Source organism: Equus caballus, chromosome 19 (assembly GCF_041296265.1).
Source record: "Equus caballus isolate H_3958 breed thoroughbred chromosome 19, TB-T2T, whole genome shotgun sequence".
NCBI classification, from domain to species: Eukaryota; Metazoa; Chordata; class Mammalia; order Perissodactyla; family Equidae; genus Equus; species Equus caballus.
Genome location: NC_091702.1, coordinates 57,891,506 through 57,963,594, shown reverse-complemented (window position 1 = coordinate 57,963,594; position 72,089 = coordinate 57,891,506). Strand labels below are relative to the sequence as shown.

Sequence of the window (72,089 nt, the reverse complement as noted above, 5' to 3'; positions counted from 1 at the left end):
GTGGCCCAGGGTTTCACTGGTTGGGATCCTGGGCTCAGACATGGCACCACTCACCAGGCCATGCTGAGGCAGCATCCCACATGCCACAACTAGAAGGACTCACAACTAAAAATACACAACTATGTCCCAAGGGGCTTTGGGGAGAAAAAGGAAAAAGAAAATCTTTTAAAAAAAAAAAAGACACTTCATCTAAAATGTGAACAATTTGAGCCAGCTCTGATGGTCTAGCGGTTAAAGTCAGACGCTCTCCTCTTTGGCATCTGGGCTCGGTTCCCAGGTGCAGAACCATACCTTTCGTCTCTCAGTAGCCATGCAGTGGCAGCGGTGGCTCACATGGAAGACCTCGAAGAATTCGTAACTATACACGACTATGTAGTGGAGCTTTGCGGGGGGTGGGGGAAGAAGAAAAAATGAGGAAGATTGGCAACAGGTGTTAGCTTAGGTCAATCTTTTCCCTGCAATAAAATAAGATAAAATGTGAACAATTTATATTAATAAATTTATAGAATAAATGAAAAAATGAAAAGTTATAACATATTCTTTTTTTTTTTTGATGAGGAAGCTTGGCCCTGAGCTAACATCTGTTGTGTAAATATAAAATCTAGGAATGGAGAATGTTTTTTTAAGTATGATATAAAATCCAGAAGTCACTAATAAAAAAAAGATTGATTAATTGGGCTACATAAAAACAAAAAGCTTTGGCCTGGCAAACAAAACTAAAAGCCCAAATAACCCAATCCATGCAAAAGAATTCTAAATGATATCTTTCGATACGCCTTCCTCAAAAACGTGGAGCATAATTCCCCTCTCCTTAAGGTGGCTTCCTTCCAAAGAGTAAGTTTGGAAAGGGCACAGGGGAAAACTAACCTTATGGTGGAGAGAACTTACATGATGTGATGAGAATGGCAATTCACCTCTGTGGTCTTTCCCCCCAAAATGCATAACCCCAGTCAAGTCAAGAGAAAAGTATCAGACAAATCAGAATAGAAAGTACATCTTACAAAATACTGACTAGTACTCCTCCAAACTGTCAAGATCATCAAAAATAAGGGAAGTCTGAGAAACTGTCATAGACAAGAGAAGTCTAGGCAGACATGATGACTAAATGTAAAGTTGGTATCCTGGATGGAATCCAGAAACAGAAAAGGGACTTTAGTAAAAACTAAGGATATTTGACAAAAGTATGGACTTTAGTTAATAATAATGTATCAATATTGGTTCATTAATGGTAATAAGTGTATCATACTAATGTAATATGTTAATAATAAGGAAGATTGGCATAAAGTATACAGAAACTCTGTCTTCACAATTTTTATGTAAATCCAGAACAGTAATAGAAATAAAGCTTATTTTACAGAAAAAAATCCTATACAGATAAACCATTTCAGTTATCAGATTGGCAATGCTTAAAATTAGATTTTACATTCTGTTGGTGAGAGTGTGAAGAAACAGGCCTTCTTGTACGCTGTGGGATGAGTAGAAGATGCTGGACTAATCTCCATGGAGGGCAATTTGGAAATAAATTTTCAATTATTAATATCCATACTTTTACTTAGAAGTTCCATTTCTAAGAATTCATCATAAAAATAGACTCATGTAGTACAAAATAACAATACACAAAATTACTATTATTATTACTTTTAAAAATTTTACTTTTCCTTTTTCTTCCGAAACCCCCGATACATAGTTGTGTATTTTTAGTTGTGGGTCCTTCTAGTTGTAGCATGTGGAATGCTGCCCCGACATGGCCTGATGAGCGGTGCCATGTCTGTGCCCAGGATCCAAACCGGCACAACCCTGGGCTGCCGCAGCAGAGTACACAAACTTAACCACTCGGCCACGGGGCCAGCCCCCTGCACAAAATTATTTATTGCAGCATTTTTGTAAGAATGAAAGATTAGAAACGATGCTTACCTGAATAAGCATTTAATATTTTGGAGAGACACATAAAATATCTTAAACCCTTGTATCCTGTAGGAAAAAAGGACAGAGAGAGACAGTACTGTTTTTGCAACTTATGAATTTTTAACTGCAGTAATGTAACACACACACACACACACACACACACATACACACTTCGAATCCTTAAATGAAACAGTTCATTACAGAAAATGTTCTCATCTTTAAATTTTGTGACCTTTTTTCACTGTTTATTTTTAGTTATTTTATGTAATATGTTGTCTCCAAACATAACCCTAGTGATGTGATTATTTATCCCCAGTTCTCTTTCACCTATACTCTCATTCATTTATTTCCTTTCTAACCCAAGATGTCTAGTACTTTTATCAAAGATTTGAAAACAGGCCTCTCCCTCCTTCTGAAACATGATTGTCATCATGCCTTTAACGTTCTATTCTTTTCACCTATAAGAGTCTCAATCCGTCAAATGAATTTATTCAGTAATTCACAAAGCACCTACTATGTGCTAGATTTAAGATAGGGTGATAAAAACATAGCCTCTGCCCTTGAGAAGCCTACTTTCTGGGGAAATGTTGAATCATTAAAAAGCAGTTATGACTTTGGAGCTAGGCCAACTTGATTTGAATTCTGAATCCTACACGTGTTAGTTCTGCTTCCTTAGGCAAATTAATTAGCCTTCCTGAGGCTCAGTTTTCTGAACGGCTCTTTTTCCTTCTTTGCGTCCAGATGTGACTTAATAAAAAGCCTTTCCCTAACCAAGTAATGGTTCAAGGGCCCCTCTACTGCTGACTCTTTTTCGCCCCTGGTTTCTTTCCTCATGAAAGTTGGATCTCTGTCATAAGTTGTATGAGATCAGCCCTCCCCGCCACACTCTGAGCTGTATAAGGGCCACGTCTCTTTTTCACCAAGGTCCACCCAGCTCCTAACACAGCCCCGGCACACAGAGGCCGCTAATAGATATGAGCCATTCCTATTCTTTCTACCCTGTCTCCAGGATTAAGTTTGAACTGCCCCATTCACTCTGTCTCTTCCTTGCTTGAGTCAGGCACCTCTCCCTCATCTGTCTGGTCTGCAGTTTTGTCTTTCATTGTCTGTGCCTCCAACCACAATGTCAGCATGGGGCAGTGTTCCCAACCAGTTTGTACCATCGGAGATGAACAGACTCTGGTTCCTTGAAGATCATTAACACACATTAAATGCACAAATATAAGACCGACCGCTTGAAGTGACTTTATCTTAGTGGCTTTTCAGGCCTTTGAAAAGGGTCTCTGTGGATGGAGGTGTGTCGCTCAAACAACCATCTTCACTGTGGAGTCCTAGTCACTCTGATTCTGTTCTGTAGGTCACAAAGACGCATTAAAATGATCTTCTCTTTTGTTCGTTCATCTTAGGTCACATGGTCCGAAAGCACATCCCTCCTTCTCTAGTAGCAGCTAGAGGCAAACCTGAAATTGTAAATACAAATCAAGAGCAGCGTCTAGCTATGCACATTGATTCTGAGGTCAAGAAAGATAGGTCTTTTGTGCACTACAATAAGAAAAAAGTAGAATGAATAGAACTTTTAATGAAGAAAGAAATATAGACTAAAATAGTAGACATTAAATAATATATAGCCAGAGTTGGTTTTCTTTGGGTTATTGAACTAGACTTCTTTTTAGTTATTTCAAAGACTGATGATGTCATGTACTTTAATCCTGTGCTCATCTCCAGGCCAGAGTCTTTAGGCAAGAAAGTTTTATACTAGAAGACAATTCATTCATGACACTTTTAGAAGACAGACCTCCTAGCACCTTGCCTGAGGTCAATTTTGCTCTGAGAATCGAACTAAGCACTCTCCTGAGAAAGCTTCCAAGTGACATTTGATCTTTCTGTTCTAGTCTCCCTGCCAGTTGGGGCTCCCTCCAAAATGGACTGACCATTGAACAATTGTGCCGTGAGCCATCAATAGCCTAAGTTTGGGGTAGCCTCACTTTAATTCTTCAAAATATATTACAGATCACAAACGCTCATATTCTCAAGCTTGTAGAGTTCTAAATGTAAGCAATAAAAGTGTAAAGGGTGAGATTAAGTGCTTACTTGGGACCATAATATCTCCTTCTCTGCCCTTCTCCCCTCCCTCCAACAGAGTTGAAGACAAATATGAGAAATTACAGGCTACTAGGTTTAAAAAGATAGGTTTGAAATAGAAGTGTTTGGAGAGGGTACAAAAACTAGAAGCCATTTGTTCTGTGGGAAGATTGGACAGAAACATTAATGGAAAAGAAGAACAAAGTAGTTTGGAGACCATGGCTGACATAGAGTAACAATGACATGTGCTGGCTGTTCTCCCCCTTTGGGTGACCCTGGAGCTGGTGGGAATTTCACTGGCTTGCTAAGGAGCAGAGCTACTGCTTTTCATAGTAGCATACATTTATTGTGGGCTTTTATATGGCTCATCTGACAGAAGAGAGCAAAGAATCTAGGCACTCCTTGTTCAGGACTCCCTCCATTTGGCAGATGCTTATCAGTTGTGGTCTTGCAGACACAAACTCAAGACAAAATTGTGAAAGAAAAGTAAAAGCTATAAAGGAAGAAAGTTAACAATATTTAATAAGAACCCTGGAAGAGGAGAGAAAATGTTATAAAAAAATGATGACTGAGAACTTCCCAGAATTAGAGAAAGCAGTTCTTATGAGGAAATTTCTAGCTTTAAAAATATTGACCAGAACATAGAAAGATTGAATACAAATGAATCAACAATTTGACTCAAGGAAAATTACAACTTGAGCTTGGAAAACAACCACAAAAAGAATAAATTCAAAGAACCATGGAGAAAGGAAACAAAGACAATAACAGAAATGAAGAAAGCTAGAAAACAAAAAACAAGGCAGAGGATGATTGAAACCAGAAGTCAACTGTAGTGGACTTAGTAGACATGAGTTGCCCAGATTCCCCTTCAGTGAAGGAGGGCATTGTCAGGAGACAGCCCCCAGCTGTCAACCCTTGGGAGAGATCTTTAGTTGCAGAAGAATGCCCTCGCCCAATGCCATGGCCTTCCCTGGGCAGCCCACAACCAGTGAGGTTTGACTAGGGTATAGGGCACAACCATTTGATCCAAGGTGGGCCAACCCTGACATTTTAGTTCCAGAATTTCCCCCAGAGGTTGGCCAAGGGTTGGATTCTAGCTCACACTGCAGTCTGATTTCTCCCTCTCCCTAGTCCTGCTTTCTTCCCTTCCCCTTTATTGGTGTCGATCCCAAAGGTGCTCCTCAACATCCTGTACTCTGCACTGTCTCAGATTCTGCTTCATAAAGAATCCTATCTGGACATTGTTCTTTGGAAAGATTAATAAGATGAATAAATGTCTAACAAGACTGTACAAGAAAATTCACATAAACAAAATATAGAATCTGAAAGAGAAATTAACTACTGACACAGCAGATAAAAAATACGATGACAACATTGAACACTTGGAAGACAAAGTTCTGGAAAAATATAAGATGAAACAAATAGCATTAAAATAAGTAGAAAACTTGAATAAACCAATAATGATTAAAGAAATTGAAAAGATAATCATATACTTCCTTTCCTCATTACAAATCCTTACCTAGATGTTTTTACATCTGAATATCACAAACGTTTGAGTACTTAATAATTCCTTATTATACAACTTGTTCTAGAAAATAGAAAGGAGATAACATTTTGAAACTTTGAAACCAGTATAATCTATATTATAAAACCAGAGAAGTTGGAAATATGAAAAATATGATAAAGCTAATCGCTCATGTAATGCAACAATTCTAAATAAAATATGAGCTATTTGAATCCAAGAGTATTTGAATGCATTATAATAACATTAATTGGTCATAGCACATAACTAAAAGATAAATTTAAAGACAGTTTTTTTTTTTTTTGGTTAAGGAAGATTCGCCCTGATCTAACATCTGCTGCCAATCTTCCTCTATTTTATATGTGGGTCACTGCCACAGCATGGCTGCCAAGTGATATAGGTCTGTGCCCAGAAACCAAACCCAAGCCACTGAAGCAGAGCACACTGAACTTAACCACTAGGCCATGGGATTGGCCCCTAGAAACAATCTTTAAAATTAAGAAAATAAATTAATTTCAGAAGCATTTTTAATCCATAAGGCCATAATGGTACTTGAAAAGGAGAGAGGGAGAGGAAAGTTCTCCTTTACAGTAGAATGCCAGCTATGAAATGAATAAAGACTGATCAGATTTTGCAACCCTCAATGTAATAATTGATTCAGACATGGATCATTGGATGCTAAAGTTCATTGGTTGAAGAGTTTTTGAGAAGAGGCAAAATAGTCACATGGTGTTGAAGTATCACCCTACAGAGTAGGTACAAATTCCAAAGAGAAAACTGTGCCCAGATTGTTGAGAAATCTGGTGGTCATCACTTTAACAAAGTGATAACATTTTGCATATAAAGGTGAGACAATACCAATTGTGTACTTTCTCATGCAATGCAGAGTGAAGTTCTCAATCTCATGCATGAAGTAGTCTTTCCAAAAATGTTTTATCTGAATCTAATCAAACCTCTACTCTTAATTTTGAGTTTACGGGAAAGATAGAGAATTAGTCAAAGAACACCATGAGAGAGCAAAAAATCCAGAATGTGGTATACTTTACAAGAAAGCTGAACTTTTCAAAAAGTCAATATCATAAAAAATCCAACAGATCTTTTTTGATTAAAAGGAACTAGACAGGGGCTGACCCCATGGCCGGAGTAGTTGAGTTTGCGCACTCTGCTACAGCTGCCCAGGGTTTCGCCAGTTCTAATCCTGGGCATGGACATGGCACAGCTCATTAAGCCATGCTGAGGCGGCTTCCCACATGCCACAACTAGAAGGACCCACAACTAAGAATATACAACTATGTACCTGGGGGCTTTGGGGAGAAAAAGGAAAATAAATAAATAAATAAAATCTTTAAAAGGAAGTAGACAGGTACTACAATCAAATACAATGCCCTAGACTCTGTTGAATCCTGGATTTTTAAAAGAAAAGTACAAAATGTATTTTGGGGACAATTAAGCAGATTTGAATATGAACTAGATATTAGATGCTAATATGGAATGACTGTTTATTTCCTAGGTTTGATAATGATACCATGATTATGAAGAATGTCCTTATTCTTAGAAGGTGCATGCTTAAGTATTTAGGGGCAAAGAATGTGCCTGCTCACTCTATCTTTCAGAGTAACCAATAAAAAACAAATGGAAAAAGAGGTTTAATAAATGTGGCAAAAATATTAGCAAACGGTGAGTCATTCCTATTCTTTAATTTTTTTGGTGCAACATTTTTCAAATATAAAATATAATAATAAAATGCATCATAAAAGATAAGCTAGCAGTATAAAAAGAAGTACAATTGTTTTTCTACATTTGAAATTAATCCGCATTTTTTACCACACTAACAAATGAAGGGGGAAAAGTAATTTCTCTGAGTAATGTTTTGTAGTTTTCAGCGTAGAAGTCTGTACCTTCTTAGTTAAATTTGTTCTTAAGTATTTTCTGCTATTTTTGATGCTATTATAAATGGAATCATTTTAATTTCCTTTTTTAGATCATGTTATATGATCTATAACATGATGATCTAGTGTATAGAAATACAACGGATTTTGTTGTGTTGATGTTTGTATTCTGTAAATTTGTTGTCTTTGTTCACTAGTTCTAAATATTTTGAGGGATAAGTTAGAGTTTTCCACATGTGACATCATGTGATCTGTGCACAAAAATAGTTTTAGTTTTGCTTTTCCAATTTAGATGAACTTTATTTCTTTTCCTTGCTTAATTGCTCTGGCTACAACTTTGAGTTCCATGATGAATAAAAGTGGTGAAAATGGCATCCTTGTCTTGTTCCTGACTTTAGGGGAAAAACTTTCAATTTCTCACCCTTGAGTATGATGTTAGCTGTGGGCTTTTCATATATGACCATTATCGTGTCGAGGAAGTTTCCTGCTATTCCTTGCTTATTGAATGTTTTTATCATGAAAGGGAGTTAGATCTGTTAAATGCTTTGTCTGCATTGATTGAGATGGGGTTTTAGTTCACTCTATTAATAGGTATATTACATTGATTTTCATATGTTGAACCACCCTTGTACTGTCTAGACTAGAGGTTTGATTAGATTCAGATAAAACATTTTTGGAAAGACTACTTCATGCATGAGATTGAGAACTTCACTCTGCATTGCATGAGAAAGTACACAATTGGTATTGTCTCACGTTTATATGCTTGCCAAGTGGTGCCATGTCTGCATCTAGGATCTGAACCTGCGAACCCCGGGCCCCCAAAACGGAACATGGTCACTTAACCACTGCACCACTGGGCCGGCCTAATTTTTTTGTTTTGAAAGATTGGCACCTGAGCTAACAACTGTTGCCAATCTTCCTTTTTTTTTCTGCTTTTTTTCTTCCCAAACCCCTGCAGTATATAGTTGTATATTTTTTTAGCTGTGGGTCCTTCTAGTTGTGGCATGTGGGATGCCGCCTCAACATGGTCTGATGAGTGATGCCATGCCCATGCCCAGGATCCGAACCATTGAAACCCTGGGCTACCAAAGCAGAGCGTGTGAACTTAACCACTTGGCCAAGGAGCCGGCCCCTAAGTTCTCTATCTTCTTACTGATCTTGTCTTCTATGCATTATTGAACGTTGGGTGTTATAGTATTTAACTATTGTAGAACTATTTGTTCCCTCAATTCTGTTTGCTTCATGTTTGAAGGCTCTTTTGCTGTCTTCTCGATGAACTGACTCTTCTGTTAGTACGTAATTCTTCATTGTCTCTTGGAAGAGTTTTGGATATATACTTTTTACTTTCTACACGTCTTAATTTTTTTAATGTAATGTGCATGTGTTTATTATAAAATGGGGGGTGGGAAACAAGGCAAAAGGAGGAATCTCTATTGTCATTCAGATGGCAGGACCTTCCACAAGACAACTGGCTTAGACTTCTCAAAAGTTATTGTCATGGAGAAAATGGGGAATTGATCTTGGAAAAGTTTTAATAACCAAACATAATGTGTAAATATCAACTGGATTTTGTTTAGAAAAATTTTGGACAATTGTGAAAATTTGAAAAATGTCTGGTTATTAGGTATCATGGATATTTCTTAAGTGCAAAATGGTATCATACTCATGTAAAGATTATCATTTTCTTAGGAAACACATGCAGCCATTTTTGGTGAAACACAAACTAAGTTGTAAGTTCTCTACAACTTACTTTTAAATAATTTAGTGAAAAATATATTTGTTACAATATATATCAAACAGAAAACATTAACACACTGAATTTAAGTGGAAAGCATACAGGTTTCATTGTACTGTTTTCAGCTCTTCTTTGTGCTTTAATATTTTCATAATAAAAAGTTTGGAGAAAGGAGATATATATGACTTCTCTTCAGAAAATAAAAAGCAAGAAGGGACTGGGGTAATATTTAAAGTGTTGAAAGAAAAAAACACACCTAGAATTCTGTGTCCAGGAAAATTATCCTTCAAAGTGAAGGAGAAATACTTTTTCAGAGAAATAAAAACTGAGGGAATTGGTCACCAACAGATCTGCCTTACAAGAAATGTTAGAAGGAATTCCTCAGAAAGAAGAAATATGATGTGGGTCAGAAACTCAGCTCTATACAAAGGAAGCGATTTAGAGAAGGGATAAATGAAGATTAAATACAACCTTTTATTTTTCTTAATTGACCTGACAGATGACAGAAATAAATAAATGAGTACAGCTTATAGATAACTGAAATGAAAGACAGCAATGTTATAAACAATAAGGAGGAGGAATTGGGAATACTATTTTACAAGATTCTTGCCATACTCATGAACTGATATGGTGCTGTTTGAAAGAAAACTCGGATTACTTGCAGATATACATTGCAAACTCAAGGGGAAGCACTAAATAAAGTAATTAATGTATAATTGATACGATAAGAGAAAAATGGAATCACATAAAACCCAATTAAAACCAGTGGGAGAGAAAGAGGGAAAGACAAACAAAGGAAATAAAAAACAAGAGCAACAAAAATAGTAACAGGGCTGGCCTGGTGGCGCAGCAGTTAAGTTCGTGTGTTCCACTTCTGCGGCCCAGGGTTCGCCGGTTCGGATCCCGGGTGTGGACATGGCACTGCTTGTCAAGCCACGCTGTGGTAGGCATCCCACATATAAAGTAGGGAAAGATGGGCATGGATATTAGCTCAGGGGCAGTCTTCCTCAGCAAAAAGAGGAGGACTGATGGCAGATGTTAGCTCAGGGCTAATCTTCCTCAAAAAAACCTAAACAATAACAAATAAATAGATTTTTTTATTAAGATTTTTTTATTTTTTTCCTTCCCAAAGCCCCCCAGCACACAATTGCATATTCTTGGTTGTGAGTCCTTCTAGTTGTGGCATGTGGGATGCCACCCCAGCATGGCCTGATGAGCGGTGCAATGTCCCTGCCCAGGATCTGAACTGGCAAAACCCTGGGCCTCAGCAGTGGAACACTCGAACTTAACCAGTCAGCCATGGGGCCAGCCCCTAAATATAGATCTTAATCCATCTATCATAATAACCACTTCCAACATCAATGATCAATATACCAATTAATCAAGAATGAGAAGACAAGTCATAGACTGGGAAAAATATTCTCAAGACATCTGATAAAGGCCTGTTATCCAAGATCTAAGAACTCTTAAGACTGCACAATAAGAAAATGGACCTGATAAAAAAATGGGTGAAAGACCTGAACAGATACCTCACCAAAGATATACAGATGGCAAAGAAGGATATGAAAAGATGCTCCACATTTTATGTCATTAGGGAATTGCAAATTAAATCGATATTGCACACCTACTAGAATGGCCAAACTCCAAAGCACTGACACCAAATGCTGGCAAAGATGTGGAGCAACACGAATTCTCATTCATTGTTGGTGGGGATAGAAAATGGCAGCCACTTTGGAAGACAGTTTGTCAGTTTCTCATAAAACTAAACATACTCTTAGCACAAGATCCAAAAATCATGCTCCTTGGTATTTACCCAAAGGAGCTGAAACAGTATGTCCACACAAAAACTTGCACATGAATGTTCACAGCAATTTTATTCATAATTGCCAAAATTTGGAAGCAACCAAGGTGACCTTCAAAAGGTGAATGGAAAAACAAATCATGGTATATCCAGACACTGGAATATTATTCTGCGCTAAAAAGAAATAAAAAGCTATCAACCCATGAGAACGTATGGGGGAATCTTAACTGCATAGTGCTGTGAAAGAAGTCAATCTGAAAAGGCTACTGTTTGCTTCCAATTATGACATTCTGAAATGGGCAAAACTATGGAGACAGTAAAATGATCAGTGGTCAGGGATTGGGGGGGAGTGTTGAATGGCTGGAGCACAGGAGATAGGGCAGTAAAACTATTTCATATGACACTGTAATGACATATATTATACATCAAAATGCATAGAATGTACAACACAAAGAGTGAACCCTAATGTAAACCACGGGCTTTGGGTGATAATGATGAGTCAATGCGGGTTCAACAAATGTGCCTCTCTGGTGCAGGATGTTGATAGCAGGGCAAACGGTGAGGGGGGGCAGGAGAGGATAACTTGGAAACTGTACTTTCTACTCAATTTTTCTGAAAGCCTAAGACCGAAAAAACTTTAAAATCTATTAATTAAAACAAAACCAGTGCTGGCCCCGTGGCCGAGTGGTTAAGTTCGTGTGCTCTGCTTTGGCGGCCCAGGGTTTCGCTGGTTTGGATCCTGGGTGCAGACATGGCACCACTCATCAGGCCATACTGAAGTGGTGTCCACATAGCAGAACCAGAGGCATTCAAAACTAGAATATACAACTATGTACTGGGGGGCTTTGGGGAGAAGAAGGGTAAAAAACAAAACCAAACCAAATTGTATTCTACATAGCTAAATACTTGAAGCAGCAGTAGCATCACTTTTTGGCAAACCTCAAGTACAGAATCCCAATATTCCTATCTGTACTCAAAGCATCAGGCAACACTGGATAGCTAGGACACATTACAGCCATCACTGTGATGCAAGTCAATTTAACTGTGGGCTCTCCACCATTTATTCTGTATTAAGACATGGCCCATTCAAAAGGAATGATGTTGCATTCACACCAGATTGCTTCTTTTTCTTCATTGTATTGAATCTTCTCATCATCTTTTTATTCCTATAAAGCAAGTCAGAAAAGAATTTTGAAAAATTGTTGGAATAAGATAGACTATTTGTTCCATAACAACCCCTTGAAAACGACCAATAAAATAAGGAATCTACTTCTGGAGTTCCTGAGTAGTTTGCCCCATCACCTAAGGAGGGTGGGTAGAAAGATTTTACGTAGTAAACAAAGGAACAAGATGGTCCACTCATTCTCAGGGCTCGTATTCTGTATGCTAGTCAGTTCCACTTCCTTTATCTTTATACTTTCCCATGGCTTCCCAGAGCTTCTCACATCCCCTCCCACACATGCTCATGGTTTTCCCATTAAAAAATAAAAAGAAAAGGAGAAGGAAGCAGGATGCAAGCAAGCTCCCTTGATATTATTGTCTCAACTGCTCTCTCTTCCTTCTTGGCTTAGGTGGTAGAGCTTATCCATATGTCCTGCTCCCAGTGTATCACATGTTACACTCCAACTTACCATTGATGCTCTCAACCTACTGTCAAAAAAGCCATGAATGTCATCCTAAATTAGCATTCCTAATACTAGTGCGTTAATCATAATCTTACATGGCCATCTCACTGTCAACCATTTCCTTCTAAAACTCTCTGCCCTCAGCTTCCTTTCCTCACTTATCTCCCAAGCTCTAACTGTATACTTTTTATATCTCCATTGCCCACAAGCCATTTGAATTCCTATATACTCTTATGTACAACTTGCATGCTAATGACTCCCAAAGATGTTTACCTCTAACTCATACTCTCAGAACTCTAGACTAATGTCAAACATGGTCCACACATCGCACATTCTTCACCACTGATCTGGACTTCTTCCTTCCCTCCATCTGATAAGATAGCATCCTCTTCCCTTTACGACTACATCTCTTAAATTTATCCCATTCTTCCTAAATTCTTCACCAAGGTCCTAAGTTTTATCTTTCCAGATTACAGTAATATCTTACTTATCTTCCAATCTAGTCTCTGTTGAAAAATCAGTCCGCTTTCTTAAAAACAAACTCAGTTTTCTTCCACACCTCTCTCACATTACCTCCACCCGATTCCATCATCAAAAGCTGAATTTTGTACTCATGAATGGACCCTACGAGTTCTATGATTTATATAAAATCCACAGCAGTGTTTATGTTTATGCCCACTGTATATTTTCTTAGAAGAGGGTATGTAGTTATCATTATATCTCAAAGGAGTCTATGTCCCCAAAGTGAAGGAGCAATAATGACCCACAGGACAATATATGAGACCTTTAATACAGATATAAAACCTTCAGTGGTCTGCCTCTCCCCTGCCCAGACTTATTTGTCAATACATGCTCCAATCATATTGACCCAATCATATTGACTTATTTGCAGTTTCTAAGTGAGTCACATTCTTTCATTTCTATGTGTTTGTATGGGCTATTTCTACTACCAAAATGCTGAAATTGTATTTTCTAACTGGTAGGCTCTTCCGCAGTACATCTGAAGCTTCCCTAAGCTGCTCCAATGTAAGTACTATCCATACATTTTCATAGCATCTTACTCATTTTCATTCCAGTATGCTACACGGATTTTGTTTTACTAAGTTTTGTATCCCTAGCTAAGTGTCTGACGTGGTAAGAACTCTAATTTTTTTTTTTCTTTAAAACTGGTCTCTACAATTGAGGCAGTTAAGGTCTTAATTTGTCAGATACTTTGTTAAGGTTGCTAAGAAGCAGCCACATTTGCCTGAGTTCTAGTCCACTACTCAGTTCTTTTTGCTTCCTATTTTTGCCTGATCTATATGACAAATTAAGAAAACGGTATGTTTGTCCTCTGCCTTCTCCTACTAAATTATTCAGAAACCCATTTAGACATCTACTTTTCTGTGTGCCATGCTTACAAAGATACATAAGGGTTACCTCTGAGCACATTCAGGGCATAACATATTATCTTCCAGGTCTGGGGATGGGAACGTGCAGGCTGGTAGCAGGAAGAGAGAGATCATCCTCCTGGGAGTGTCAGGCACCCAGGTCTGACCTGCATGGAAGTGCAGGCGAACCCAACCTTTCGTGTCTGCCCAGAGAGGTCTGCCATGGACCACACACCACCTGACACCTGGGGAGGGAAAGAGAAGGAAATATAAACAGTTAAGACCAAGTAACAGTGCCCAATCCAACCTCTCAGCAAGTCACTCTTGATTTTGCTCTTATATTCTGTTGATGAATCAAGTGAAAGAGAAGCATGAAAAATCCAGGCTAAAAGACACTGTAGTCTAACTTCACAAATTATATAGTACAAGAGACAATAACTATTAACTTTTTGGAATGCTTGCTTTGTACCCAGGATTTTGCTAAGTGGTTTACATGTATTAATGTATCTATTCTTTTTTTGTAAGGAAGATTGTTCCTGAACTAACATCTGTACCAATCTTCTTCTATCTTGTATGTGGGATGCCACCACACCATGGCTTGATGAGCAGTGTGTAGGTTCGTGCCCGGGATCTGAACCCGTGAGCCCTGGGCTGCCAAAGCAGAGTGCACAAACTTAACCTCTATGCCACCAGGCTGGCCCCAATACATTTATTCTTAAGAACATTAACATTTACCTTCTATTTATTTTTCTTATTTACAGACAAGGTAACTGAAGCTTATGGTGTTAAATAGCATAATTTTCCCATAAATTTCCCAGGTATTCTGACTCACAGCCCATTCACCAAACCATGACATTATACAGCCTCAACTACCGAAAACAGGCAAAAGGGTCATTGTTTAAAAGTATAGGGAACAATCTAATTGGCAAGACAGGATATTGCAAGAAAAGAAGGTAAGTTTTACAACATCAAGCGTCTGAAATTAAAACAAGGGAGTGGTCACTCTGGGTTTAAATATCTGTAAATACAGAGTATTTGTAGGGATCTCTCTCTCTAGTCTGACTGTAAAATGAGAGTAGAGATTACGTGTGTTTAGCACAACATACCCCGAGCTGGGCACACTCCTGGACGACAGTGGGTTCTTAACAACTGCTGAATCAAGAGGAACTGAAAGGACGAGTAAGTATGGGATGCCACCAGCTCATGTGGCACATCAATGAAAATTAGAAAGTGGAGTGTCTTTGGGGAGGCAGTCCTCCTGACACAGCTTTGTGGCTGGACGGTGCTTTCGCAAATTAGCAAAAGGTGCCGGTTCCCCCTCAGTGAAGGGAGTGCAGACTGGGGAGAAGGCAGTAGGCCAACTTCAGCTCCCAGTCTTCCTTTGGCCTGGGTTCCTTGTGTAGTGAACAACGTGCCTCACCATCCAAGTCAGTTCTGAATAAAAGAGGATCCAGAACACTTCTGAGAATGGGGTGGAAAGGAAAAAAATTCAAGCCAAAAAAAAGGGAGAGTGACTTTGTGCTGGTCTGAGATAGGGACTGCTGGAGACAAAACCAAAAATACTGAGAGAGAGGGGCAGGAGTTGGAGAAAGGTGGGGCTAAGTTATTCTCACAATTTTTTAAGAGGACAAGGGCCCCAAACATTTTATTTTTGCCTACTTTTGATGTGCCAAGTTGTATTTCATAAGTCTCATGATCATTCTATGCAGTAGGAGAGTTGTAACCTTCGTGTTACACATCAGGTTAACAGGGCTTAAGCTATGTAACTCGCCAAGGCCATGCATCTAAGTGGTAAGACAAGGATTTGAACCAAAACTGTTCAGTTCTAACCCCCACACTCTTATTCACTGTTATGAGGCCTTGAGGAAGGGAGAGCAGGGAAGACCTCAGGCTGTGGCTGACCCCATTATCAGATTATGCTTTCTTCCCACCTTAGAATTCGGCTTAGTGATGAGAAAAGGTCACCCCTCAATCACCTGGTCTGGAGATCCACCCAGGCAAAACTTAGCTATCTGCCAATCAAATAATAAGCCCTTTATGAACCTAACATCCAGTCACAGACTCTTTCATTAACTTTCCCTTTTACTACCTCTCAGTGTTTGGAGTAATACAAGTTAACTTTCTTTCTCTGGAACGGTACTCACTCTTGAAGTTGATCTTACCAGAGGCTTGTGGCAGAAAGGTCTCCACAGAAGTAGGAATGGGACATGAATTCATAGCCTTAGGTTGAACGGCTCTGGCAGCAATTCTTGCCCACGCTGCCAACATGGCTTCCTGCGCTGAAGTGATTACTTCAACTATATTAGTCCCTTCCTCTCTCTCAGGCTTCTTACAACGTTTCGGAACCCTTGCTCTCTTGGTCACCATCTTGCACTTCCCCGAACATGACTGAAGTTTGGCCTCCTGTGGTGTTTCAGGAACATTCTGCAAATGGGATTCATTATGAGTATTCTGCGAAGTGCTACTGCCATAGGACTTTGTGTCCATTTTGCCGTTCTTTATACATTGGCCCACGTGTGTCAGCATAGAAAGAGTTTAGGAACGTCAGTTCCCTCAGAGCAGTGTTCTCAACTGGGAGAAGTTTTTGTTTGTTAAAACCGTGTGTGGGTGGAGTAGGGGTTGCTATGACACCCAGTGGGTAGAGGCTAGGAATGTTTAGGCTGCTACGTGTCCTAAATGCACAGGACAGCCTCCCAAACAAAAAGAAATTATTTGGCCCAAAATGTCAATAGTCTTGGTTGAGAAATCTTGCCTTAGAGATACCACATATACAGAGGTGGCTGGAGGAACAATTCACACCGCCATCACGGTCCTCACTCACCTGTTTTTGTTCAGAGTACGCATGCTCCTGGAGCCTCAGATAAACCTCTATTTTCTAAGGAAATTAAGAGGACAAATAAAAATTAAAAGCCGACAAAGCTTCCCATACTTGCTCCGGGCAGCGAGATTCCCACCAGCGTACTCACGTCGCCATCAGTACTCAAATGAAATTGTTGGCACCAGTTCCGCAAAGTGTCCCGCCGCACTTTATTAATCGGAGGCAAAATGGCCGGCAAGGGAAGGATGGGTGCTTTACATCTGGGTTTGGGGCGAGTTTTGAATTGTTCATTCGTTTGAGAAAGATGAACTGAGAAAAGAGAACCATAGGAGTAATAATTTAATATTTCTAAGATTCTTCATAATTTTACGAAGTTCTCACTTATTTCTCGCAACCCAGTTTGCATATATACATATCAAATATTTTTCTTCATATTACAAGTAAGGTAATAGATTCAGGAATTAAAGGATTAGCCTAAGATCACACCACCATCAAAATGGCAGACCCAAGACTCAAACCTACATTTTAAAATTCTAAATTCCATGGTTTTTACACTATATACAGCAACCTGTTGGGGTATTTTTTGCAGCCATCAGCAACTACTTGGATAGACTATTATACTGCATTGCTCCTCCAAGTCTGGGTTTTAGACCAGAAAATATCAGCTCTCTCTACAGAAACAAAAAAGCCGGCCCCAACTGACAATGGTCCTCATTCTGCCAGCCTGCCTCCTTATTCTCTGCAGTACCCTGTCTCATCTCATTCTGCCTACCTCTAACCTGTCACTATCTACTTCATCCTAAAGTCCTTGTTATTGGCCCAGAAAATGAAATTGTTCTGAGAAAACTTATTTGATGCCTTTATATGAAGCACTGAGAACAGATACAAAAGGTCATGGTATTAAAAGCTGCTGGATATTTATTTATTTACTTATTTATTTATTTATTACAGATTTTATTTTTTTCCTTTTTCTCCCCAAAGCCTCCCCACCCGGGACATAGCTGCATATTCTTAGTTGTGGGTTCTTCTAGTTGTGGCATGCAGGACGCCGCCTCAGCGTGGCTCGGTGAGCGGTGCCGTGTCCGTGCCCAGGATTTGAACTGACGAAACACTGGGCGGCCTGCAGTGTAGCTCTTGAACTTAACCACTCGGCCATGGGGCCGACCCCTGAATATTTAATCAATAATTACTCACCAAGCAAATAGAAGATAGCTTTCAAAATTATTTAGACTTCTAAATACTGTATGATCCCATTTGTCTGTGGAATCTAAAAAACCTGAACTCATAGAAACAGAGTAGATTCATGGTTGCCAGGGGTTGGGATCAGAGGGTGGGGGAAATGGAGATATATTGATTGAAGGGTGCAAATTTTCAGTTATATGAGTAAGTTCTGGGGATCTAATGTACAGCATGGTGGCTATAGTTTAAATTTGCATATTTGAATTACACAAATTCCGAGCTACTTTGTATTCTTGAAAGTTGCTAAGAGAATAAATCTTCAACAGGGGGAAATAATGTAATTGTGTAAAGTGATGTATGTGTTAACCTATTTTGGTAGTCATTTCTCAATATATATGTGTATCAATGATCACATTGTGCACCTTAAAATGGCACAATGTTATGCATCAGTTATATCTCAGGAAAGCTGGGAAAAATTAGTCTTCTTATGAGGTATGTAAAGTATGTATTAACCAAAATGAAGAGAAGATTGAGCTTCATGGGTTGGGAATTTAAACTCAGATCGAGCTGCCCTGTAAGACCATGCTCTATTCAGAGCACTCCACATGCCTATTTTTTTTTTTTTTTGAGGAAGATTAGTCCTGAGCTAACTACTGCCAATCCTCCTCTTTTTGCTGGGGAAGACTGGCCCTGAGCTAACATCCATGCCCATCTTCCTCTACTTTATACGTGGGATGCCTACCACAGCATGGTTTTTGCCAAGTGGTGCCATGTCCGCACCCGGGATCGGAACCGGCAAACCCCAGCCCACCGAGAAGCACAACATGTGAATTTAACTGCTGCGCCACTGGGCCGGCCCCTATTTTTTGTGTCTTAACAGCAAGGCAGTACACGGTGCTTAGCAAATGAGAAGTATGGGAGTTTGAGCCATCTTGCATCACGGATGATCACAGTGAGGTTTAAGCTAGGTGTTGTATAGTCAAAGGATAGGGAAGAAAAAATCTTACTTTTCCGAGGTTCTCAGAGCTGGAGGGGCAGCACACTGAGCAATCCCCGTCCTCATACCTTTGTCATCTGTCCTAGGCGTCTTCAGGTTGACTTCTGAAGTCGAAGAGACACTTGATTCCATTTGATGTTCTTCATTATGTTCCTCACTAACTGGAACCAATGTGAGAATCACATTTTCTTCATCTGATTCCTCCTCAAAAGAATTCTGGAAAGGGAAGTGTCAGTCACTAATTCTCATTTGATGCCATACAACTAAACTGCTTACTTGCAAGGACCAACTGATGGATAAGAAACTGACAAGCCAATAGGTGGACGGAGAGAAGACTTACTGAGATTCCTTGAATGTGATATTGATCAGCAGGCCCTTTATTAGATTAAGAGAAACAATAAGGAAATGGGCAAAAGCAGATTTTCAAGTGGGTGATAAAGAGGAAATGGAAGGGTAGGTTTTGGGTTTGGAGGACCATTTCCCTCATGGCCTTTCCTTTCCATCAGCTAAAACACCAAATACTTTCATTTTTATCACCTAAATCTGTATGGAATGTGTTCCTGCCTTCCCATCTTCTATCACACGATTCCAATTCAAGCTGTCATCAACTCTCACTGGCAGATGCAATAATCTTCTGCTATCCCCAAATCCATTCTGACTCCATTCTTTCTGCAGATTGCTCTCCTGCTTGTGTAAAATACTTCAACGGCAGGTCATCGCTATTCTTGTTAAAGACAAAACTCCCTCGGGTAGCCTACAAATTCCTGAATAGTCTGGCCCCTGCCTGCCTCTCCAGCTCACGACACCTGAGCTTTCTGAGCTCCAGCCATACTGGCCTTATTTCAGCCCCAGACCTGAGAGGAGCGAATCTGTTTTACACTCTGTTGCAATCACAGTACCTAACACAATGCCCAGCCCAGAGTGAGTGCTCAGTGTTGTTTTAATGATTTAATGAATGAAAGAGAAAAGTGGACAGGCAGGAAGGAAATAACATTTACGGGTTTTGTACAGTACACACACACTGTGCTAGGCACTTTCTGTATTTCTCTTACCTAATCTTCATAGCATCCTTGTGATTTATTAGCTTTCCTGTTTTACAAATTAGACACTGAATCTCAGAAATTAAATGACCACTGGCATAGAGTAACATAAGCGTAAGTTTCTGAATATAGCCTTTCCTCACAAATCCAAGGGTGAATAAACTCCATTCCAGCCCATTGTAACATTCTCTCCCCAGAACAGCAGTGTCTGATGCAGCCGCGCCCCTCCCCCTATTTAAATCTCTTCAATGGTTACCCATTGCTCTCCCACTCTTTGCTTGCATGTCGTGATTTTGCATTTGTATACCACTTTTTAAAGCACTCTCACACACACATTCACTGGTCAGCTTCAAAAAAAGCCCCCCTGACATTATGGGGGGACATTACTCCACTCTAGAGAGAAGTGGGGGCTCAAAGCAGCTATATCACTTGCCCACAAGCATGTACTTAATATATACTGACCAATTCGGTCTTCCAGCCTGGTACAGCAGTCCCTGTAAATAACTATGAAACTTTCTCAACTAATTTTCCAGGACTACCCAAGTCTAGTCTGGAAACCCATTTGGTACCAAGGCCTTTGGGAGTAGGTTACTTGTTACTCCTGGAGGAAAGAAACCAGTTGGTCACTTTGCTTTCTGACCTTCTCCATATTACCCTTTTCCACTTAGCTCTCCATTTCTTTATTTTATTTAGTTATTTATTTAATCTTGCCCAGCTACAACATATCTGTGTACAAAATAAGTCTCTTACTTTGGGCGAGGAACAGAAATCTTTACTCTCTCCTTTTCACTCTCAGCCAAAAACACACAGAGCCACAATTACGTGAAAGAAAAGTAATATCCACTTGAAAGAGGTGGAGATTCCAAGATGGAGACTTCTTACGTCTAGAAATTCAGATTCTTAGTAAGAAGGAGACATATGCCAGCTCTAGAAAGATTTTAAAAAGTGAATCTGTAGGGAAATTAATTCATTCAAACTAAACTTACCTTCTCGCCGCCATCGTAATTTGAGTTTGCCATTTCCAGGAACGCGCGGAGGAAGGCAGGCCAGCACTGTTAAGGAATCTGCAGTTTACTCCATTTAACCTGAGGGTTTGTCGCCTGATTTCTCCTTTTATAAGCAAATGTCTCCTTTTACTTCCTGTTTCCCAGAAGCGCTCTCTGCCTTCCTCCCCTTTCTCCCCTCCCTCGTTATTTGACAGTGTGATAGTCTCATCGGTTTTGTACTGTGTCTTGTCTATTAAGTGAGAGTTGAATTATTGAGTAATTAATATCACCCCTAATATTTAAAAAAAAAGATTTTTGTCTTTATTCCCTTAAGGTGGGACTTGGGAACTGGATGTGACAAACTTGCTGACAAGTTACAATGGAATATACAGAGTATTTTTTAACACTTCTGGGGCAATATTGGTGATGGATTAAATGATGTTATTATGGAGGGAATAGAAAAAAGATTCAGAGGTATTTTATAACTGATTTATGCCCATGGATGTGTCACTCTCTGGGAGATTAGATTTAAATTGTCAGGATTGGATAATCTCTCCTTGAGCTAGTTCTAAACACAAATATTAAGCCTGCAATGAGCTGGGTAGAAGGCAAGGGTTTGGGTGTTCAGAATCAGAGCAGCAGGAGCCAAAACACAAAGGCAAGTGATGGACTAATAAATGCAGAAGGAATGCAAGCACTTGAGGATTGCTGGAGCATAATGTTGGAGGCAGGATGTGACAAATGACAAGGCTGGCGAAGTCACAGATGTTTTCATAGATCCCTCTAAAGAGCCAGAGCTTCCAAGGAAAATATCATTCACAAACAATATGGCAGCACTGAGATACAGTGCTCTCACAGTGGGCTTTCTCTCCCTTTAGGAAAATGATTTGGACCATCAGTCTCAGGACCCAGGGAGCCCGAGTCAGTTTCATTTAGTGGTATACTATAATCAAAGTGTGGTGTGCAAGGGCTCGGCTTCAGTTCACTGAAGAACTGGTTGGAAAAATAAATTATGAGACTCCACCCCAGGCCTCCAGGATGGGACCTTTGAGGGCGGGACCCAGGTATCTGCCTTCAACAGGCCTTCAGGGTATTTCTTATGCACCTGAAGTCTAGAAGCAGTGGCTAGATCAAGGTGTGACCAAATAACTTTGGATTAGGCAGATAATGGTTGGAATCCTGGCTCCTCCCTTCCAGGATGGAAACTGAATCAGCCCTTGGAAATTCGGCCAAGAAAGCACTCCATCTAGCCACCTGGGTGTGGCCCCACCTGATGGGCTTTTTCTGGGTCATTAGAGGGGAGCTGAACTAATTGATCCCAGTGCCTTAGGCTGGGACAGGACTTCAAGTGGGAAGACCATTTCGTGACCATATCTTCTTTTCTTTTTAGCACTTAGTATCTTATTTGTTTTCTTGGTCTTTTTCTCCTGCTTTTTGAAAATGATATATTATGGGAAACGTGTACGAAAGCAGACAATAATATCATGCATCCTCTTGTGTCTATCATCCAGCTTCAATAACTATTGACTCCCAGCCAGTCTGATTTTATCTAAACCACCACCTATTTCCCCTCCCTTGGGTTACTTTGAAAGAAATACCAGACCTCATATCATTTCATTCATACATTCAGAAAAAAAAAAAAGACTTTCTAACTATAATTACAATATCTTCTTCATACCTAAAAATAATTTCAAATAATTATTTAATATTATCAAACTATTCTGTCTGTTCAAATATCCAGCGGTATTTAAATATCCAATTGTCTCACATATTTCCTCTCATTTTCTTGTTTTAACAATCTTTTTGAATCAGAATCCAGATAAAGTCTACACGTTGTGATTAGTTGATATGTGCCTTAAATTTTCTTTAATCTATAATTTTCCCTCCATCTTTTATTTTCCCTACAATTTTCTGTTGTTGTCCTTGTTACTGTTTGAAGAATTATGTGAATTCCCTGTAATTTCCTGTCTAGATTTTGCTAATTTTATTTGTTCCTCCATTTAGCCTATTCTTCCATGCTCTGCATTTCTTGTAAATTGGTTTGATCAGGTTGAGGGATGGCTTTTTTTTTTTTAACAAGAACACTCCCTCCCGCTTCACTCATCTCATCATTATTCTTTAAACTTATATATATATTTTTAAGTATATTTGACATATAACGTTGTGTAAGATTAAGGTGTACAACGTGTTAATTCGATGCGTTTGTGTATTGTAATACCTTTGCCATTGTAGCGATAATTAACATCTCTATCGTGTTCTTTAAGTGCCAGTTTCTTGGAATGACCCTCAAAGAATTTGCTCCCGTTATTCTCTCACTTTTCCTTCAATGAATTCATTTGAATGTCTAATTCTATGTATATTTGGGATTTTACTTCTTTAACTCCATCTCCCCTGCTTAGACGGCAGGCACCGGAGAGCAATGGCCAGGTATGTTTGGGTCACCCTTGGTCTACGCAGAGCTTTGTACTGTGTCTGGCTCCAAATAGAGGCTCAATCAATGCTAGTTCTTCAGATTGCGTCAGCCTCCACCTTTCCCCCTTATCGCACCCAACCCCCTTCTGAGTAGATGTCTCTCTCTGTGCTGCTGCTAAAGGACATGGTGTCAACGCTGATCACAGACTGACATGACTGTCTCCTACCAGACTATGACACGCTGAAGTTCTCAGACTCATCTTCATTCTCCTGGTGCTCAACACAGTGCCTAGTTCAGAGAAGGCTCTTAATCAGGTGAAACGAATAACTCTAAGTCATATCACACCAACTTAAGTTGGGGGCTCGGTATATACCTCAGAACTCAAAAGCAGCCACTAAAAGGATGCTAAGCTATAAAAAGGCTGTAGGGTAGAGATTTAAAAAAGAAAGAAAAAATTGTTTATGAACACCTGTGTTCTATATTTCTTCCAGTAATAGACAATAGTTCTGAAATAAAAATGCATTACAAGGGCCGGCCCCATGGCCGAGTGGTTAAGTTCGCATGCTCCACTTCGGCAGCCCAGGGTTTCGCCACTTTGGATCCTGGGCACGGACATGGCACCGCTCATCAAGCCATGCTGAGGCGGCATCCCACAGGCCACAACTAGAAGGACCCACAACTGAAAATATACAAGTAGGTACGGGGGGGCTTTGGGGAGAAAAAAAAAATGCATTACCTATTTCAAATATATTTTATATACTATATTGTAAGTTAAATATTTATAAATACATTCTATTTATTGCTTAGATAAGTGCTTTTCAAAATCCCTTTTTTTTTTTTTTTAAATCAGAAGAACATGCTCTGTAAAAGTAAATGTTTCTGGAGCACCAACATATAATAAATAAAAGTGGAGCAACTCTGGTTGGGAAATAAAAACCCGTAGGCATCCCACAGAACCCTACGCTTCTGAGAAAGTCTGGAAACTATGATTTAGTATCACTACCGGTTGAAAGAGACAACTACTGAGGTTTTGGTTTTCTGAGGAGAAGAATGAAAATTGCACTGAAAGATGTTCCCAACTTTGCCACATCATTCATTTCAAGAAATTCCCACTTAAAAGGACTATTGAATTCACTCCTACGTTAGAAGAATATTTATAGATCTTTACCTTCTGACTCAGATAAAACGGCATTTTTTTTTTTTTCTTTTGAAAAAACTCTTCTACGTCATGGAGCAACAGTCTCTATTAGGAGAATCTTAAATTCAGAATTCAGACCAGTAAGGTCTGTCCTCTGTTCTGTATAACTCGGAGGATGTGGTCAGGACAGAGCATGGCAGTGAGAGTAAATGGGGAGGGCAACTTCTGACGACTGGACAGGGAATTGATTTGGCTGTAGATTCTCCAATAGTCGCAAAATTAGGTGTAGCCCCACCAGCAAGTGTTCTTGGGGCTGGTGAAACCAAATCCTTTCTCAGCCGCCTCTTTGCATATTGCATTTTCATTGAGTTCCATTACCTATGAGACAAATGGAATATGTGTTAAACACGTTGGAGTTGGAAAGCTCGATTCATGTTGTCCATTTGAAGTGGCTGAAGATTGGTATGAAGAACTTTTGGACTCTAAGCAATTGCTGTACCGTCTGAGGACTGTGCATGAGAAGGTTGGGGACTCAAGCCAAGTAATGAGAACTACGGCTACTCCCTCTTATGTCCCCATCAGTCACTTGCTCCTCCCTGAGTTTTCCACCTCTCTCTCTTTACAAGTTCTTCCTACTAGCACACAAACATTTCTAAGCCTGTCCCACTTAAAACAAAACACACACACACACGTCTCCTTTGACACTATCATTCTATTTACCTACTACCCTCTCCCTTCTTTTACAGTTCAACTTTCTGAACGTATCTTCTTACTCTATCTAGTTCCTTTCCATTCTGGTCTAATGGTTTTTCCACCTCTTTTCCCCATCTAACTCCTAAAATATTGACGTCTCATAAGTTTCATTTCTCTGCTCCTGATCATGCCTCATGCTTTCCTAGAGCAGCCTTATTCAATTTTCCAATTTTAACTGCCACTGACACGCTGACGATGCCCGTATATGTATTTCTAGCCCAAGTTTTTTGCCTGCATTACGGACCGAAGTTTTGGCATATCCTATCTTGCCCTTCGAATATATTAAAAAATAAACTCATTGTCTTCCCTACCAACTTTCAACCTTTTTCTGTATTTCTTCCCTTTTGAGAGGTAGTATTATCATTCACCCAGTCATCTAAACAACTGGGTACCTTATTGCATCACTTCCTTTCCACTTGGAGCTAATTAAAATTGAGCTTGTTCCCTTTCTGGGCCAGCGCTAACTATTATCAGTATTACTAGAGACTTTTTGGGTCGAGGACTCAGAAGTGGTAGTAAAGATGGCTGAGGCTACTGCTATGGGTTCTCTGATCTTGATCCTTTTCTTGAATATGGTCTCAGTTATTTATCACAAATCTTTTAGCCGTGTCAAGGGTAGTGGCCACTTCAGTTTTCTTCCCTCTTTAGGGTCTGTGCTGAGGGATTGCTGAACTGGCCAATATCAAACCTCTTGTTGAATATGACAATTTCTGGACCACTCCTGCTAAGGTGAGCATATTCTGAAAACAGGTCTCACGATCAATGTCCAAAGGGGAGCCCCCACCACTATTTTGCAAAAATGAATGTGACTTACCTCAGTAGTTCAAAGCAGGTAGAAGTGGGACAGAGTATGGAAAGAGTAATGCATGGGACTGGAGAACAAGAACAGTACCCTCCCCTTGTCTGTCCCTCTGCTATCTCTGGCCTTGCTTCATACCAACATTAGGCAAAATGATTCAATATAAGAATTATGACTTTAGGGGCCGGCCCGGTGGCGCAACGGTTAAGTGCGCATGTTCCACTTCTCAGTGGCCCAGGGTTTGCCGGTTTGGATCCTGGGTGCGAACATGGCACCACTCTGCAAAAGCCATGCTGTGGTAGGTAGGAATTATGACTTTATGTCATTACTCCTTTCCCAAAAGTGGCTTCTTTTTAAAATATCTATATTTACACAGTCTCTTATAAATTACTTTTTCCTGCAGAAAATAACAGAGAAATAAAAGTTACTAAAAGGACTCACATTCTCATCTTTTTGTTCTGAGCAGCATAAATTCCCAATTTACTAACCCTACTATCAGTCCTCAAATTCCATTGTTGGCACCAGCTACATAAGTTGTCTCAAGATAGCCCATCACAGGAGGAGAGTGGTCTGCCAGGGAAGCATTCTGTTAGGGGCAACTTAACATTGAAGAATAGAAGCCAAGAAAGAATTTAATAAAACAGTCCTAAACAACATTTGCATCGGCCTTCAATTTACAAAATGCATTACATATATTCTCTCATTAATTCCTACAACCCCATGAGATAAATATTATGATCATTGCCATACAGGTAACAGATACCCCAAATCAAAATTACTCAACCCAAAATAGCCCAGCTGGTCCTCAGAACTAGGTCTTAGACTTCTTCCTCCCTCAGTCTTTTCTGGTCATCAACACTTTACCTAACATACATGTGTGCGATCTTTTTTTGTTTTTGTAGCTTCCACTCACAGGTCAGGTCATTACATCAGATTGTAGTTGTATTATATTAACCATCAACGGCAATGAAGGCTTAGAATTTAATGCAGAAATACTCAATTGACCATTATCTTCATTTCATTATACCCTCCATACTACACACAACCCAACTGCATTCCATCACTGCGGTCTTCCACTTCACAGAACTCCTAACACACTTCTGCATTCTACTTAATTCTAGGTATTTCCTATAGAAGAAATGCTTAAATGCATTCTTTTTGCAAGAAAAATAAGTATCTCTAACACATTAAAACACAATACCAAATCATTTTCCTAGAGTTATTCCATCTTGTTGGGCCTGCAATATGTTACTGTTCCCATTACTCGTTGGCTCAGAAAACCCATCAAAGTCCCTGTAGGATTTTTGTTGTAAGAGATGACAGGCTGATTCTAATTTATATATAAAGAACCCCCCAAACTCAATAATAGGAAAACATATAATCCAATAAAAAGTGGGCAAAATACTTCAACAGCCACGCCAACAAAAAGTTATATGGAGGGTAAATTAATACCACATACACCTATTAGAATGGCTAAAATTAAAAAGACTGATCATACCAAGTGTTGATGAGGATATAAAACAACTGGATATCATACATTTCAGGTAAGAATATGATATGGCACAGCCATTTTGGAAAACAGTTTGGCAGTTTCTTATAAGCTAAACATACCCTTAATATATGACTCAGCTGGGGCCAGCCTAGTTGCACAGTGGTTAAGTTCACATGCTCCACTTTGGTGGCTTGGGGTTTGCGGGTTCAGATCCTGGGTGCAGACCTACACACTGCTTGTCAAGCCACACTGTGGTGGTATCCCATGTCCAAAATAGAGGAAGATTGGCACAGATGTTAGCTCAGGGGCAATCTTCCTCAAGCAAAAAAGAGGAAGATTGGCAATAGATGTTAGCTCAGGACCAATCTTCCTCAAAAAAAAAAAAAAAAAGAAGAAGAAAAGAAATAATAGGGACTGGCCTGGTGGCACAGCAGTTACATTCACACATTCTGCTTTGGCAGCCCCAGGTTCCCTGGTTCAGATCCCCTGTGCAGACCTACACACTGCTTCTCAAGCCACACTGTGGCAGCCATCCCACATATACATCCCACATATAGAGGAGGATGGGCACGGATATTAGCTCAGGGCCAGTCTTCCTCAACAAAAAAGAGGAATATTGGCAGCAGATGTTACCTCAGGGCTAATCTTCCTCAACAACAACAAAAAGAAATAATAATCATATATATATATATATATATATATATATATATATATATATATATATATATCACTCAGCAGTCTTCGTGCTTGGGTATTTACCCCAAATAAGTGAAACTTGAATGTTCACACAAAAAACTGTATACAAAGTTTTAGAGCAGCCTTATTTGTAATTGCTGAAACCTAGAAATAACCAAATATCCTTCAACTGGTGAATGGATAAACAAACTGTGGTACATCCACACCATGGAATGCTACTATTCATCACTAAAAAGGAACAAACTAATAATACCTGCAAAAAAGAGTCAGTCTCAAATGTGTCACACTAAATTAAAGAACCCAGACTTATTCCACTTATAAGACATCCTGGAAAAGACAAAACTAGAGGAAGAGAAAGTAGATCATTGGTTGCCACAAGCTGTGGGAGGGGGTAAGAGGTGACTACAAAGAGGCAAGAATTTTCTGGAGTGATGGAAGTTCTACATCTTGTGATGGTAGTGACTGCATGTATTTGTCAAAACTCATAGGACTATGCGTTAAAATAGATGAATTTTACTATATGTAAATTATACTTCAATAAACCTGACTAAGGCTAGAGAGATTAAATAAATTCCCAAAGCCACACAGCTATTGAAATGGCTAAGTGGCTGGTAATTACAGCTCATCTCAGTGCAGGAAACAGAAACAGACAAACAACAGGAATTACAGCAAGTACTCTTGGCTGAGTACCCATCACTTGCCTAACCCCATAACTGTTTTACATACGTGATTTTTTGAACCCAGCTGCCCTGCAAGGGTGGGTTGTTATCTTCCTCTTAATAATAATCAAGTAAACTGAGCTTCAAGGATGGAATGTGAACTCATATCTGACTGCCTCAAAAGCTTGGGCTCTTGGGATTTTCAACAGCAAGAAATAAGTGGTGATTTTTAATCCAGTCTGGATAAAAAAGGTAGTTTTAATAGTTGGAATATACCCAAGAAGTTATCAAAGAAGTAAGATTTAAGCAGGACTTTGAAGGAAAAGCAGACTATATAAAGTTCTGACTTTTGTTTCCTAGTGTTGGAGTTGCACGAGTTCTGGAATACTGAGGAATTCTCATCCAGTCTCCATGAACCTCTTTTACAACTCTCCTCATGTTATAAATCTCTCTGTTGAGGTGGGGTCCTCCTCTCTGTTATCCATCCTGAGAATAAGCAGAACTTCCTCAATCTCTAGCTCCAAAGTCTCTGAACAGAAATCCCAGTAGAGTCATGTGACAGATATCATTTCCTCTTTGATCTCCAAGTGAAACATTTTTTTTCCTTTAAATGAGGTAAAGTTTACAATGAAATGCACCGATCTTAAGTGTACAGTTTGATAAGTTTTGAAAAATGATAGCCAACTCCTCAATCAAGACAGAAAATATTTCCATCACCACAGAAAAGGCCCTCTGCTTCCCTTCCAGTCAATTCCCACCGCTTCCACCCTTTGGGAAAGTAGATCAATGGAAATATCATGTTATTTACTTCAGATATGTGGATAATCCTTTGGTTACTCATCTTGCTTCCCAGATGGCTTTTAATATGCGAGATGATGGAGAAAAAGAATCAAAAGAATGAACAAAGGAAGTGGTAATTTGTTGATAGCCATCAGTTTTAGAATCACTTTTTCTTTGCTTATGAGTTATCCTATCCCCAGGATCCAGTCCATTCCTGAGTCCTGTCAAGCCACCTCCTCCAGATGTCCAGGATCCAAGCTGCCAACATCTCTTGCTAGAAGTAAAGACCTCTAACTGGTCTCCTCTAATACACGTCCTCTGCCTTCTGGTCCTTTCTCTATGCTAGAGGCAAATAATCTTTTCAAAATGTGAATCTGTCATTTCAGCCCAGCCCCTTAAACTCCTAATGGTTTCCCTGTTTTTTAAGATAAAGACAAAACAAACGCCTTGCCTTGTCTGGGCCTCCGTTCCTCTCTGGTCCCATTTGGTATCCATGTTCCTTGGCTCTGAGCTCCCAACACACTGGCCCATCAGTCTTTTTGTTACCCACCTCAGGATCCTCATAGGCCCTTTCCACTGACTGGAATGTCCTTTCTTCTCCTTGTTTTTAACTTAATTCTTATTTGCTCTTCAATCTGATGTCAACTCAAACCTCCTTCCCAGGGAAATCCTTCCTTGGGTGATGGACTCAGACATGAAAAATAACACATTTTAGACTGATTTACCCCCTCCATACCATTCCAGCCCAGGTATTCTATGGGCAAGAACAGAAGATATCGACCCAAGCTAATCCTCCCAATATGAAGTATCTTCTGGGCCCATTTACTTCATTTTTGTAAACTGATGTCACCTCCAACTTCCTGTGCCCCCCAGTCCTGGAAGTTCTTTCTCCTTTCTTATTCTTCAAAAAATATGATAATTTCAGCAGTTTCCTTATCCTTCAAGTAATGGTACTTGAAATACTGGGTGATTACTGCTCTTCCCATCTTTGGACTTCACATTCCAAAACAGGTAGGTGGGGCATTGGGGAAAAAAATTCCATAATTCCTGCTAAGCATTTAAAAAGAGATCTTCTAAAATAGTATTTTATAAGGAATTAAAGTATGACATGCATGAAGGAATAGAAAACAGAATTCCAGGTGCTATACACAGCAGAGAACTTTCTTCTTTCCAAGAGGACTGACAGCCAGAAATTACTTTCCCAGAGAATACTGAGTAAAATTAGACAGTGAGTATGCAGTAACACGTTAGGGCACAGATACTCATTTTATGTTGATTCCTAAGTTACTTACACTCTATTTCCTCTTATAACTCACTCCAAACCTTTCCGTCCATCATTCATTGAACATTTATTGAGCACCAAATATGTCAGGCTGTGTTCTAGGAGGCTGTGATGCCTAAGTGCACAAAACTGAAAGAAATCCTTTTATACTGTTAGGGGAAGATAAATAATAACTTACTTATTCTGTTAGCGGAAGTAAGTTGTGGAAAAATAGCTAGAACAGGGCGAGGGGGATAAATAGTGCTGGTGGGGTGGAGAAAGAGCTTGTGACTTTAAAGATTTTATTTTTCCTTTTTCTCCCCGAAGTGCCCCTGGTGCATACTTGTATATTTTTTTAGTTGTGGGTCCTTCTAGTTGTGGCATGTGGGATGCCGCCTCAGTATGGCCTGATGAGCAGTGCCATGTCCATGCGCCAGGGATTCAAACCTGCAAAACCCTGGGCCCCCAAAGTGGAGCATGCGAACTTAACCACTCGGCCACGGGGCCGGCCCCAAGATTGTGACTTTAAATAGGGGTCAGAGTATGCCTTTTTGACAAAGTGACATTTTCAGAAAGAACTTGGAAGTACGGAAGTTTACCATATTGACGTCTGGGGAAAGAGCATTCCAGCCAGTGATGAGGCCCTAAGCTGGGAGTGTGTTAGGTCCCAACAAGGAACAGCCAAGGCAGGGTGCTGGAGATGGGGTCAGAGGTGAGGGGGCACAGGGTAGGAGACTTAGGTAAGGCCTTGGAGGTCATTACAAGGATGTTGACTTTTCCTCAGAATGAAATGGGATCCATGGAAGGGTTTCGAGCAGAGTGTCATGATCTGACTTGTACATCAGAAGGATCTTTTCATATATGCAATGGAGTATTTTATTTTATTTTTAAAGATTTTATTTTTTCCTTTTTCTCCCCAAAGCCCCCCAGTACATAGTTGTATATTCTTCGTTGTGGGTCCTTCTAGTTGTGGCATGTGGGACGCCGCCTCAGCGTGGTTTGATGAGCAGTGCCGTGTCCGCACCCAGGATTCGAACCAACGAAACACTGGGCCGCCTGCAACGGAACACGCGATCTTAACCACTCGGCCACGGGGCCAGCCCCCGGAGTATTTTATTTTAAAATAAAAGTTTTTATTTTAACAATTTCAAACATAGAAGTTGGTACAATACCTGTATGTTCTGTATCTCATTAACCAATTTTTAATGGTTAGTGCAGTGATCTTTTTCTATATTCTGTGTATGCATATATATATACCTTTATAATACCCCTAATAATCATAAAAACAATGTTGGAGGTTATAAACACACACATATATAATCCTATATAACCACAATACAGTTATAACAATCAAGACATTTAACATCGCTGTAGCCATCATCTAATATCATTCTATATTGAAATTTACCAGAGTTTTCCAAAAACATCCATTTAACTTGAGAAACTATAATTTATCATTCAAACTAGGACTCTTAAAAAATGACATAACTTACATCTGGTAAAGTAAACACATCCTAAGTACACACCTCTGTGGATTTTTACATATGGGTACACCTAACCAATGCCACCCAAAATAAGCTAAGCCACTTAATTTTGCTGAGACAGCAGGTATAATCAGGACTGATGGCTTCCTTGTGAGTAGATTCGTAGTAAATCTTTTTGGCTAGATTATCAGTGACGTATTGTATCAGGTCAGAAAACATCTCCATTTGTACCATTCCTGGTGATGGCAAGTTGGAATATTTGGTTAAGGTGGACATAACCAAATTTCAATTTTTGCCTATAAGCCCTATCTTGCCAAATGTAGGAATTTACTTGAGGCACTTTCAGGTAAATTAATTCCAATTCAGTGAGTTAATATTTTGAAAATCGCCCCATCCCCTTTCTCCTCCTTACCTCTGCCGTTAGAGCTGGGGACCTTAGATGGGGAAGGGAGCCACTTCACTTCTGCTTCCTGTCAGGAAGGTCACAGGCTTCCTTCAGGCAGATCAGTTTGCCTCAGGCAGCAACGTCTGGGCAGGACCTCTGACTCGAACTGTTATCGCAGCGCTGACTCTTGGAGTTTCCCATGTTCCTTTGGAGCCAATGGAAATTTGGAGGGCTAGCTCCAGACTTCTCACATCGCCATTCCTGTTGCACCTCACACCTGCACACACACCGCACATGCACTTGTGGGCACAGACATATCTGCATGGCAAACACCCAGATCATCATCCGCAGGGTCACCTTGCCATAGAACTCATCTGAGGCATACGGAGTACATAGCTCCAACTTGTTTGTGTCTCTTCCTCATAATAGTATTCTAGGAACATGGGAGACGGTAGTGGGGGGATACAGTCGGGGAGTTAAAACTTTATAGAATTTGTAGGAAGCCTTGTGAGGATTAGAGAGTTGAGGAATAAGTGTAACTTTAGAGATTTCATTTTGCCAGAGACAGGAAGGAGGGGGTAAATAAACCATCTATAGAGAATTTCAAGTTTACTTAAGTGTGTTAGGAGCAGGGAGATAGCTGTAAGCAGAATTAGAAAGCAAAGAAAAATTCTCAAATTAATAAAGGAAGAGAGGAAGGAAATAGAACAGAAACTTGAGCAATCCAATAAAAATAGGGATAAAGTTAAAAAAGGAAACAAAATTAAAATTTATAATACACACAAGATATAAGGAATAAAATGTGTATTATTTATTACACTGAAAAATTCTGACCACTAATGAGTAATTGATGAGGAGTTGCTGCAAGACCATGAAAATATCTTTTCTTTTTAAGATTTTATTTTTCCTTTTTTCTCCCCAAAGCGCCCCCGGTATATAGTTGTATACCCTTAGTTATGGGTCTTTCCAGTTGTGGCATGTGGGACGCTGCCTCAGCGTGGCCTGACAATTGGTGCCATGTCCGCGCCCAGGATCCGAACTAGCGAAACCCTGGGCCGCAGAAGCGGAGCATGCAGACTTAACCACTTGGCCATGGGGCCAGCCCCTGAAAATATCTTGATCAATAAACTTTCCCCTCTATTCTTTTTTAACATTTATTGAGGATTCATGCCCAAACCAGTCTACATCATGATGTTTATAAACTTTCCATCTTCATTACTCTGTCCAGTCCATTTTGGAAGGGGAAAAAAAAATCCCATAATACAAAAATCCATAATAACGAAACAATTTTGGAAACTGCCATGAAAACACAAGACAAGTGAAAAACATCAGATCTTTTCCAAGACTCACAGACTATAAATTTAGGAAGTACACAAAAAGTTAAAAATGAATAAACTCATCAAGTTGCACACATTAGATACATACAGCTTCTTGTATGTCAACCATACCTTAATAAAATGCCTTAAAAAATCATGCAGAAGAAAATCCTACTTTTTGGCTTAATCCTACTGAATTAAGAACATTAAAAATACTTAACATGCAATGAATATGGTCTCCTAAATACAATAGATCAATTATTTTACATACACATTTAAAATTCAATATATTACATTACTTATGATTTGGAAGTAACCTTAAACATTTACAACCAGCAGAAATATACAAAATAGTTACAAGTGGAAATAATACTGGTAAAGTGCTCTGTGTTTTTATCCCAGAGACACACCATAGAAGTTTCAAGTTATTAAGAAAACTTCGAAAAAGGTTTTGTGCAGCAAGAATGTGTTTTGGGGAGTGGGGAGAGAATAAAAGCTTTCCCTTTGGCTTAAAATATTCAACAGTTTGATGTCATTAAACTTAGAAGTCAACAGCCCCTGCAGGAGCCAGATTTCTGAGGGGAGAAATCCAGCATGGAACCCCCCACCCCCACCCCAGCCCTCCAACGCTCAGCTCAGGACCCCACTTTAAAAGAGCTATTGAGATCACTTTTATTTTGGAAGGGTAAACTTTGTGAAATGCTTTTCTATTTTAAAATACAAGAGCCTCTGTATCCCAACCCATGAAGCCGCAGGCATTATTGCCGGGGGTCCGAGGATGACAGCTGCGGCCCGTCAGCCTGTGCACCTGGAAGCAGGAGGCATGGGGGGTGTGGAGCAGCCCAGGGTTCAGCCGTCAGGGGCAGCGCGGAGCTGGCTGTAATCACCCTTCTAACATTACTAGCTGCACCCTTTTTCTTGGTATTGTAATCTTATTGGAGGCTTTTCATTAACACCTTATTCCTACAAAGCAAAGGAAAAATTTGTTTTTAAAATGATGAGAAGCAAGAAGAAATATCAAATCACATTCTTGAAAATAGCTGAGAAACCCACTGCTGGAACGCCAATAAAACAGGCCTTAAACTTTAGGGTTATGGGCGGGAAGCATGTGGCCATGTCATCAGGGAACGACAATGAGCGAAGTTATGTCTCTGTAATATGTTCTTGTCCTGTGCAACCCATGGACAAGTGAGGCCCCAGAATGGATCTTTTTTTCACTTGCCCAGTGGCCCAGGTAAGTCATTAAAGGGCTCTTCAAAGTGACCTCGGTTCTGTTCAGCTTGCTTGGAATAGAGAATGGCAGCGGGAGGCAGGAGAGCCAAAAGGGGAGAAAACACTCATATACTTCCTCCTGCAGGAGATGGTAACTGTGCCAGGGCCCGGGGGGCTGCCAGTCCTGGCTGGTGGAGGGGGAGTCTAGCCTGAGGGACCCCCGCACGTCAGCTCTGCCGGCTGTCTTGGACCTCTAGTGTCCAGTACTCATGACACCAAAGGTGGGCCCGCAGCAGGCCAACAGACCTCGGGATGATGCCCAGGATGGCTCCTGAACAACCGAAGGGTGGGGAGATGGACCCCTGGGACCCAAGTCTGGCTGTACCATGTCTCCCCGTTCAGAAATCATCTTCTTTCTGTCCTCCCTTTCCATAGGCCCCTCTCCCAAGCTAAGCCCAGAATCACACTTAGGCTCACCCTCTGCGACACAGAACAAATGCAAATTCCCTTTAATTGTCCTACTGTTCCACCTCGCCATTTGTGCTGTCAGAAAATACTTCCAATCGCAGTCTCTCCTTCCTCCTCCCCTTATTCAACTGACACCGAATTATCTGCCTTACTACTTTGAATCTCTTGTATTATCCAAACCAGTGTGTTCTTTATACTTTCTTCAGCTTCATTGGGTCTCACCTAAGATGATTTCCCCTTGCAAATTCTCCCCTTCACATTCACATGGACTTCGCATTCCAGCTTTTTGTTTCTTTTCTGTCTCCTTTAACATGATCCTAAAATATTGCCATTCCTTGAAGCTTTTTCCTCAGCCTCAGTGCAACTCCTATTATCCTTATCAACATCTAAATAATCATCAAATAATCATCTAGAAGCTAGATTTCTCTTCTAGCACCTGCAGAAGGTGCTAGGTACTTTAAACACATGAAAAACCAAATTTTCCCACAAGAATTTTCTAATAGATCTTATATTCCAAATATATTTTATATCCTAATAGATTTTACGCGGCTCCCCGGCCGTGCAAACCTCAATTCATTTACTTGCTTAAAACCCTTCATTCAATAGCCGGTCCCCCAGGGATGAGCTGCCTGACTTCAGACTCCTTGTCCCTCCCTTGACTCCTGGAAATTGTCTGTGTTCTCTATAAAACTAAGTACAATGGCCTTTTGGAATAAAAGTTCCTTTACAGGCATATAAACTTCTTAGTGACTTCTTAACTTTAATATACTGTAGGTGACCTTTGCACACCTTCTGGCCCAATTGGATCTTCATGTTAGAGGTGTAAAAAGTGAGATCCAGAAAAGCTAATTGACACATGTAAAGTCAATGAAATGGCTGCCGGTAGAAACACAACTGTGGCCCAGGATTGTTCCTCCTCGGGCCAAATAACGCTGCTGCCTCTTCACAACAGCGCTTCTCTCATCTCAGTTTACCGATTTTGGTGGCTTATTTTAATAAAAATATTTCCATCTTTATTTAGAAATAGAAATGTTAATTAGCTAGCACAGTTTATGTAGAGAACAACAAATTTATCAAGCCCCTTGCCACAGAACTATTCCTCATCAGTCAACCATTTTATAAAATATGTTGGTTTCAGTCTGGCGTGGATCTTAAATTAGAGCAAAGCCTTTCGTACCCTTCCTTCTGTTCTCTTCATAATTGTGCCTCCAAAATTGGTTGTTTGTGGATTATAAAGTATTTCATTGATCATATCACATAGCTAATAAAGCCTTTGAAGAGAACAACACTGGCTACTGGGTAAACTCTAAACTTCCAACATTTAAAGTTTACTATAATTTGACCCCAAACTAAAGATATTACTTAACATCTATAACGCTCGATTTGAGCCAAAATTGTTTTTTGCATACATTATGTAGGTTTCCATCTTCATGACTTTGCTCAAATTTCTCTTGATGGAATAATTAATACCCACAATTTTTTGTGTGTGTGTTTGAGGAAGACTAGCCCTGAGCTAACATCTCTGCTAATCTTCCTCTATGTTTCATGTGGGATGCCTCCACAGCATGGCTGATGAGCAGAGTAGGTCCGTACCCGGATCCGAACCTGTGAACCCAGGCCGCCAAAGTGGAGTGTGCAGAACTTTAACCGCTCAGCCATGGGGCCAGCCCCCCACCATTTTTTTTAAATGCTTGCTAATGGCAGACACAGTGCTAAGAACTTTACAGGCACTAACTCAGTTAATTTTCACAATTTCTTCAGATAGGCATTATTATGCCCATTTTATAAGGGAGAAGGCTGAGGCTTATTTCCCACCATATACTGCCATATTCTGTCACACTGAGCCACTTGCAATTTCTACGTTGTCCTAAGTTCTTTCACAGCCTTGGTGCTGGTCGCTAACCAGTCCATTCTTTCTTTAAGAAACCTCTGTGATTCCAGCCATCACACGGTATTGCAGCTGTTTACATACCAGTCCCCCCCACTGACTGTAGGCTACTTAAAGGAAGGTTTTGCTAGTCATTATTTCTGTGTAGTGCATCTACCAGGAATATAGTTATTATACAATGTTTATTTCTCCAGAATTATGGGTCTCCAGGTAGAACCATTATGCCCTGACACATAAATGTTCTTTTTTCCTAGGAATACACTTACCTGAGTACTAATTTTCTTGAAAACTCTTTACTGACAACTTGTGCTTCAAATACAGGGCTTACTAGATTAACATGTGTCTCCTCTCTCCCCCAACTAACAACCAGGTGCCCACATTTAATTTGTAGAAAAGCACCAGGCAATTACCTATGAACGCATCTGGGGCACAACATATTGTCCTCCAGGTACAAGGGGGGGAAACTGCTGGCAGGTAGCAAGAAGAGCGCACACACTCTCCCCTGCTTCTCAGGAACCCAGGCTTGTCCAGCGTGGAACTGCAGGCGAACCCAGCCCTCTGTGTCCGCAGGGAGACTTTTCCCATGGACCACACACCACTTGACACCTGGGGAAGGAAAGAGGCGTGTATGAACACAGCATGGCCAAATTCTAACGTTCGAGAGTGCATCACGGCCTTTGACTCTGCTCGCTTTCTTAAGTGCCAGCTCTAAGATATGAACCTGGAATCCTAACTTAACCTACTCTATCCTGTTCTCCTTTAGAAAATAATGCAAAACAGTTCCTATTAAAAACCTAAAAAAGAAACAAAAAATATAGTTGGAAGTGGCGTAGCTCCAGAGCGTAGACGATAGTGTAGGAGAAACAGAACTTTACCTCCGCCCATCTTAGGTTTTCAGCTAGGACTGTTTAACAAAAACATTAGCAAGAGAAAAACAGTTTATTAACACGTTTAGCACGCATCGCAGCCAACAGAAACTGACTCAAAATGGCGGCTTAGAATTCCAGCTCATATGTCTTCGACAAAGAACAACGAATTTGTAGAGAAAGGACAGGCAAAGGAAATCAGTGTTGGGCCCCCAAGGGTGGCCAACAGTGGGAAGGGAAATATATGGGAGGGAACTAATGGAGTAAGTTTTGTTTATAGGCTCCTATGGTGCCATGTCTCTGTTAACAGAGTCTGTCTCCAGCAGAAGGAGTATTTACAACCCGCTTTTAGGCAGGAAAGGGGGAGGTTTTTATGGGTTTGCTGCTTTTTAATTGCCTTGAGCTCAAAATAATTTTTATGTTGAAGAGGGCTGTTTTGAGGTGACATATTCTGGTTTCTTTCAGTGGAAAGATTAAACCAAGTGGTCTGGGAAGGACTTCATGAGATGGTTCAGGGGTCTCAGCTCTCAACAGGTATTGCACTGTGTTAACCAGTTTATGGTCTTCCTTAATTGTATCTCCCGCAATTCTTACAACAACATTAGGAGGTAGGTGTTATTAACCTATTTTACCATGAGGAAACTGGGAGTTAGATTAAAGAACTTGTTAATGTCACTCACTTAACAGATGCTAGAGGACCCAGGGCTTAAGCTCTGGCCATTGGTTTTAGAGCCTGCCCTTACTTTTACTGCCGTAAAGAAGGGGAAAGATGAAGCCAAACAGGTTGCTAGCCCTTTCTGATAGTAGTTTACAGCAGTGGTTCTCCAAGTGCGGTCTGCGGCCTAGCATCATCAACAGTGCCAGGGAAATTGTTAGAAATGTAAATTCCCAGGTCCTACCTCAGACCTGAATCAGAAACTGTGGGTGGGGCCCAGGAGTCACCAGCCCTTCAAGTGTTTTTTATATACTCGAAAATTGATCAGTGGTTAATAGTAATTAAACTTCCTCATCTGAACCAGAACCAACTCTTAATCTTGGGCTTACCATAGGCCTCTTGTCTCGATTCCACTGCCTCCACCTTCCCAGCCCTGGCTGCAATTCTGCTCCAGGAGGCAAACACAGCATCTGGGGAGGAAGTTGTCACAACACTCTCAACTCCCTCAAGGAGAGCAGCAGACCCTTTGAGGGCGGCCGGCCCCTCCTTAGGGGGAGCAGCCACTTTAGGAGGATCAGTCCCGGCAGAAGACATCTTTTTATCACAACTTTCTGGAAACAATTTCCCCTTGTCCATCATCAGTTTTCTCTGGGATCCCGGCAGGATCTTGGCCTCCTTTGCTGTGACAGGAATGTCCTACAAATGAGATTTGAAAGATCAAAGTACTCTCAGAAGTGCAGCCTCATTTTTGTTACTCTTTGCTCAGAGTTGGTGAAAAGCGATGACAGGGGGATGTGGTTCCTCCTTAGAAGGAGGGGTGGAGAAGGAAGGAGGGGCTAACACAATTCCTCTACTTACTGTTTGATGCTAAAATAGGTAATTAGGATGAGGACTAAACCCTCCATTCTGCCAAATTTCCTACAAATTGCTCACCTGTTGATTAGGATAAGCATATTCGCAGAGTCGCCTATATACATCTAATTTCTAAGAAAAGAGAAAAATGAGTTAGTAATGAAAGTAAGGCCCCTACCTTTCCTCCCAGCAGCATCCGTCTCCCACCCTGGCCCTCACCTGGCCTTTGGTGCTCAGTTTCAGTTGGTGGCACCAGGCCCTCACAACGTCTCGATGAACCAGGTTGATCGGTGGCAGTTCAGAGGGTAGTGGAGGAATTGCTATCTTCTTCCGAATTCTTACTTTCTCTTTGCCTGGTTCCATCTTTTGCAAACAGCGAGCTGAAGGAGGATGGGATAAAATTAGTAATAATTAACTTTTGTGGAGCCTTTTATTATGTCAAGAGTACAGTGACTTTTCGTTCTCATAGTCCAACCCCGAATGCGCAGTTCAAGGACTTGCCACAGACCACAAAACCTCCAAAGGACAGAACCTCACACCACGACTTCATATTTCTGAATCACACAGTTTTTACTTCCTGAAACTCCCCACTACTCACACACGCTCGCTCCTTGGTGAGCTCTGTAACCCACAGACTCCGAGGAGGTGCACTAGAGATTGTACTTCCAGTCCAGGGAAATCAGAGAAGTTGTAGACCCGAGATCGTCAGTGCTCAGTGGTGCCTTGTCTTCTCACCATAGAACAAAATAAGCCACCTGACAATGCCACACACACCCCACTATTATCCATAATTCTGCCAGTCCACCCGAGTCAGGGCAGCACTCCAGTCTCACTGCACACAAGTTTCCTGCAGTGCCTCATGCACTCTCTCAGCATTCAGGGAAGATTTCCAGAACACACCTCCAGAGCAGGCACAACTAGGACGACACTGGTAGTCGCTAGGGTATACTGAGTCCTCCTTACTAGTCAGGTGTAGTGAAGGTGTTTTACATAATTATTCTATGTAGATTATAAGGGACCCTCCCCCTGACCTCTGACTCGGCTTGGTAGGCATTATCCTCACTTTTTAGAACCAGAAGTGGAGTTTCAAGGATGGGATTTCAAACTTCCATCAGTCTGTCCCCAAATCGCTGCACTTAGAGATCCTTAACTGCAAGCAGTGAGTGAGGGCAAGATGATGACCAGCACCAAACATTTCGTGGGGGTTTGGAGACAGGAAGAAGTCAGCCTTGACAGAGGCGAGCAAGAGAAGGCTCAGGGAAGTGAGATTTAAGCTAGGCCCCAAAGAAATTCCTTTTCTTTGAAGAAAATTCTGTAGGATTTGCAGAAGAGAGGATGGAAATTTCTTTCCTACTTTTTCTACTCCTTCAGGAAAATTCCTCAGGCCTCTTAGATCTGAGGAAATCAGACTCAAGGGCTTGCAGACCTCTTACCTTTGTCATCCTTCACAGACCTTTTTCGTTTGGTCCCCTTCGCTGAGGCTTTTTGTGTTTTTGTTTCACCAGAAGCCTCCTGTTCCTCTTCGGGTTCTACTGACTGAGGTTTCGATTTGCCAGTCATATATTTTTCCCCCGACTTCTTTGTGGAGTTCCGCTGGGGATAGAGGAACCAGTCAGTCATTCCTCTGGTGTCCTACCTACCACAAACACTACCAGCCTTAAGGTAACTCACATCCAAGGCACCAAAACAGTCATTGAACTCTGCTGGCAGTGTGGATTCTCCTCTGGAGGTCACGTTACTGCCCAGCTTCATTTATAAGATAGGAAACAATGATGGGGAAATGGGAGAAGACCAATTTGAAAAGTACAAGAAAAGACAGAAAATATGGATACAAATAAAACAAGTGGAAGAAAATAGGCTCTGCTTTGGGGGATGTGCTTACACCGCCTATGATATCCATCATCTCTCACCTGGAAGATTTTCTCCCCATTCCTTCACTCTTGACCTCTTCCACATTGTTTCCTATACTATTGTGGGAAGGAAGCTACCAGACCTTTACATCCATTCGAAGGTTTGTTGTTCTTAGCATGAAGATATGAAGATAAACAAATGTCTTTCATATAACCCCAGCCTCTTCTCACACTACTCTCTACTGCCCCAAGCTCCAGTCACAGAATTTCTTTCCTATCCGACGTAGTTATTTTGGCCCAAAGGGATATCACTCAGCTCCACCCCACCCCACCCCACTTCTATTTACATTCTTAAGCCTTACTCCTCCTTCGGAATCTCCCTTCAAGCGTTCATCTGCAAACCCTTTCTAGTCTTTACGGACCAAGGCAGATCTACACTTTGCCTCCTTCCCACTACTGGTCAGTTGCAATTCTACGTTGGCTTGGTAATTCAGTAAATGCCTGTTAGCTCCATTTGACTGTAAGCTCCACAAGGGCAGAATTTTTTTCCTTTTCATCATAGGCACTCAATAAATACTGGTTAATTGAATCAAAAGAAGCAAGAGAACAGTGGAGATAAAGTTGTACAGAGAATCCAACGTTTGTTGAGTCTCTCTCTTATACCAGGCATTGTTTGACACGCTCCTTATTTTCGTTCCTTTAATCCTCACAGCAGTCTGGTGACAGTTTATTTCTTTGCTTTTCAGGCGCAGAAGCTGAGGCCTTACATCACCAAGGGCGCACAGATAGGCATGTTAGATAGGAATTAAATCCGGGTCAACTTGCTCCCAAATCTAAATCCTTTCTATCATCCCCGAGGTAGGAGTACTGGACAAATTAACATTCGTATGGCATTTTTACATCTCTATTGCAGTTTGACATTCGTATTCAAATTTTACATTTGCATAGCCTACACAAAGTACTTACTTTTGGGCCTCACAAAAATCTTAAAATTGAGAGTGCAAAAATGACCCAGTTCTAGGAAAGAGCCCCTGAGAGTTCTCAGTTTCCCTGGGCACGATAGTTCAGCTCTTCTGGAACAAGCATCCAAGCCTCTCCACCTCCACTTTCTGTCTGCAGTGCTTGTCAATATGTCTGGCTTCTGATTATCTCTTGGCCCTAATGATCCTGGGAAAAGAAGACGGGTTCAGACCCAGCACCTTTGCTTTAGGATCTGTGTCTGTCGAGGGGGAGTTAAAGGATCTCGTTCTTTCCCAGATTCAGCTCATCACCTCTTCCTAAAGTCGTCCCCTCACCTCCTCCTTTCTCCTGTTACCATTTCCCTCCACTCCTGATACTGGATTCTTCTTTCTGACAGGATAAACCATCTCTTGAAAACCCAAACAGGGAACCCCATTTCTTATTATTTCCTCGCTCCAATATAACAGGCTACAATCATATCAGGGACTTCACTGTTTTCTTTTTAAAGAGGAGGAAGTTGAAGGCACATTGTTTTCTCATTAAAAGGAGGATCAAGTGTGCTCAGGGGGAGAAGGAACACGAGGAGATTCACAAAGACAGACAGAAAACAAATGCACTAAAATTGTACTTACCTCCTTGCCTTTCGTCTTCTCCATACTCAGAACAAGAATCCAGATTGATGAAAAGAAAGTTCTTACTTCTGAGCTGGCCCCTGGGCCAAGATTGCTCTTTTAGAAGTCTCCTCCCACTTCCTGCCACCCAGAGGCGCTCTTCTCTTTCACCTCCCCTCTGTTCCCTCCCCCACAATTTGTGAATGCTAATTTGTGTACTTTCTTATTCATGAGGTGGTTACTGTACGAATGAATTAATAATACCATTACTGGCCTTTTCTGTGAGTTTTTTAACATAATCACCTAAAGGGTGGTTCAGGAGACATTGGGAAGTTGAAAACTCCTTCAGAAAAATTCCAAGAGAAAAATAAAAGTTTCTAGAGACTTGTGAATAGGATGTGTGAAGGAATTTAATGATGGAACTTGTGGAAACAATAGGATTCTGGGCCAGACTGATGGCTTTAAGAAAGCCAAACTCTTTTCATGTACCATATACATTCCATTTCTTAAGCAACTTACTCGACCAATTAAAACTCCAGTGTTCCATCTGTACTAAAAATTAGCTAGCACCTTCCCATCTGCCAACAAAGAATTACAGTCATTTTTAAAGTCTGTTGATATTTGTAATGTACCGAATTCTAGGTTTAAAAGTTCACAGTCATTACTTTATTGTTCTCCATTTTATAGATGACAAAATTACGTATGAAATTGTACTGGTAACTTGCTCAATAGCACAGTAAGTGAGAGAACCAGCAATCAAGTCAAAGTGGGCCTGAATCTGTCCCCCAAGCCCTAACCTACTGACTGCCAAACAAGGTCAAGATTCTCTCAGAAATCCTTGCAACAGTCCCTCCTTCTCACATCGCTCCTCCCTGTCAAGCTGGCAGGACTGGAGATGTGAAGGGAAGGAATTTCCCTGGAGAAGAACAGAGATCGTGGTGGCATCCAAACCTTCAGCTGTCAGATTACAAAGTCTGTGTTGTTTTTCTGTACATCTCATTGCTTACCCTAAAATGATGAAGAAGAGATAATCCTCACCCAGAGTGCAGGTGATAATTTGCTCACAGGACGGAAATATAAGAACAAAGGAAGTAAGTAGATGAGACCACCCAGGAGTCGAGAAGGAAGTGTACAAGTGGACTGGGCGGGTCCCAAAGCACCAAGGAGGAAAGCAAGTATTTAGAATCCCGATCATCTGGGAAGTCGGACGGGGCTTTGTCTGATGGGTGATTACTCCGACTCACAGACAGCAACCAGTAAAGACTTGCTAGTGAATGTTTAAATAAAGAGCTCGATTGAATCATCCTTCTTTTCCCAGTGTAACGGGAGGTAGCACTGCTGAGTTCTGAATTTACAAACCCCAATTTTGAGATATCTAATCCCAGGGAAGGTACGATCTGTAACTTGTATGTAAACAGATAGAGTGTGTGTTGGAATTTGATTTAGGAATTCTTTGAGCCACCACCATTTGGGGGAACACAATTCTAAAAGAAATGTAGCAACCATTCAAAAAGAAAATGGATTAGCTGATGTCCCGTGTATAAAGAAGATTAGTACAATTTGAAATATTTCAGCATAATTGTAAATAACACTACTGAGTTGTTGAATGAAGCAAAAAGCCAAATATCTCTTTAACAGGCTTGTTGGTGTTGTGGTAATTTAAAAGCAAACTTGGGCAAAGTACAATGTATTTGCACTTCAGTTTCTCAAATGTAAAATAGGAATAACTGGAAATTTACTTTTTTTAGAAAAATAACTAACAAATTTATGTGTAAAATTTCTTATTAATGTTTGGTAGTCAAAAGAAAAACTGTTTACTGCTTTTTTTTTTTTTTTTTGAGGAAGATCAGCCCTGACTAACATCTGCTGCCAATCCTCCTCTTTTTGCTGAGGAAGACTGGCCCTGAGCTAACATGGGTGCCCGTCTTCCTCTACTTTATATGTGGGACGCCTGCCACAGCATGGCTTGCCAAGCGGTGCTTAGGGCCACACCCAGGATCCGAACCGGCGAACCCTGGGCTGCTGAAGTGGAACGTGCGAACATAACTGCTGCACCACCGGGCCAGCTCCAGTCTATTGATTTTTAAAAATGTTACATCAAAAATGCCTAAAGTTCTATCTATCTTGAGTTCAAAAAATATTCCTACCTGAATCTCCCATTCATTTATCGAACAACAATGTATTGGGTGTCTGCTATGTGCTCTGCATGAGAGAAACAGTCGTGACAAAAGCAGACAAGGACCCTGCCCTCCCAAGCATGCAGTTGGGAGAGAGGACAGACATTAAGCAAATAATATCAATAACTAATAATATAAAGAAATACTCTTTTACATGATTTTAAATGCGTTATATTCATTTGTATGTACTATCAAAACAAATGTAAACTATTCACTGATGACACTTGAGGGAGCCAGCCTGTGGCCGAGTGGTTAAGTTCACATGCTCTACTTTGGCTGCCTGGGGTTTGCTGGTTCAGATCCTGGGTGCAGACTTATGCACCACTCATCAAGGCATGCTGTGGTGGCATCCCACAGAGAAGAGCTAGAGTGACGTATAACTAGAATATGCAACTGGGGCTTTGGGGAAAAAAAAAGAAAAAGGAAGATTGGCAACAGATGTTAGCTCAGGGCCAATCTTCCTCAAAAAAAAAAAAAAAAGAGAGAGAGACCCGAATGATCTTGGGTCTTGTCTATTAAAAAAAAATTATGACACTAGAAAAGCAGGAAAGCTCTGCATGTATGACAGCCTGCAGGAGGGGTTTTGACCTCAGCAAGGCAGTCAGCAAAGTAGCCGATCCGAAGGAGCAGGTGAACTGCTGAGTAGAGGAAGGAAGGATCTGCCCAGGAGACGGGCAGCACTCCTGAGGCAGCCCAGCTCAGTCCAGGAGCTGAAAGAGGGCTGCGTGCGGCTGAGAGAGGGAGGAGGAAATTGTAAGCTGAGTCTGGATAGGTTGGCTTTTTGCTCTTTAGGCTAAGAGCAATGGAAAGCTATGGGAAAATTCAAGGCGGGGTGGGGGTGGGCGGACTCTGATGAGCATTTTGTAAGTTGACTTAGGAGGCGACTGATGCCACATTAGGCCTGAGATGCAGGCGGCTGGAGTAGCAATGGAGAGTTGTGGTTAAAAGCACAGACTGTATTTAAACCTCCCCACTACCAGCTGTGTGACCTCATGCAAGGTATCGCACCCCTGCAGATCCCCCCATCATCCGTGAAACGGGAGAGGCGAAAACACCAGCCGTTACCCGGAAGGTTGGCGGGGAGTAAAGAGGGCTCTCGTGTGTCCTGAATAGACAGTGTCTGGGGCGGCACATGTTGGGTCAATGTCAGCTGTTTCTATTATGACAGTGTTGGAGAGTGTTTAAAAACAAAATTCAACTGAGTACTTTTTAAAGATCTTATTGGCTTTATTCAATGATTCATAAATCAGGCAGCATCCAATCCAGCAGACAGAAAGGAGCTCTGAGGAGCTGGACGATATGAAAGACATTTGTAGGCAGCAGGGAGCAGCAACAAGGAAGTTATGCTAGGCAAGAAAAGCAGATTGGTTATCGCAAAGTGACCTTCCTTTAGGGGCCGGCAGGAGTCTGTCAGGCAGATTACCTGACTAGTGCTCATCAAGCGATTCCTGATTGACTGGTTTAAGATTCGGTTTCAAGGAGAGCCGAAACTCTGAGTGAAGTCTCTGGTGACATGGAACTTAGCATAAGTGACTCCATTTTCGATCTATTGTCTTGTTTTTAGCAAAAGGAATACAGATTTGTGAGATGAGGAGTACTCCTGCCATAGTTTTTTTTTTAAAGATTGACATCTGTTGTCAATCCTTTTTTTTTTTCTTTCCTTCTTCTTCTTCTCCCCAAAGCCCCCCAGTACATAGTTGTATAGTCTAGTTGTAGATTCTTCTGGTTCTGCTCCGTGGGATGCCGTCTCAGCGTGGATTGATCAGCGGTGCTAGGTCCCTGGCCAGGATCCGACCCAGCGAAACCCTGGGCCTCCAAAGCAGAGTACGCAAACTTAACCACTTGGCCACAGGGCCAGCCCTGCCATGGTTTCTTTTCTCTTCATTTTTGAGTGTATTTTCTTTTCAAAAAAAAGTTTTAATTGAGTAAAATGAGCTGAGTTAATGAGGCTTTTAGTTGTTTACCTGGAGGCAATGAATTTTCCAAAGTCATTAATCTGCATTTACAGAAGACAAAACAGGATTGTGTCACACGTAACCACCATTTCATGTTTGATGGAATGGAGAGATTGGGAGGCTGGTTGGAGAGCTTGTCTGAATCTCTCTGCGCTGTGTATTCCTAGAAGTCCTGGGGCAAAAGCTGGGCTTAAAAAAAAAATTATACATAGTTCAATTTATGTGCAGAATGATTTTACCAATTTATAACATGGCATGAGAACCCCTCATTCTCCATATCTGAGAGACTGGTATTTTAACAAGTACGCTAGATCTTGACACACCTAATTTGTAGCAATTTACCTTTTATGTGTCTCCTATAGTGGGAAATCGTTGTTCTTTATGGGATTATTTTATTTTAGAAACAAGTGAGTCATTTAGAAGTAAATCTGGAAAGTAAATAGGCCATCAGGTTAGTTAATTACTTTGGTTCAAAAAGGGAAAAGTTGGAGGTAGACGGTAGAGCTGATATCGTGAAAGAAAAAAACCCGATCTGTTTGTTTATAAACTGTCTCCCTCCCAACTTCCCCCCACCTCCCCCCCCTTCCTTCCTTCCATCACGTGGCAGGCACTAGGCATAAACAGGTGGTTCTGGTCCTTAATTACCTCAAGTAGGAGGAGTTTCAAACATGTGAGCAAACAAAGTGTTATTGGGTTCCTTCCTGAGTTTCCCTAGAAATTCTGCATGTATAATTTTATATTATTTTTCTTAAAGAGGGACCTCCAAAGTTGTGTAAGTTTTAGGACCCACAGATCTGCTCCAATGGTGATACATAAATATGGAAATGTTTGTATAAAACAACAACCACCTTGAAAATCTCACCTAAGATGCTCTCCTTTTGCTTCCCACTACCAGCTCCCCCTTCCTCCCCCTAGTTATAAGTAACTGTGTCTCCTAGGGCCATCACTAGCACATATAAAATTTAGTATACATTCAAAAAAATAACACTTTGGGGCTGACAAATTGCAAAAAAGCATCCACTCAAGTGGACCAATTAGCAAAAAGTTGTCACTTCCTCCAGGCTGAGGCAGCTTTGAGCAAGGACACAAGGCTTGGCAAGTGACTCCTGAACTTTATTTCAGCCTCAGTTCATGTCTTTTCTCTGAGTGTCCATCTGAAGACCACAACCTATACAATTACCATGGCAGCTCTGGGTCCCTAGTTTATTTCAAATATGTTACTGAGTACATATTCAAATGCTTTTTCAAGCCAAGGTAAATTACATCCATCAATACTCCGGGAGATTCATCACTGCTGTAGAGGATATTGATTTGTTTCCCAAAGTTCTTCAAGCCAACTGATAGTGCCTGTAGATTGATTAGTGTTGAGTTCCCAAGTCGTTTGCTGCTATTTTCCTGGGGAAGAGAGGCAGCTGTGAGCTTGCAGGCCTTTATGAACCACTTTCATTTAACAACGGGGAAATACCTGGCTTTGTGATCATAAGAACTTGCCTACATATGATGAACTACTTTGAAGTGAAGGAAGGCGAGCACGAGGATTTAGATATGATGTGGTGGCTGAGACCATCCTTTCAGTTCCCCGTGTAAGGGCAGAATCCTCAGCTTGCTCTTCCTTGTTACCTACCAAGTCCTATTGAGTCCATCTCCTAAACGTTTCGCAGTGCTGGTTCCTCATCTTCATCCTCACAGCTACTGTCTGCATTCAGGATTTCATTTCCTCTCACCTGCACCACTGTAATATCCTCCTTATTGATATTCTTATCTTCATTCAACATCTGTCTTTCAAACCATCCTCCACTTGAGGCCTGGGATGTAAGGTTGTGCTGTCCACCTCCAGGGACACAAGTATGACTGAATGGTGCCCCCTGGAGTCCTTTCAGCTCTAGTGTCCCAATAACTTGGGGGAATAGACAACACGGGTACATGAGACTTTTTTGCATAGATAACCATCCCGAGGTATTTAGGAGTGAGAGTTTATAAAAGCAGGCTTAATTTAATTCCGCAGCACGCATGCATTTTTGCTCAGAAGCCTTAACTCTTGTTAAATATAATTCACTTTCTTGTGGCTTTTAAATTTTACGTGGCTCTGAAATAGAGCGTCTTTTATGATAAGAATTGCTTTCCTCCTAAGCTAGAAGCATAACCATTCATAGAACAGTAAGAGTAACTTAAATGAGAATGATTACTAAATAAATGCAGCCGCAAAGAGAAGATAGGTAATAACACTTTGCATTCATACAAGCCTGCCTTTCATCTGAGTATCTCAAAGGAAGGCAAAATGGAGCTGATGCTGTATTATGGTTGAAAATTACAACTGTGCAATTTCCTTATTCCTGAGTGTTTTCCTTCTCAAATAAGATGCTGAGTTAAAGCATCTCCAGAATTCAGTGTGTATTGATTCTGAACACAGGTTTCTCTCTTTTTTTCTACCCCTCTAACGTCAACCCCGAGTTGCAATGATATTGATGGACCATCTGGCTTTGTGGCCTTGAAGCATTTGCTATCACTGGAGAAAAATGTAATCATAAGGGATGGATGGACATCTTTCTGAGCTGTTCTAAAGTTGTGGTGGAAAAATACGGAGATGAAGATGCAGATAGAACATTTTCTGCTCCCCCCAAATCAATTCAATCATGGTGTTAACAAACCCTTCAAGAACGCAAGAGAGAAGTGGCCTGTCCACTCTGCTGAAGAAAAGTTTTACAGGTGTGCTCAGTGGTATAAATGGAAATTAGTCCAATTAGAGTCCAGACTTACACTACCGTAAGTATTCTGTGTATTGATGGTAGGTCTAGAAATCCCCAGAAATACCTTGCTACTGACCCTCTTTACACCTTTTCTATTATGAGGTTGTGACATTGTATTTTTTTGGTGGCTTTAAAATGTTCACATAACACCTGTCTATAGGCACATGCCCTTTTGACTCACGACATAAGAGAAGTTAAACAGTGATCCTCCACATCTCTAAATAGACAGGAGAAGAAGAACATTTTTTTGAAGGTTAATCGTTCACAGAAAAAATAGTATAAGCAAAAGGTAAACACATTTTTTTCTCAAGGTAATTAAAATTTTCGTGACAGTTAAGACCAAGTCTTACCATCAAGGGAACCAAGAGGTCCAGACTTCAGATTCTCAAATAGCCTCACATTTAGATGCTTCGAATGATCTCCAAAGGAAGTTATCTACATAGCCAGCAATACACCATAAGGATTAGAAGAAAAAATGTCAATCGTGCAACTTCATTAGAAGAAAACACTTTCTACAATTATACAACATTTTCTGTAAATTCCTGTCTTCATTTTTTAGTATACATGGAATCTCAAAAAATGCAAGTGACTTAGGCCTTTCTCATTGTGATGTGATTTATAATAAGAAATATATATTTTGTCTTGTCCCCATTTTTGGCACAGAGCTCCTAAAACTCTTGGAATTTCCTAACTGATGAGAGCATAAAAGAGTCCTTTGTTATGTTAATGTGACTTTTGGAATGTACACAAGGATGGGGGTTGGTTGCCAGTGGAGCCAACCATGTGATTAGAGTGCTGGAATTTTCAGTCCCTCCCCCACCCTTCCCATCCTCCCTTCTCTACCCCACCACCCTCACCTGGTGGGGAGGGCATCTGGAGGCTGAATCAATCACCAATGGCCAATGACTTAATCAATCATGCCTATGCAATGAAGACTCCATAAAAACCCCAGAGGATGGCATTCAGGGAGCTTCCAGGTTGGCAAACATGTGGAGGTGCTGAGAGAGCGGTGCGCATGGACAGGGCATGGAAGCTCTGTGTCCCTTCCTCACAGCTTGCTCTATGCATCTCTCCCATCTGGCTGTTCCTGACTTATGTCCTTTTATAACAAACCAGTGATCTAGTAAGTAAAGTTTCTTTGAGTTCTATGAGACACTCTAGCACATTAATCGAACCCACGGCGGAGATCTTTGGAACCTCCTAGCTATAGCTTGTGGGTCGGAAGCACAGGTGACAACCTGGACTTTCAACTCTCTGAAGTGTGGAGGTGGGGCAGTCTTGTGGGACTCAGCCCTTAACCTGTGGAATCTGATGCTATCTCCCAGAAGATAGTGTCAGAACCGAGTTAAATTGCAGGACACCCAGCTGGTGTTGGAGAATCGCTTGTTGGTGTACTCTCCATGTAATTCCATGGTGGAAATGGGGGCAGAAGCCTTACTCATTACAAAATATGTCAATATAATATATTATTATTAGTGAGAGGGAGAAGTTAGGAAGGGAAAGAGGAAGGGGCGAGCAAGAGAAACACAAAGACAAAATAGGAAAAGAGAAGAAGCGCCAAGGGGAAAGAATTTTAGGGAGGAATGTAAACACGGAAGCAAAGAAGTGAGAAACAAGGGAAAAAGAGGAGGGCGAGGACTAAGTGTTCAATCATAGCTATATATTTCTGTATTGTTTGGCTTCTTATACTGAACACATTGAAAATTACAGTCGAATATTACAACTATGCATTTTTCCTGATTTTGACTGTTTTGCTGTCCAACATGGTGCAGTCTGTGCAGCAAAGGAGAGATAGGTGCTGTCTACTATTAGGGCCTGATAACAGGAGCCATGGAGAACTTCCAGCTAACTCTTCAGGCCGTGTTTTCTTACTCACCAAATTACTCTCCACATAAACTGTCTTCCTACGAACGATTGGCTGGAAAGAGAGAATGACCACCCCAAAGGAGCTCTCTGATTCTCTTGAGAATTACACTTGTCCTTGTAAATTGGCATCATTGGTTTATGCCTCTGTGTCCTGTGAGGTTGCTTGCTGAGATTATTCACTGAGAGTTGAAGAATTTAGGTTTCCAGGCTTGTAAGCTGGAGTGTAAGGCCCTATAATTCTGTGACAGCAGAGGTCCACCCACAGCAGAGGCCTGCGGTTGTTCCACCCACTCTCATCTGTGTTCTTCCCGTGCATTCATTCAGAATTATTGATAAGATGAGTTCAATCAAATGAAGAGTCTGAAGTACGGAATATTTCAAAGAAAATTAGTATATTTTTCAATACATCACAAAGATAAAATATAATAAATTTGAAATACGAAACAAAGTTTCACTGAAAGAAAATGCTACAGTAAATAAAAATGTTTCAAAAATGAGATTTCTTTAGAAATTGTGAAATAGTGAATAACTTACAATAGCCCAAATATCCAACCCTACACAACTGGATAGGTAAATTTGTGATGCATTCACACAACACAGCGCTTTCCAGCCACGATAAATGATGAAGTAGAGTAGTGTATTCTCACACAGGAAAGAAAGCTTGGGTGTATTTTTTAATTAAAAACAAATTTCAGAGCAATGTGAGTACTATGACACCATTGTTCATTTTGTTACGGTAATAATGTAGAGAGTGGGGGAAGGGCTTATTGGGCCTTGTCATTTTCTCTGTCGGACATTTCTGTAACACTTGAATTTTCACAATTAGCATGCCTTATTTTTATAATTGAAAAAAGCTTTAAGAAGAATTAGCCACTGTTTCCTGTGTTGAGACTGTTTTAAAATAAAGTATTTCTTTATCGAAGAGTATTTTAACCACCTAACTTTCAAACTACACTACAAAGAGATTCAATTCGTAATGTACAACATTAATGGTTGTGCAGTCGGGTGAAAGATCGCCCCCTTGTTGTTCAGAGCACGGATTCAGGCTAAATGGAAGAAAGGAAAACATAACTTTCCGATTCATCAGGCAAGCTTCCTGAACGGAACAGCCGTCCTAACCTTTGTTGAGTGAGAGAGGTCGGGACATCCTTAGAAAGTGGTGAGACGCGCAGTTTGTGTTTGGTGTTGCCGTCCTCCCCTGACATTCCTTGGATCCTCTCAGCTTCTTCACCCAGTGACACAGGCAGCACCCCAAGAGCCCAGAATCTTATCCACTAGAGCACTTTTCTTAGGGACCAGTCTGAGAACCCTAATAGCGATTGCTACTTCTTGCTACACAATGACCCATTAAAATCTGTTTTTTGAATGATTTCCTCTAGTTGTGCTCTTTGTGTGGGAATCCATTAGTCATAGGGAAACTCAAAGCAGATACAGATAATTATAACAGTTAATATTTATTGAGCACATATGTGCCAAGTAGTGTATTTATATTATCTTATTGTTATTATTCCTGTTTTACACATGAGAGAACTGATGATTGGAAGGTTACTTAGCACCACACAGTTAATGAGAGAGGAGCTTAAGATTCAAACTCAGACCTTTCTGTCTTGGGAACCTGAGAGGTTAACCCCTAAGCCAATGGTTGTCAAAACGTGGACTTTGACCAGCAGCATCAGCGTCACCTCGGAGTTTATTAGAAACGGAAATTCTCCATCTCTACCTCAGATCTCCGGGATAAAAAACTTTGGAACATAGAAAGGCATTTGTTAAAATGCCCTGCAGGTGATTTTAAAGCACATTAATGCCCTAAATTATAAAGCAGAGTTGTCCAGTTGAATTTTCTGGGACGATGGACATGTTTTATACAATCCACTGTCCAATAAGGTAACTACTAGCCATATGTGGCTATTGAGCATTTGAAATGTAGACAGTGAGACTGAGAAACCACATTTTAAATTTTATTTAATTTTAATTAAAATTTAAATAGCCACATATGATTAGTGGCCACTATGTTGGACGGCATGCTATTATCTCCTTATATCCTTGACTATGGTTCTTTATAAGATCATCCCTGAACTCTAAGGAGCACTACTAATGCAATCGATTAGTGACAATTATAGCAGAATGGGTTAGAAATACATTGGAATAAGTGCAGTCTTATGTAGGACACATTCTCCAGGAAGCTTCCTGCGTTGTTTGTCTATAGAGTCAGTTTTAAAAAGAATAAATTAGAGCATTCAACCCACATGACCCTTATCATGTCCACAGAACACCAAATGGAGTGATTAGGTTGTTTACACAGATCGATGATCCTATACAGACAGTGAACAGCAGTTCTGATGCACAAGTAAAATGAATCCCACAAATATTGACCTAGACAGAACTCTGGTAAAAAGCCATAAAAAAACCCTTATGGAATACGTTCTTCCTTTTTTAAAGTATGTAAGAATATACAGGTATGACAACTCATTTGATGTGACTCAAAGGCAATTTTTGGACAAGATGTTGGTTCTTTCTACCATTAAGAAGTAGCCAACCTGGGGCTGGCCCCGTGGCCGAGTGGTTAAGTTCGCGCGCTCTGCTGCCGGCGGCCCAGTGTTTCGTTGGTTCGAATCCTGGGCGCGGACAAGGCACTGCTCATCAAACCACGCTGAGGCAGCGTCCCACATGCCACAACTAGAAGGACCCACAACGAAGAATATACAACTATGTACCGGGGGGCTTTGGGGAGAAAAAGGGAAAAAATAAAATCTTTGTAAAAGAAAGAAAAAAAAGAAGTAGCCAACCTGCAATGTAGTAAATGTAAAAGAGCCTGTAGACTTCAAAATTGTAACCTGGCGTGAAAACAGTGGAAATGAAAAGAGGTAGTGTGGTCCTGTCCTGTTATAAATCAAACAGTAAGGTGGAGAAAAAGAATATGCCAGTGCTTGAATTTGTTTACAGCTGTCCAAAGGAGAGAGAACTCCAGCTAGCGGACACAAACACTGGTGATGCTACATGGAAGCAGCTACTAGGAGTCTTAAATCCTCTCTGCTCACTTGGGAAGTTCAGTAGCTGGAGCCAGGGGACAATTCCAACAAATATTTATTGATCCCTTATGGGTCAGAAGCGATGAGAATTTAATGATGAGTACAGCTGTGTTCCTGAAAGGCCTGATGAGAGTTGTGCTTTAGGAAAATTACTCTGGTGAGGAGCTATTGTGGGACTCCCTCCTGAGGATCACGAAGACCAGAATGAAGTGATTGTTGGTGAGACTAGAAAAGCAAGGGAGGTTATGCAAATCGTTGCAGAGGTAGAATCCCACAAGAACTTATTAGACATGGGAGGTCGAAATTTGATATAAGAGTGACGTTTAAATTTTGGTGCCAGGAAGATGATAGTATTATTAACAAAAAGAGAGAACGTGGTGGAGAGGAGATGTGTCATGGACGTAAGGGGTTACAGTACATAGTAACTGCTGACAGGTGTTATTTCCTGCCATGACCCAACCGGGCAAAAAATGAATCCAAGAGTATATAGGCAAGTACCTATCAGGCTTTGTCCAAGATTTTGGAGGCAGCATAGAAGATAGAAGCATCATATATCTTTCTTTGTTAAAGAGCCTGGAATTGCAAATTCTGGAGTCTATTTAGTGATCCAAAGTATAACCAGACTGATAAAATGTCCTAGTTAGTTAGCTGACAAATTACTCCACCCCAGTTAATTCCTCCCTCCTCGATTTTTGCTGATCTGGCACAACTCTTATTCTATAGTATAATGATTTGCTAGATTGGGAGTTCCTTGATTAAAAGGACTGTGTCTTATTTAACTTTGTGTTGCCAGCCCTGGTCTAAGGACCTAGCCTACAAATATTGAATGAGTGATGAGTAAATGACTGAATGGGTGAACTAACAAAATGCTCTAGGGACTTGGTTTAGTCCTCCTCGTTGATGCTGAGACTAAGTTTGGAAGTCTGGCCACAGGATTGTTGACATTGGCTCAAATCGCTCTTCCAGATGGGCTATATTGATGTAGGAGCTGTGTAACAAGTCATGGCTTTGGTTAAAAAGAGGTGGTGAGGGCCAGCCCGGTGGTGCAGCGGTTAAGTTCTCATGCTCTGCTTCAGCAGCCGGGCTTCACTGGTTCGAATCCAGCGTGCGGACATGGCACTGCTTGACAAGCCATGCTGTGATAGGCGTCCCACATATAAAGTAGAGGAAGACGGGGGTGGATTCTAGCTCAGGGCCAGCCTTCATCATCAAAAAGAGGAAGATTGGCAGCAGTTAGCTCAGGGCTAATCTTCCTCTAAAAAAAAGCAAACAAAAAAAAGAAAGTGGTGGTGATGATGGTGATAATGGCATGTGGTATGAGTTTGGGGGAGGGTATGGTGGTGATGGGTGCAGGGAAAATAGGAGACATCTAAATAGGTACATTTAATTTTACTTCTTCTTCCCTTTCTATACTCTGATCAAATTTTTGTTTTGCTTTTCCAAATTCTCAGATACCTACAACTAAGATGTAATATGTGCCAGGCACTGTGCTAAGTGTTGGAATACAAGATACAAAGAACAAGTCCTGGAGGGCAAAGTACCTCATCCATGGGGCCTGCACCCATCTCTGGTGGCTCATGTTGGCATGCCCAAGGAGTCTTTGATAGTCTGCCTGCTTTTTTGTGCAATATGCTATCCTATGTTCATCTTATATTGCATCATTTTTTTTTTTTTTTGAGGAAGATTAGCCCTGAGCTAACTGTTGCTAATCCCGCTCTTTTTTGCTGAGGAAGACTGGCCCTGAGCTAACATCTGTGCCCATCTTCCTCTACTTTATATGTGGGATGCCTACCACAGCATGGCTTGCCAAGTGGTGCCACGTCCGCAACTGGGATCCGAACTGGCGAACCCCGGGCCGCCGAAGCAGAATGTGCGAACGTAAGCACTGCGTCACCTGGCTGGCCCCTGAGCCATTTTCTTTTGAAAGATTTCCCCTTACTTGAAAGAATTGCATAGTAAAATCTGTTTTACCTAAAAAGGCTTCCCTTTTTATTCTTCTCAACAGTCTTCTGTGTCATGGGGAGAATGTTTCAACCTTAATAAAAATTAACATTGTAGGTTTACTAGTTGTAAGATATATATTTACTTTCCTTTTCAATTTAATGACATCTTGATAGTTGTTCATGAGATTCAGCAAAGTTCCAACGCTGACATTTAATATTATAGAGGAAGACTCTTTCTTAGTGATTCTAAGATAGATCCAGTATCTGCTTTGGATTTGGTGATGATCTCAAGTAGTACATTGGTTAAAAACCAGGTTTAGGGGGCCGGCCTGGTGGCACAGCAGTTTAGTTTGTACGTCCTGCTTTGGCGGCCTGGGGTTTGCGGGTTCAGATCCTGGGTGTGGACCTACATACTATTTGGCAAGCCATGCTGTGGTAGGCGTCCCACATAAAAAGTAGAGGAAGATGGGCGTGGATGTTAGTTCAGGGCCAGTCTTCCTCAGCAAAAAAGAGGATTGGCAGCAGATGTTAGTTCAGGGCTAATCTTCCTCAAAAAAACAAAACCCACAAGATTTAAATGTATATATATTTTAAAGCACTGACTTTGCTTTGGGAAACAATATTTTTTTTTAGTCCACTGCTCAACAAAGCAGCTGCTGCAGATGAACTCTGTCCACCTTCCTTGTCTCTTATCCTTGTCTTCCTGTTTAAGAAACAAATGGATTACATTTTCTTACATGAAAATTGGATCCTTATTTTTATGCTTCTTGTAAATATTTTACTGTTTCTAACAAACTTCGGCATTATGTAAGAAAAATAAAAGACCTAAAACTGAGTTTGCCAAAACCTGAGATGAACTCTGAAATTGGAAGCAGAAACAAAACCAAAGGGAAGAGGAAAAAAAAAAGCCAGCACACAATTATGGGCTCGCTGGAAAAGGATTTAAAACGAGCTTATTATCCTAAAATGAAGCAGATGAGGTTGAGGGTGCGAGGCAAGGTTATAATAGCGACAATAATGGATGGTTAATTCAAATATGATTTGAGAATCCACTCGTTATCCAATTTTGTGAGGATCAGAAGCACCCTGAGGGCCTGTTAAAACATCTCTTTCTTGGCTTCACTCGCAGTTTCTGATTCAGTAGGTCTGGAGTGGAGCTGGAGTATTTGCATTTTTTTTTTTTTTTAAAGATTTTATTTTTTCCTTTTTCTCCCCAAAGCCCCCAGTACATAGTCGTATATTCTTAGTTGTGGGTCCTTCTAGTTGTGGCATGTGGGACGCCGCCTCAGCATGGCCTGACGAGCAGTACCATGTCCGCGCCCAGGACTCGAACCAACGAAACACTGGGCTGCCTGCAGCAGAGCGCGCGAACCTAACCACTTCGCCACAGGGCCGGCCCCAGTATTTGCATTTTTAATAAATTCCCCAGTGATGCTGATGCTGCCGGTCCAAGGATCACAATTTGAGAACCATAAATCCAGCCAAACAATAGAACACTAGACACCAATGAATTTGGTGATATAGATGTACATTTATTAAGATAAATTCAAAATGGAACTAATGGGAAGGGAAAGAGAAGTGGAGAAAGCCCTCCTCTTGGTCTCCCCCAACTTCGTCTCCTCCAACTCATTGGACAGCACTGGTAGCTGCTAAGACATCAACTTTTATTCTGAGTTTTACAATTAAATGGAAAGAGTTAAGCTTTCCTTGTACAAACACTGTGTCAAGTTAAGCAATGGATCCAGTAATTGTCAGAAAGTTCTCCTCCACAGAACACTTACTGACAGTGAATATGGAAGGAATAATAGAGTTAGAAAGTCACTGTCGCGCAATACTTAGTGTAATAATTCAGACACCAGTCGTCAGTGGATGAAACCAGTAGGTGAAAGGCTGATGAGTATCTTCACAACGGAGGAACTCAGCAGTTACTACACAAATGCACTGATCAATCTTAACATAAATATAGAGGGACAATCAGACAGCGTGGCGCTTGAGGTGACACAGCATGAAAACACCACACACTTGAGTATCTTGCCAACAATGGTGAACCTGAACTTAATCAAGACTCTGGGGCTCACTTCCATTTACAAAAGCTGTGGGAGAAAGAAGCAAATTAAGTGATGGCACAGGGAAGGAAACGGACACATCCAGAATAGGGAATATTCTCCAGGACAAATCAATGACATAGGGGAGAAGTTCATGTAGCCCACTCTAGATTCAGAGAGACTTAAGAGCCATTACAAGAAAATGTGATATGTGGACCTTATTTAGCTCCTGGTTTGAACAGGCTAAATACAAGAAGAAAGTTTTTTAAGACAAATTCATGGCCTGGGTATTAGCCAACACCAAAGATTTATTCTTAACCTTTTTCGGTTGATATTGACATTTCAGTCAGTAAGAAAATGGCCACAGTTTTAAGAGATGCATACTGAGATATGTAGATATGAAATAATATGATATCTAGGATCTGCTTTAAAAGAATCTTGCAAAGGGAAAAAGGATAGATGAAGGAAAATGTCAAAAGTTTAATAAGTATAGTGTCTGGATAATGAGTATACAGAAATGCTTTAGAGTGTACTCTCTACTTTGTGTGTATTTAAAAGTAACCGTAATAAAAAATATGGGAAAGAGTAACCCAGCCTCCATAGCTTTTCTTCTCCTAATCCTAACTTATAATTTAAAAAATCTGAAGTAAATTTTCATTGTGCTGACACTCTATTTAGAATCTTGCCTGCTTTGCTTATCCACCATGTGACCTTGGGCAAAGTAATAATCGGGTTATGTTTCTCTCTTAAATGGCAGTAACAGTAGTATCTACCTTAGGGTCCTTATATTATAAGAGATAATGAATGTAAATCTCTTTATACAGGATCTGATACATAGTAACCACTCAATAAACATTAGTTATTATACAAATAATTGTTTTTTTCCCCTATCCTTCCAGTGAATCAGGAGTTACTTTCCTTTCCTCTCAGTTTGAGCATTTGTAAAAGAGATATTAACTAATAGTAATGGTGTTGTTTAAATAATTAACTTTAAAGTGCTGAGCTCTACTGGTATAGTTGATTTATAAGCTTAAAAGATTATTTAAATACGTAATATTTGTTAATGACATTAAAATATTTTCAATAGGTTTTGGGGCTTGGGAAAATGGTTTTAAAACAAACATACTTTCAGCATCCATTGATGCCGGTACAGCATGACTTGCTCTTACTTTGCATACTTAATCTATGTGCATTCTTCGGAAAAGGTAAACATCTTTGCTAAAGCTCTTCAGGGTGCCTAGTTGAATTTAGAAGTGAGCTATAATCCCAGTTGACTTAGTCAGCTTTGGAACTATCTCACCCTTACAGATGGGATGTCAGCATTGCAACTGAGATTCTTTTTCGCACCGGGGGAAGAGATCCAGAGGGTCCTGGACAGCAAGAGCAGATGACTCCAAGTTCCTTGTGGACAAGGAAGTAAAAGCTAAGTAGGGGCGTGTTTCTTGGGAAACATTTCAATATTATTATTTAGAGAGGCAGGAGGCTGAGAGCAATACAGCTGGAGAATTAAGTGTAGAGAAGAGCACGCAGATGGGTAAAAATGCAATGTTTTGCCAAGTGGGTAACATCTGGCACATTAGAGTCAAGTTAAATACCTAGCAAGTTAAACAAAGGTCCAGGCAGCAGATGATCTCTTCATCTTCCTGCAGGAACGGAACAGCCAAAAATAAGTCACGTTATGTGCAAAAACTGGAGACGCGATTTAAAAACTAAAATCCTCCCTTAAACAGATGTGGAATATGCAGCTGGAATAAAGCAATCAGGAATGTGAGAAGAAGGCAGTTTATAGAAAACCTAAATGCTCTGTTAACTCGGGCAGTGGATTACAGGATAAAATACAGCAAATGTATCTTCCTCCTAAAATTGCTATGGTTTATCAGATTATCAGCAGTGCTTCCAAGGCAAAGTATATACAAATATTTTTTTCAGAAACAAAACAGAGAAATATATTGGTAACCAATGACCGATTCATGACTATAATGACTTGCTTCGAGATACATTTCCTTGTGAAGTGTTCTATGGGTTATCAATATTACTCAGATGCCTTTCATGCCAAGGTTTCTCTTCTTGACCCTCCCTGTTCTACGTTACCGTGGCCTGGGATGTCTTTCTGAGACAGTGAATCCAATCTGAGTTTTAGTCACAGTGAGAGAAATTAAAATGGCATCAAAGATCCAATCTCTCTTGTATTCTCTGACTTTGGGAGAAAAAAAACTCAGGTTTGCAATTCTACCTCCCTCATTTGATTTTTCGTTATTGAAGAACTGTAATTTTCAAATCTTTTGAAAAGCAATAATATATTTAAAAATTTCTGTTGTCTTTCTGATGGCTTAAAGGTAAAGGTTCATAATGTTTTATTCCAATTACCACAACTGAATGAGATGGTAACAGCAAATTTACGACATTTTTCTGAAAGGTAATCAGCAATATTTACTGGGCACCCATCATGTCCCAGATATAATTCTAAGTGATGGGAAACAGCTGTAAGCAGACAGACAGGACCCCAAGCACAGGAAGCTTCATTTTAGTGGGAAGGAGAGACAAAGAAAGAAAACAAATCATTTCTGACAGTGACCAGCGCTGGGCGTGGTATGACACAGACTGTCTGGGGGACCACTTTGGACTGGGTGGTCAGGTACAGGCTCTCTGAGGAGGGCACATATGAACTGAGAATTAAATAACAAGAAGGAGCCAGTCTTATCAAGAGCTGAGGCAAGAACATTCTAGGCGGAGGACAGCCAGTGCTAAAGCCCCAGAGCAGGAATAAACTTCATCAGGGTCAAAGCCTGGAAAATATAATGCATAGGTCATGAAGTTACTGATTGCATTACAGATGCTTAAGATGACAGTCCTCATAGTAGAAAAACTAGTCCTGGGCTGGCCTGGTGGCACAGCAGTTAAGTGCACATGTTTCACTTTGGTGGCCCGGGTTCGCCGGTTTGAATCCCCGGTGGGGACATGACACTGCTCATCAAGCCATGCTGTGGTAGGTGTCCCACATATAAAGTAGAGGAGGATGGGCATGTATGTTAGCTCAGGGCCAGTCTTCCTCAGCGAAAAGGGGAGGATTGGCAGCAATTAGCTCACGGCTAATCTTCCTCAAAAAAAAAAAAAAAAAAAGGAAGAAAAGAAAAACTAGTCCTTAGGAGGGGAATGAAATTCAAAGTCCAAGAGTGGTGCTGGCGATTACATTGTGAATGCAGGAAGAAGCAAGGCTAGTTGACAAAGGCCCAGATGTTACAGAATGAGTGAGCTTAATTCTTGAATTAATTCCAGTTATTCTTGGCTTAGGCTTAAAACAAACATAAGAACACCCTCCAAATGGACTCAAAGAGGAGAATATTTTTTCACAAGTTGAACATTAGGAAGAAGGCTGACTTTAACGTCACCACTGTGAAAGGCAATGGCTTGTAACAACTCCCTTTTCCCTTTTTAAGGCCTCCTGTAAAAGCAAAAATATTTCATAAAATGTCCTTTAGTTCTCTTGCAGCATTGGATGGTGAATAATCATATTTATCATTAGTAAGGGAAATAAGTCAAATTTTCATTCTCCTCCCAGTCTCATTATTTGTAGATTAGTTTTGAATAAAGTTTGCATTTTCACAGTTATTTATCATTCTACTCTGATTTTTCATAGGCAGTTTCAATGCTTTTGCTAACAAGTTGTCAAGCGGTAGATTTAAAATGATAACTACCTTTTGAGGCTCAAGGTTTAGAAAACCTAAAGAGAATGAGGCCTGTGTTCGCGGTTTTCCTCTTGAATAAGTAATGCTACTTTAGGAAGGCGATTTAAGCTGAATGCTTTGAAGTACTACATTGAAGACCTGAGGCTAAATCGTTAAAAATCTGGAGTGTCTCTTTCTCCTTTCCCTTGTACCCATCTTATCCCAATATGAGAAGTTTAATGTGGGAGGAAATCACTTTATGAAGGGAGCGAGAGCTGCTGTAAACCTTCTGCTGCGATTTAGGGATCAGGGGACCCTTATCGTCTGCTCCAGAGGTCAGCCCAGGAAGTGATGAAAGGCTGGCCCGGGGGCTCATTCCTGTGCTGGGTGGGGATGCGGAGGAACCACTCCTCAGCGACGCAGGTGTGCAGTGGAGAACTGCTTATTTCTACAACTGTTCAGTTTGCAGAAAAGTCCTTTCCTGGACGCACAGCGGCTTGGACTTCTGAAAAGCTGGGGACTGACGGAGAGTTGAGTTCTTCATTCTAGGTCTCTCACTTGAAGGAAATCAAGAACTTCAGGATCACTTTTGTAAGAACATTGTGGGTTTTGTAACTTGTTCAGGGTTGTTCCATTTGACAGTCTGTGGCCTGGTGGAGCAGTTGACCCCTTGACATTAAAAGCCAGCATCTGCAGGCTGGCCCGTGGCGCAGTGGTTGTGTTCACATGCTCGGCGTCTGCCAGGGATCCCGGGGTTCCTGCTTCTGTTCCTGGGCACAGACCTACACGCTGCTTGTCAAAGCATGCTGTGGTGGCATCCCACATTCAAAATAGAGGAAGATTCGCACAGATGTCAGCTCAATGACAGTCTTCCCCAAGCAAAAAGCCAGCATCTGTCTTCAGAGCCAGCCAGCCAACTTTTCTCAGGGTGGTCAGTTTGAAAATCCCCAGGGGAGAGAAGCACTTTCTCTAGTGACCAGAGAAAGGTGAATCCTTGGGAACTGCTTGGAGGGAAAAGAAAGAAAAATGAAGCAGGGGACATCAGCCGAGCATGAAAAACAGCTGCTGTCACTCACTGCGACATTAGGGCAGTGGTTTCAACCTTTGGAGGATGAGTGGCTCCCAGAGTCCCTGACGCCCTGGTTGTGCCCCCGAACAGTTACACCAGCCTCTCCGGGACGACAGGCATCAGAAGTTCTTACAGCTCCCCGGGTGATTCCAAAATGCCGACAAGGCTGGGGTCTCCACCTTAGGAAGCACTTTGCCAACTTTAATGCGCTCATGAGTTACCTGAGGAGCTTATTAAAATGCATCTGCTGACCCCATATGTCTGGGGTGGGGCCTGAGGTTCTGCATTTTCAACCCAGCTCCCAGGCGTTACCTGTGCTGGGGCTGAGGGTGGCGGGGGGCGCTGAGCAGCACAAGCCGTTGAGTGGTAACTTGGGACACCGGCTGATTCTGCACAACGATTTCACTGCCTACCCTTAAGCCAGTGCCCATATTTAAGTGCCAGATATTTTAATATATAAAGCTTGAAAATCCACTAAATTTGGAGTAAAATCTAAACGTGTGACTATGACTGACAAATCTTTTAATGTGACACGGACCTTAGCCTCCCTCTCTGAGCTCTCCCCCCACTCTCCTCGGCTCACCCTGCTCCAGGGCCACAGTTACTCTTGCTGCTCCTCAAATGCGCCGGATCTAACCTCCCTTCGAGGACTTCCTATCTGCTCTGCCTTCTGCTTGGAAGACTCTCCCCCTCCATCGCCTCACGGCTAGTTCCCTCTTCCTTCAGCTCAAACGTCACCTCCGCCCTTCCGCCATCACCCACTCCAAGTGAGCCACCTTCCCTCCACCTCTCCGTCTCGTTACTCGTCCCCCACACAGCCCTGATTGCCATTGGTCTGCCTATCTGTTTGCTTTTGGCTTTTCTGTCCACCTCCACAAGAACATTAGCCATGAGGGATAAGCTGCTCTCTGTTAGGCCACTGCTACACCCCCAGCTCCTAGAAAAGAGCCTGACACACAGAGGGACACACACGCAGTGAAAATGAATGAGAGGAGTATTGGTCAGGTATATATATATACACATGGAGAGAGAGAATGAGAGACAGAGAGACAGAGTAAATCGTCAGTAAGCGCAGGCTGTTAGCTCAGAGATCTTAACAATCTGGGTTTCTCCCATCATGGTGATTAGCATAGAAGCATGTTTGAAACAAATGGATCACCTACTCAGCCATAGTGAGCCTGACCTTGGCTCACACAGGACTGGTAATCCATGTTTTTAGGAAAATGTTAGTGAACTCATACACATTGCAGAAGCTGAATTCACATTCACATTAAGGAAGAACATTACCAGTTTATGTGAGAAGACTGCAGGCAGAAACTGAAGCAAGATGCTTTTGCTCTCTTCAGGCCTCTTGTCCTGGTGAAAAGTGTGATCCGAGGAAGCGACTGCTGATCCCGGCTCCTCGGTGTGAGAGCTTGGGCACTGAGACCAACTGCATACTCTGGAAACACAGTCACTTTGGCAGCTGACAAGTAATGAGCCAGGAAGACGCGCGTGATGAGACTGGAAGGTGCAAATTCTTCAGCGGTTTTTATGTTCTGATTTCCAGCGATGCTCTCTCAGTTGCTCTGAATCGAGTACTCAATTGTACTTGAATTTGTGCTTTTAACCCTGGTTTAGTGGATTGTCCCTATATATTTTTATATTTAAATTGAAGTGGTAGCTAATGACGTATTCACGTTGCAACAAAATTCAGTCTGTACGAAAAGATAAACATTGAAAATCAATCTCCCTTTTATCCCTGACCTTTAGGTGATTAAAGAACACACTTTAGGGGCCGGTTCGGTGGCGCAGCAGTTAAGTGCACATGTTCCGCTTTGGCGGTCCAGGGTTCGCTGATTCAGATCCCGGGTGCAGACATGGCAGCACTTGGCATGCCATGCTGTGGTAGGTGTCCCAAATATAAAGTAGAGGAAGATGGGCACAGATGTTAGCTCAGGGCCAGTCTTCCTCAGCAAAAAGAGGAGGATTGGCAGCAGATGTTAGCTCAGGACTAATCTTCCTAAAAAAAAAAATTAAAAAAAAAAAAAAGAACACACTTTAGGTCATACAAACATGAAGCAGGCCATCTCTGTTCCCAAGGGTACAGAGTACTGCAAAATGGCGTGGATGCAGGAAGCTCTTATAGGATAAAGGATAAGGACCAAGGAAGCGAGTACAGGGCCCTGAGTCGGCTCAATGTTTGAGGGTTGATGACTGGATATACTGCATTTCTAGTCAAGTGGAGCATTTACAGGGACACAAATATTATCAGAGTTTTGGTTTGCTGCTGTGGCCCCCAGGACTAGAGTGGCTCCATTTGGGCCTAGAAACTTATTTCAACACCTTAATCCCCATTTCTTCCTAAAGAGACCACCACTGTCGTCAGTTTCTCGTGTATTCTTCCAAAAATGTTCTATGCAGCGTCTGCACTTCAGTTTATTAATCCTCAAAATGGGGTAAGAAAAGTGCCTATTTCATCAGGCTCACATGAGGATTATGTGCATTAACACATGGAACAGTGCTTAGAGTGGTGCCAGGTATATACCGCGAATTTTATGATTTTTAAAAATGCATGTACTAGTATGAAAATTATAGATCAAGTTTCTCCAAATAGAAATATAATGTGAGCCACATGCACACTATTAAATTTACTTGTGACCACATTAAAAAAATAAAAAGAAACAGGTGAACAAGCTTTAGTAACATATTTTATTTACCTCAATATATCTCGTCATTTCAACAGGTAATCAATGTAAACATATTTTAATGTGATTTTTATAATCTTTTTTGGTATCAGTTCTTTGAAATTTGGTGAGCACTGCATGCTTGGAGACCACTTCCACTGGAACCAGCCCCAGTTCCACTGCCCTCTGGCTACACGTGGCTAGTAGCTGCTGTACTGGACAGAGCAGGTCTGCCTATCAGTCTGTAAACTTGTCATCTTTTTTACCCTGTTCAAATAATATCGTTCCTTACTCACCTGGGTATCATAAAATATTAATATTTTGGATGAAATTGGAGAGAAACAAGTTATACTTAAAATCATGTGATTTTAGAATTTCAAATGCCTACAACAAAAACTGATTTCTAAAATGCTTGATATGATGTAAAGACCAAGGGCTTCTCATGGTGCTTAGGGAAAAGGCTCAACTCCTGGCTGTGGCCCGCTGCGGGGTGGCGGGGGGGGGGGGGGGGGGGGGGGGCTGGACACGGACTGACCTGCCTTGCCTGCCCCCTGCTGGTTCTGTGCCAGCCATGCTCAGGGCCTCCTTGGAGTTCTTCCTGTGGCGACTTTCTCTCCAGGAGCCTCTCTGTGGGGGTAGGGGTGGGGGGTGGGGAGGGGAAGGTGCTTCTTCCCTCTGACCCCCCAACGTGCGTGTATACTCCCCCTTACCTACTGTGTAATGTATGAATCACTTTAAAGGAAAATATATGTAACTTCTTGGATCCAAATATCGATTTATTTTATTGTAATATAAAATAGTACAAACATAAAATTGTAACTCCTTATGTTGACAATTCATATACAACATCACATCCAAAATAAAAACAGTAACTAAAAAGAAAGGAATTATATAATTACTAAAAATGCACGGAAGGGTTTATTGTAAAAAAAAATATTCTCCCTCCCACCCGTTGTCTCAGCCTTGAAGTTCCCCGTCCCAAAGGGGAACAAATATCTCCAGAGATATGCAGGTTATTTATTTTTTGCTTATTTTTGCACAGATTTGCTGCATTCTTTTGCAAATAACAAGTCACATTATGAATTTAGTGGGATAGATGAAGTTTTGTTGACTATGCAATGGCCCAGGTTCTTTTGAGTTCAGCATGACCTGCCCACAGGTGCTGAGCGATGACACATTTCACCCACACTCCCCTCTACGTGAACTGCCGTCACAACTTCATTCTTTTCTTTTTTTCCTTTAGTGAGTAAGGCTGCCCCTAAGGTAACATCTATGCCAACCTTCATCTATTTTGTACGTGGGACACCACCACAGGCTGGGTTAATGTTGTGATGGTCCGTGCCTGGGATCTGAACTGGTGAACCCAGGGCCGCTGAAGTGGAGCACATGAACTTAACCACTCTGGCACCAGGCCAGCCCCTGAAACATTCATTCTCACAGCTTGCATGGTCTCGGCAGGAAGGCAACATTTACATATTAAGTTGGTCTCTCCTCTTTTCACATTAGCCTGAGACAGAGTTGTACTACTTGTGGCCAATTCAATCAAAAAGACACATGGCCAACATGGGCTTTTAAAGCTTTGGGCAGAAATCAGTTGTAAAAACAATGATCTAGAAAACGTTTCTGTTAATTTTTAAGGTTGTCATCAAAATGAAAACGGAAAATTAACAGAAGTCTCATAGAGGACCCGTGGGCCCAAGAACAGCTTGGGTTGAGAAACACCAGCCTAATTGTTTCTGTGTATATACTCCTCAGGGCTCAGCTCAAGTAAGATTTATGTGACAACCTTCAACCCCAGAACTAAGTCGGGTTCCCCAGTTATATGTGTATATACCACCAGGCACTCCTTTAATACAGTCAGTTAAGCAATTGGTTATACGGTCGTGTGTTTAAAGCTGTCTTCCCCGTTACAGTGCGAACTCTGGCACAGGCACTGGGTCTGGTGTATCGGCCGCTCTATCTCCAGGGCCCAGCCCAGTGCTTTTCACACCGGAGGCATTTAACAAATACCTAGTGATTTTGAGTGATTAAGTAAAGCAGCTGGAAGTCGAGAGACTAGGGTTCAAGCCTTATCTATACCTCTGTCTGTGTAATCTTGACCAGTTATTTAACCTGCTGAGGCCTTAATCTCCATATTTCATAAAATGAGACAGTAGAATAGATCAGAGATTTCCAAACTTGGCGTCACCCGGAAAGCTTTTTGAATAATGCAGATTGTGGAGTTCTACCTGTGGCTGCTCTGATTTATTAGCTCTAGGGCAAGGCTAGATAACCTATTTTAAAAGCTCCTGAGGTTAGTGTGCAGCCAGGGTTGGAAACTGAATTAGTTCTCACATCCTATGGTTCTTTGTACATATTAGGCCTTGACTTGAATTCCACATACAGTGATTGAGGGCCTCATATGCTATATATTACTAGCACTGGGACTAGTAATACAAAGCATATTTAGGTTTCCTGACCCCAAGGATGTGTCAGCTGAGAGACAAAGGGTGATCCGACAGCTTTTTGAACACACTGGTAGCACAGGATGCTGCAAAAGGCAGACCAAGGGCATTCATCTCAGTGTGAGGTTTAGGGAAAGATTGCAAGAGGAGATGAAATGTGAGTTGAGCGTTGAAGGTTGGATAGGAATTAACCAAGAGGGAAAGGTAAGTACACAGAAAGGATGGAATGTGCGAAAGTCCTGAGGCATGAGAAGACCTGGCTCACTAGATTCCTGTAAACGATTCCCAAAGTCGCAGCACAGCCAGAGGCAGCAGAGTTGAGGATTCATCTCTGGAGAAGAAGCTGCCATTACAGCTAAGTGGCTGCAAGCAAGGGTTTTTGAGCCAGAAGGGTCTGGTTTAAATCTGGTTTTGTAGTTCTCTCTCTCTGTGAATCAAGAAAATTAACTAATTTGCTCACACTCAGTTTCCTTATCTGTAAAGTGGCGACAATAATACCTGTCTAGAAAGACGACTATAAAGATTAAGTGAGGCAAAATGAGGCAGTATATGCACAGCTCTTAACACCGTGCCTGGGAGATTGTAACCAAAAAAACACACCCAAGAAGGCACGTGCATTGCAGCTTTGTTTTTCGTTTTTCACTTTTAATGATTACACATTACTGATATTGTATTTGAAACTTTTTAAAATAAAAACCAAAATTGTTATTATTTTCACGTGGAAAAAAATTCAAATAGCATAAAAAGATGTTCAGGGAAAAGTGTCCTTCTCAAACCCAGCTGTCTATTCAATGATTTGTCCTCCTGGAGGCAACTAGGATGGGTACCAGTTTCTAATGTGCCTTTAGAGATATTCTGAAGCTCATTTGAAATAGAAAAGCTTAGAAGAAATCAATGTGTCTGTCAGTGCGGGAAATGTCTGTGGAACAGGCGTCTTTTGGATAAAAAAGCAAGTTGCAAAATAATGTGTTCATTGTGATATCTTCTTTTTAAACACAGGTATAATAATGTTACCTAGAAATATATATGTTTCTATATAAATATATATGCACATATATACATAATTTCATGTTTAAAATCAATATCTGATGATTAAGAATTAGTTGCTCTTTATTGTGGTCTTTTCACACTCTAACTTAGTATTTTACATATTTATATCTCACTGAGATGAGTGTGTTTAATGAGGAAATGTTCTCCGCTAACTTGAAGGAGTTGCTCCTAAAGGTAATTTACGCACTGTGAAAGGGTTGCTGAATAGGCCTGTGTTGGTCAGATCTCATAGCCTTGGACACGAACACATCCTTCGGAATTCTGTGACTGTCTTTGCCAGAGTGCTGGTGGACCTTCTGTCATTTTATTGGATTATAGTCCACTGGTAGACACAAGTGAATGCTCTAAATATGACAAGACATATCTTATTTCCTTTGCTATCTGAGACTGTGCAGTTCACCTCTCATTTATTCATAGCCATTTTGCTTATACATAAACACATATGCTAATTGTAAGGTGCATTTAGATTTGAGAAATAATCAAATGTGAAAAAAGTCTTCAGATCAAGTGTGTATGATCCTTACATTACATTTCTGTTTATTTTGTGAGGGAGAGATGATGAAAGAGGGCAACTTGTTAGACTATGGCATCTTACAGATTTTCCGCTTAGAATGGTTATTGCTTCCAATGCCACATTTTATTTTGTAGTCGTCTCTGAACAGGTCTAGCTTTATGTCTGGGTGACCTGCGCAGTCACCCAGGGCCCCAGGTGCAGAAGAGGCCTAGGGCTTGGTTTAATGCTCGACTGTCACCCTCTTGGAAACCTTAATTTTTTTTTTTTAAAGATTTTATTTTTTCCTTTTTCTCCCCAAAGCCCCCCAGTACACAGTTGTATATTCTTCATTGTGGGTCCTTCTAGTTGTGGCACGTGAGACGCTGCCTCAGCGTGGTTTGATGAGCAGTGCCATGTCCGCGCCCAGGATTCGAACCAACGAAACACTGGGCTGCCTGCAGTGGAGAGCGAACATAACCACTCAGCCATGGAGCCAGCCCCGGAAACCCTAATTTTTAAACAAAGAGTCTTACATTTTCATTTTGCACTGGACCCTGCAAGTCGTGTGGCTGGTACTGATGTGGGAATACAAATGCCTTGCCATCTAGACCCATTTCAAAGTAACTCTGAAAAGTCACTCTAGCTTCAGGGCTCCCCATGGTGTCAGTTAAGGCCTGCATTAAAGCCTCACTTCCCTTCTCCTCTTGCTGGATCCTGCTTGATTTTTTTTTCTTCTACAGGCGTTGGTCCCAAGGGCACTCCTTAGTAAGCTTTCCACCCACCAACCTCCCTCTCAGAGTCTGCTTTCCAGAGAATTCAACCTGAAACCATGACATTTGGTGTGGGAGCTGAGGGCGAGAGAGGAGTCAAGGACAACTCTGAGATGGTTTGCCTGGACTTAGAGGACAACAATGTCGTTCACAGATGAGGGGGCCCAAAAAAGGAGGAGCAGTTTGGGAAGGGAAAAGATCATGAGAGGTTTTTGTATTAGAGTTTAAGATTTAGGTTTAGTGTGCTTAATTTTGATATGACTCAAGGCCATCCAGGAGGAGATGACCCCTGTGGGATAATAATCTGGAGTTCTGCAGAGAAGTCTGGGCTGGGTTCCTGACCTGATTCCAAGGAGCGAATATCATTGTCCAAGAATAGTATATAAAGAGAGGGCTAAGAGGAGACACCGCTACCTAAGAGCTGAGCAAAAAGATCCAGCAAAAGGATGGAGAAAGAGCAACTTGCGAGAGAGGAGAAGCAGGAGTGGATGTGGCTGGAAGCCTGACTGAAGTGAGTTGAAATGTATGGCGTTTGGAGGTAAGAAAGGAAAGACAGTGACTCAAGGCCATTTCATCCTGAAAGGTGGCTATGAAAGAAAGGCAAGAGATTAGTGCAGCTGGAAGAGGTGCAAGCTCAAGGAAGAGAATTTTTCTGATTTTTGGTTTTTTTAAGATGGAAGACA

The 72,089-nt window shown here is 41.1% G+C and overlaps 2 protein-coding genes across 5 annotated transcripts; both read right to left on the bottom strand.

Moving 5' to 3' along the window:
* Positions 1-11,956: 11,956 nt before the first annotated feature.
* DPPA2 (developmental pluripotency associated 2) lies at positions 11,957-21,083 on the bottom strand. Its single transcript, XM_001501613.3, has 7 exons — positions 20,950-21,083; positions 18,992-19,139; positions 16,896-17,056; positions 16,751-16,804; positions 16,092-16,353; positions 13,979-14,174; positions 11,957-12,100 (listed from the first exon to the last, which is right to left on the bottom strand). The coding sequence occupies exons 1-7, from the start codon at positions 20,980-20,982 to the stop codon at positions 11,995-11,997; spliced, it is 960 nt and encodes a 319-aa protein (XP_001501663.2). The 5' UTR covers positions 20,983-21,083; the 3' UTR covers positions 11,957-11,994.
* A 3,470-nt stretch (positions 21,084-24,553) lies between these two features.
* On the bottom strand, positions 24,554-51,059 carry DPPA4 (developmental pluripotency associated 4). Of its 4 annotated transcripts, none has more exons than XM_070242504.1 (8): positions 50,717-51,059; positions 42,883-43,083; positions 41,500-41,659; positions 40,286-40,446; positions 40,148-40,198; positions 39,604-39,910; positions 38,104-38,299; positions 24,554-24,878 (listed from the first exon to the last, which is right to left on the bottom strand). In XM_070242504.1, the coding sequence occupies exons 3-8, from the start codon at positions 41,624-41,626 to the stop codon at positions 24,875-24,877; spliced, it is 846 nt and encodes a 281-aa protein (XP_070098605.1). In that variant the 5' UTR covers positions 41,627-41,659; positions 42,883-43,083; positions 50,717-51,059; the 3' UTR covers positions 24,554-24,874. The 4 variants fall into 4 exon arrangements, with proteins under 4 accessions (XP_070098605.1, XP_001501657.2, XP_023479576.1 ...); XM_023623808.2 differs by lacking the exon at positions 24,554-24,878 and adding an exon at positions 34,773-35,088 and having other exon boundaries at positions 50,717-51,036; XM_001501607.3 differs by lacking the exons at positions 24,554-24,878; positions 42,883-43,083; positions 50,717-51,059 and adding exons at positions 33,946-35,088; positions 43,509-43,572.
* Between the last annotated feature and the right edge of the window lie 21,030 nt (positions 51,060-72,089).

Excerpts from the sequence above, each read along its gene's own strand:
- DPPA2 (XM_001501613.3), bottom strand. The coding sequence starts at position 20,982 with ATGGCAAACTCAAATTACGATGGCGGCGAGAAG. Across the intron at positions 14,175-16,091 it reads CTTTCTGCCACAAGCCTCTG|GTGTCAGGTGGTGTGTGGTC; the intron begins GTAAGATCAACT and ends TTCCCTCCCCAG. Across the intron at positions 12,101-13,978 it reads TGCCCTGAATGTGCTCAGAG|GAATAAAAAGATGATGAGAA; the intron begins GTAACCCTTATG and ends CTTGCTTTATAG.
- DPPA4 (XM_001501607.3), bottom strand. The coding sequence starts at position 43,532 with ATGGAGAAGACGAAAGGCAAGGAG. Across the intron at positions 40,199-40,285 it reads AACTGAGCACCAAAGGCCAG|AAATTAGATGTATATAGGCG; the intron begins GTGAGGGCCAGG and ends CTCTTTTCTTAG. Across the intron at positions 35,089-38,103 it reads TGCCCCAGATGCGTTCATAG|GAATAAGGTGTTAATGAAAA; the intron begins GTAATTGCCTGG and ends TTTGCTTTGTAG.